Source organism: Phycodurus eques, chromosome 6 (assembly GCF_024500275.1).
Source record: "Phycodurus eques isolate BA_2022a chromosome 6, UOR_Pequ_1.1, whole genome shotgun sequence".
Taxonomy (NCBI): Eukaryota; Metazoa; Chordata; class Actinopteri; order Syngnathiformes; family Syngnathidae; genus Phycodurus; species Phycodurus eques.
The window spans coordinates 25,421,184-25,493,272 of NC_084530.1; the positions used below are offsets into that span (position 1 = coordinate 25,421,184).

Below are 72,089 nucleotides of genomic sequence, written 5' to 3' on the forward strand. Positions count from 1 at the left end.
CCAACCCAACCCTTGACTGACAGTCCCTACCTGTTCCAACACGACTATGCACTAGTGCACAAAGCAAGGTCCATAAAGACACACACTCCTAAACCTTGTGGAATGCCTTGCAGGAAGGGGTTGAAGCTGTCATAGCTACAAAGGGTGGACCAACGTCGTATTAAACAATATGAATTAGGAATGTGAAGATAGGTGAGCGAGTTGTCATGGGTGTGTGTTCTGGTTGTTGTCTTCCCCCTGTCTCGTACACACCTGCTCCTGAGAGCATCTTCCCCACCTGTGCCTCGTTTACCCTAATCACCCCATGCATTTAACCTCGTGTCTCATTCTTTCTGGTCGTCAGTTCGTTGTACCTTGTTGTCACGTTCCAGCATTCCTTGTTTCCACGTCAGCGACTCATAGTACGACGAGACCCTGTTGTGATTATAGACCTTGCCCTTTTGCCTCACATTTTTTGGATACTGTTTCCTTTTCGGATTGCTTGCCCGTGTACCGACCTCTGCCCATGTGTGTGGGTCCTCTCCTTTGTTCCGTTCATGACACGAGTACATTTGGCAATATAGTGTATCCTGAGGAATTCATCGCCATCAAATCCTTATCCTTGCTTTGTGGCGTCTACCTGCTCAAAGTTCTTTCATCTTTCCTTTTGGAATCTCTTCCAAGCTCCAAAGCTCAAATAACCTTTGTCAACCGACTTTGATATGACTGTCCTCTTCATCTTGTATCCCTTCGCTCTTTCTGTTCCTCATCCTTCTCTTCTCGTGTCTTATAAGAACAGCATTAGAATTCCAATCCATGGATTTCCAGTAATCCCAAAACAAAAGATAGTCATCTTTGGCAAAGGGGACGCTGGGTCTTGCTTTGACATTGGCATGGTGCACTTTGTTCTTTGTTGCTTCCAGGTTTGTTTCCACCCCCCACCCCCCGCACCGTTCTCCTTCAGTGGGCATTCCATCTCGATGGCAGCCAGCAGAGCATATATGAGGGATCAGACATGGACGACATAGGTAGTAAAGACTGGGAATGACAGATGTTATGCTTCTGATAAACTGGTAATACTAACAGGCACAAAGATAAAGACTTCAAGTTGGGCGTCATCGCTTGTTTCTCAATGACACACTTGGTCTGACAGCAGGAATTACGAGTACAACTTTGGGTCAGAAAATAACTCAGACGGTGATTGGCGGAGAACGTGTTGACACATCAAACTCTTTCCTCATCATCAGTGGCAACAGAGCGACAGGAAAATACGCCGAGAGCGAGTCAAGTTTGCGACGGCACCTTCGCTTGTTGACTAAACAGCTCGGAGAAAGAAAGTAACATCCTGCCAAGTTGTGTGGCGCGCGTGTCTTTCAGCCCTCAGTCACACCTCAGCAATGCTCATTCACATTGGGGCTTAATAGACCTTGTCACAGTCACAAAGGATAAAAATGGAGTTGTAGTTTGATGGGCAGAAGGTGACGAAAGCCAGTAGGATACACAGATGACACAAACACTTAACGCCGTATTGTATCTCTTCTTTTGTCTGTTGATGAAACAAATTAGACCCGAGAGAGGTCTTCTTTTATTAACGACGGGGCCGGTCATTGACCCACAGCTCTGGTCATTGACTTATACCCGGAGGCTGCACTCAGGTGCAAGCTGCACCGAAATGCCTGTTGGAAATGAGGCTTTCATTATTCGACTTAAAGTACCAGGTACTAGGAATTTATATCAATGTGGGGATTAATGAATCCCTTGGACAGCCACTAATAAAGGTTACAAACAACACGCAGTGAGCTACTTTATGTAACCGTACAAGAAGGCACACAGTATACTACCGTACTTAGTTTTTCATTTGATTGTTTAATATTTATGGCCTAGAAGTGTTTTTAAGAAACATATTTACTGTAATTATGACTTTACTACTGCGTTGGCATAGCTTAGTCTAGTGATACACTATGACGCGTTCTGACTTCGAACAAATTCTGGTTCCTAAATTCCTAAACCGAGGAACCCTGTTTTCTTCCAAAAGATCATTCCCCCCCCCCCTCCTCTGGCTTTCAGTCCTAAAATAGATACTGGCAACTCAGGCACACATTGAACAATTTGGCATTGCGGTGTCGTTCTGTAACCATAACAGCTGCATCATCTCCACAACAGGGAAGAGATGCTGGACGTGGTGTGATTTGTCTTATACAAATCGTCTGCTTTCGGGCGAGGTTAACAGCTGCATGTTTGAAAAGGCGAGGTCACTTTGCCGTCACGCTTTGCGAGCCAGAGAAGCAGAGCTGAAATTGATTGGTTACCAAAATCGACAGCTCTTTTAACAACAAGGGAATCTTTCTGCTTCTCTCTGATGTTTACACGTGACGTTACAATGTCATTGTCACAACACCAAGGGGCAAACTCATGATAGCTAGCTGAAAACAAAGATAGTTATTGGTGATATGTATCCTCAAGAGCATGAAAAGTGAAAAAATGATTGAACACTTTTGTTGACTTAATTAATTCTGCCTTTCCAGGACCTCTGTTCAAACCTTTATCATAGGTGTTCCTCAAGCCTCATTTCTAGGGCCATTACCATATTCCTTTAAATTATCCTTTATGTGGAGCGTATTGACTGATTGTTTGGAAAATACCATGTAACTCTCATAGAACAGCTTGTAGAGTGAATCCTGAAACTTATTGTAGCAAATTTTGCAGCTGCTAGTTGTTCTAAAAAGGCAGAATGTTTTACAGTGGTTATTGTAAGATGTGACTTTGATTAAGTGGGGTACACATCCTGGCAATTAGGCCAAATTTGAGCATTTTCCCTCCCTTCTGATAATCATTAAATCAGCAAAGGCCCAATTATCAAATGTCTGTCAAAGATTATCCTGAGCGATTATCCTGTCGCTTGTTAAGGGGGATTTTTCCTCCCCGATCTGCTCGGAAAACTGTCGGGGCCTACCATCTAAAATGTTAAACCTGTTCAATATCTCCAATTGCCAATCCTTATGTGAAAAAATCTATTTCACAAATTCTGCCTGGGTATGTAAACATATGAGCCCAATTTTACATATATGCAGTCATAGGTACCCCTGTCATATTGGAATGAAAGTGTAGGGTATACCTTTGTCATAACCTCTAGGTGGTGGTGGCATACTAGAATGAAAGTGTACAACTTTTTCATAGCCTCTAGATGGTGACATGCATTTATAAAATGTGAAAGTTGTTCCCCCCCCCCCCCATTTCCCCCTATACCCATGTATAATGCGCACTATTGACTTTTGACAATTTTTTTGGGGGAAAAATGCACATTGTACACGAAAAATTACAGTATTTTATATCAATAGAAAGGTATTGTTCCATGCTAATTATTGATATTATGCAAATTATCATGACGCCACTAGAGGTCAAAAGGTCACCATTTTTTTTAAATTTAAAATTGTATTTTTCATTAAATTTTGTATCTTTTTAATTTCTTATCTAACATTTTTTTTCCGTGCAGAATCACTATACCTACTCAAAAGTACATCAAACAAAAGTATATCATGAATGGCCACCTAAAACCTTAAATAAGGCACTTTTTGACACTTGGCTCCCGTACTATACATATGGGTGTGCCTGTGTGTAGGGCTGAAGGTGCAGGAGCATCTAGGTCAGGCAAAGATCTAACAGGGCCACTGCCTCACCTCTCACTGATCAGAATTGACCTCAAAGTAAAAGGCAAAGAAATTATATGAGAATAATTCTTGAAGACTTACTGCTTTATAGTCAAATGTTGACATATTTGGGCGCTTTGCATTTCGTTACTAAAAACAGCTATCAGAAATCCGATCTGTCCGGTCATGTGTCAGCCTGCTTGGGTGATAAACATTCCAAACCTATACGTTGCCATGGAGATGACTTGGAATGAGGACATGCAATTCTCTTTCATTACGTCACTTATGACCCAGTAGCCGGAATAGTGGTACTAAAATAAGATTCCCTCCTTGATTTTATTTATTTTATTTTATAATCTTTTTTTTTTTTGCATACATTTTTACAACTAATAAAGTGACTACAGCCCTACCTTTTTGGTCATTAACCGCTTGATGGCGCCACCTACTGTTTGAAATCTGCTAAAATAAATACGCAATAATTAAAATGTTAATTTGTTTTTTTTTAAATAGAAAACTTGAAAATGGGTAATGTAAAACTTGAAGAAGTCGGAATTTATACAACACACAACTATGAATTATAAAATATGAAAGATAAAACCAAATTGCAGAGCATTAAAATGGGGTGTGGGGGGTGGGGGGGACGGGGTGAGTATTGTCAAATAAAAAAGTTCAACAAGATATTGTGGTTCAACAAGATATTGTGAAGAGAAAAATACGAGAAAGTGAGGATCAAAATAAAGAGAAGTGTAATCAATACAGTGAAAGATAGATATGTGAAAAATCAACTCTTTTTTTTGTGTATATTTTATTTTTTTTAATGAAAAATATGCCGTTTTCTTGCTGAGACAGGAAGTGACGAAATAAAAATGGCGTCCTCCGTTAGCCGGCTTGCTACACGCTCTTTCGCTACGTCGCTTTTTTCTAAACTCATCCGAGGTCGTCTCCAGTTTGCATCCGCCACACATGCGTATCTTTCGGCGACGTTCTCGACCGCACAACAGGGAGGTTTGGCGGCTCACCCGAGCTCGCACAAAAATGCGGTGACATTGAGCCGGCTGACAGGTGAGCGAGCTCAAATATCTCCGGTGCTTGTCAAAACAAGTCATTTAAAATGTTCAAAACGGCCTTTGCGATGTGACAGATGTGACAGAGTCAACCTGAGTGCTACCAATGAAAATACCGTCTGTTTATGGCTGATGTCACATTGCTGCATTTACGTCTTATGAACACTGGACGAGCAAATGGGATGTCTCATTTAGTCCCATTAAAATTCTGAATGGACAGGATTTCCTCATTTGAGATGGAATCCAATGTAGGACTTGAGACCACACGTTAGTGTCTCATGTAGCTGAATTTGTGCATAGTGAACAGCGAACGTGCGGACATGACCTGTGTACCAAACATCCATTGAACCATGGTAGCACATCGATATAAAATGACTGGGAGGAGGTGAAGGTGACGAGTCCATTTGTGTCGTCCCGTCTGCAGCCTTGCGATGTCCTCACGTTATCCCGGGACGATCCTTCCGGACCAGCGCCAGATGCGCCAACAAGCAAGACTTGTACGAGGTGCTGGGCGTCGCCCTCACCGCCTCACAAAAGGACATCAAAAAGGCATATTATCAGGTGAGACGCATTGCGTGTGTCCCCTCGTTGAATCAGAAAAATTAACTGAATAAGTAAGATCCTCGAAGTCTGCACAGCACAGTCTAATCTGAGTTCTTTGTGTTCACAGTTGGCAAAGAAGCACCACCCAGACACGAACCCAGATGACCCGGAGGCCAAAGAGAAGTTCGCCAAGCTGGCCGAAGCCTACGAGGTACCAACCGTTAACATACCGGACACTCACCAACCTCTTTTTTATTAGGTGCAATACTTACACGTCATGTAATCATTATATCTCATTAGACTGTATTAAAGTCCAATACAAAAGATAAATCAAAAATTCAGTTTTTAAAAAGTTACCACACTAAGGTATTCATGAAACAATATGTTAACAATTTGTTGTACAGCGGTACTTGGACTCATGAGTGACACGAGTTTTTTGAGATACAAGCCGTCACTCGGCTGATTTCTTTTGTCTTGAGTTGCAAACACTTTTTAAATTATTATTTTTTTTAATATGATATGGTGGCAGCAAACTTCACAACAAGCTGCAGTTTGGCAGATAGTGAAAAATTCTTCAAAAATGAGGACAAGTGCTTGCTTCAAGCCGTTTATTGGTTGACGTTTACCATGAAACTAAACAAAACAAAAGAGACTTACCGTCATTTCTCATGTATAATTCGCACCCATTTATAATACGCACCCCCAAAGTTGACCTCAAAATTCTGGAAAACCCTTCGACACGTATAATGTATTCTTACAATGCATGATTTTGCTTCTACACATATGATCGAAACATGAAGTATGATCTGTATTTTGTTAGTTTTTTTTCAAAGAATTATTCTGAAGCTAAGCATTTTATTTGAACACGTAATACTTTTTGTAATTTACTTGCTCTTATTTTGAAATTCACAGCCCTACTTTTATTTAGTAAATTAGATAACACACAGTTGTGCTCATATATTTGATTACCCAGGCAGAATTTGTAAGATGGGCACAATTCTTTAAAGAAATACATTTAATTTTATTTTAATGGGATTCAAATTAAATGGTCGAGCATTTCAGAAAAGCATTATCATTATACAAAACATAACCATGAAGAAATTAATGATGGTTGTTGTTCAGTCATCAGTCATATTAAAAAAATATATATATATTTCACAAATTCTGCCTGGGTATGTAAACGTATGAGCACAACTGTATATATATGCACTCATATGTACTCCTGTCATATTGGAATCAAAGTGTATGCTACACCTTTTTTATAACCACTAGGTGGCTGTGGCATATTAGAATGAAAGTGTACACCGTTCTCATAACCTCTAGGGGGCGGTGGCATTTTGGAATGAAAGTGTACAGCTTTTTTATAACCACTAGATGGCGGCATACAGTTATAAAATGTGAAAGTTTTTTTTCCATTTCCCCACTATAATACGCAGTATTAACCTTTGACAATTTTTGGGGGGGAAAATGCGCATTACACACGATAAATTACGGTACACATTGTGTATTCGACTAAACCTCCCATATGAGTCCACTTAACGCCAACATACAGTCCATTCATTTCAACGGGGACAAATGATTTGAGTGTTTTGAGATACCAGGGTTGTCATGGCACGTATTAAACTCGTAAGTCAAGGCACCACTCTATTTTAATTTCATGACTTTGTGCAGTTTTACCCAATGTTGTTGTTTCCAAATCCTTGACACATCATCGTAGGTGTTGAGCGACGAGGTGAAGAGGAAGCAGTACGACATGTACGGCTTGGCGGGCTTCGACGCGAACCACGTGGGCCAGCAGCAGCACTACAGAGCGGGCAGCGCCAACGTAGACCCAGAGGACCTCTTCAGGAAGATCTTCGGGGATTTTGCCAGCGGCTTCCAAGACGTCAACAGCATGTTTGAGCAACGGCCGGAGGTGAGAGGGGGAAAAAAAGGCCCTTCATAACTAACTAACGAATTAATATTATTATTGAGAAATTGGTCAGGACGTTTTTTCTTTTGTTTGTTTTTTTAAACCACTTTCTGAACGTGCACTTCTTGCACTGACAAAATGAGTGACAACGGAGAGAAGCTAGTTTGCAAAAGCACAGTTAGTCTGGCACATTTTTGTGGGTGGGTGCTCCTACCCAAAAAAGGGCACCCATTGCCCAAATTATTCTCACAATTAAGAAAAAACAGATGTGTGTAACTTGCATTATGTATGTATTTCTGTTAACACAATCAACGCAGTCAGTAATACAACTATTAAGTGAAGGAAGGCTTCAGTGACTAGAAAAAGTCAACACACCCCTGTTAAAGTGTTTGGCCGGGGGCTAGGTGGGAGCACATGTACAAATCTCCCAAGGACTCAAAGAAATGCCTGTCAAATTTCAAAACACTTTGGATAAAATTGATGACAAAGAGGGTAAATTTAAATATTCCTTTTAATATTGATGAATAAAGGGGGGGAAAAGGGAGGCAGCAGAAAAGGCACACCAGGGCAAAAGCGCAGGTGCTTGAGCACCACCTAGTGGCTATGTGTGCACATGCCTGCAGCCAGTGTTACCAACTTAGCGACTTTTACGATCCCTGGAGAGACTTTCTTTTAAAAATCGACTAGCAACATTGATTTACTTTAACATTTATTTTCGTATTATCTCTGAAAAAAAAAATATTTTCTTCTGTGGAAGCTGATGTAAGTTAAAAAAATTGCTAGTGAAAGAAAAAAAAACATTTAAAAGCTTGTGTGGTATCACGAAAAATAAAGCAAAAACCAGAATGGGGGAAAAAAAACAGAACTTGTGAATATTGTCATTATCATTTGCTTTTTTTATAAGAGGAAAAAAATAGCTTAAAACTGTATTTTTGTGAAAATGTCGCTCTCTAGTCTCTAGTTTCTCCTGCAATGTCAATAGTTTGTGATGGAGCTGACGTTTGCTGAAGCGGCGAAGGGCGTGGACAAGCAGCTCTCCGTCAACCTCGAGGATGCCTGCCCGAGGTGCGACGGCAAGGGCAGCGAGCCAGGCACCAAAGTGTCGCACTGCCACTACTGCAACGGCACGGGCAAGGTGAGTCGCACTTTTCTCCCAGTGTATTTCTTTTAAAGTCATTCATGTCTGCGTTTTCTTTTTCATAGGAGTCGGTACAGACGGGGCCCTTCATGATGCGCAGCGCGTGTCGACGCTGCGGCGGCAAGGGCTCCATCGTAATCACGCCCTGCGCTCTGTGCCGAGGTTCGGGTCAGACCAAGAAGAGGCAGACGGTCACGGTACCGGTTCCGGCTGGTAGGTGCCCATCCTGGAATGAATAAATAATCCTAATTTATTTTATTTATCGGGGCCTTTCAAGCCACTCCAGGTCACTGTACAAACATAGTTTTAAAAAAAAGTCTTCAGTCAATAATGCAACCAGTGGATAATTGGAGCATGCGGTCCATTACATTGTGCCGGTGTACCTGATACTGTGGCCTGTTCGTGAATATGCCGTGTGTCTCCAGGGGTTGAGCATGGTCAGACTGTGCGCATGGCAGTCGGCAAGAAGGAAATTCTCATTACGTTTCGGGTGAGTCTCGTCAATTTGCAATCGGATTCCAGTGATTGTGTTTTCCCGTGTTGTTTACGTACTATGAAATGGGCCCGCATAGGTCCAGAGAAGCCCCGTGTTCAGGCGCAATGGAATCGACATCCACTCCGACGTGCTGATATCTGTGGCCCAAGCCATCCTGGGCGGCACGGCCACTGCGCAAGGCCTCCACGACACTATCAGCATCGTGGTGAGACGGTTAGAAACAGATTGATTGTGCAGGTGCCCCTAATATTGTGGCTGCAATATTTAATCCAAGCAAATGTGCTCGTCGCCATTTGCGCAGATTCCCGCAGGGTGCCAAGCAGATCAGGTAATCCGGCTGCAGGGGAAAGGCATTCGCAGGATGAACAGCTACAGCTACGGCGATCACTACGTGCACATCAAGATCAGAGTGCCCAAGTAAGAGACATGCCCACTACTGACCTGCTTTAAAGGGGGAAGAATATAAAAATAAATTATTTCTATTCAGTGATTCCATTTAAGACCACATTTAAATAGTTTCCAACCTTAGATTCTGCTGTAATACATTTGTATTCAAAAAATAAGAAAAATAGAATCAGTCTATCTACTCTTCAGAAAAGTAAACAGGAGGGAGGCCTAAATGCTCCCAACTTTAAACACTATTATTTAGCTAACCAATTACAATACCTCGTCAAATGGTTGCCCCACAGTTAGTAGTGTGATTCACGCACTTACTGCAACAAAAAAGTCATGAATATGCAAATTGCTTGTGTATCCCCTCACTTATACTCTCGTCCTGTAGACATTTATAATTTACATAATTAATGCCACCACACTTCAGTTGTACAGCCGGGTTCACGACCCTTGTCCTGCATGCTTCTTCTCCTGTCCTTGTCCTGTTCTATCTTGTCCTGTCTTTCCCTCACAGGGTGTCGCACTACAGCCCCATGCAACACTCATATTTAATGTTTCATTGTTGTAGATAATGTAATGATTTACTTCGCTCATCCTGTTCACAATTAGTGCTTTGTCTTTTGTCTTTGTTTCTCTCTCCCTTCTAGAAACTTTGTTCTGTTCGACTGATCAAGTCTGATTCTCAATAAACCTCAATTATAATACCACAAAGCTTAAAAACTGCACTGTGACACAGTAAAACTGTTCCAGCATAAAAGGGATACAGATTTTCCATTCTGCTTGACCTAACAGCCGAACAGGACAAAAAAAAAGGAAAAAAAAGGGGGGGAAGAATATATAATATAATATAATACATATGGCACTCCACGTCAATATAGTTCTGCATACCATTTGGGTTTGACATAGTGTTTCAGCCTGGCTGCCAGGTCAAACTGTGTATTATGTAAATTGGGGGAATTGTGACGACCAAATTCGTACAATTCAGATTTTTTTTTTTTTTTAAAGATAAGCAAATGACAAAGGATTGACTTGGTTGTTTAATTTCACACATGGTGGGTGGGCAGACACTCCAAAGTTCCAACTATTTGCATAAAAGCTATTAAAAAGTTCATTTTCCGTAATATCTTTCACTGCTGGTCTCTTTGTACGCATCATTCATTCTTGGTTGTTCGTCTGTGCAGGAAGTTGACGCGGAGGCAGCGTTCTCTGCTACTCGGTTACGCCGAGGAGGAGGCGGATGTTCCTGGGACCGTTAATGGTGTCAATCCATCTCCAGCTAAGCGTTTCACCGACACTGAAAGTGAGATGCGGTAGAGATTAGTGGAGGCCATGCAATGTCATTTTGTGCACTTTTTTTCGATATTTTATTATTTATTATTATATTTTTCTGAGCAGATCGCAGATGAAAAATCACTTTTAACACACCCCACATGACATGATACCCACTTTGGATAATCTTTTCGTGATATCCGACAATTGGGTCTAGATCAGAGGATTTAGATCAGAGGAAAAATGCTCAAATGTTACCTGTTTTTTAAAAATTTTCAATGGAGTTTTGCTCCATTTTGCTCCAGATCGCTTATAAAAACAAGTAATTAATGTTTAGTTGTTTCAACTATTTAATGAATCATTCATTATAATAAATATAAAAACTTCGGAAAACTTTTTCTTTTGCTTGTTTGGCCAAAAATCAAATGACAAAATAATCAGTCACTTTTATAATTAGATTTTCAATTCCTAATTGGACGTACTGATGATGCACAGAATGATGGTCGTACTGATGGTCATCTTTATTGGTGGACATACCGCCGACACTTTGCTTTGCGCTCAGCAGGGGGAGGCAGCGCGTCACATTCTGGTGAGAAGTCGAGCAGCTCAGAGGGAGAAGACAAACAAAAGACTGAGGACCAGGAGGAGGGTGGCTTCTTTTCTAAACTCAAGAAAATGTTTAGCTGAAATTACGCACACAAGGTAGGCATTTTTACACTCATGTATAATCTTCATCCATTTAAAAACATTGTTTTAATTTGTACATTTTTTTGTAGCGCTTCTCTCCTCAATAATGAATAATTCAGTGAGCTGGAGCATTTTTTAATGACAACTTTTTGCCTGAAATAGATGTATAGTTATAGTTTTTATTACATTGACACCTATGGGCAATTTAGTCTTAAATGAACCCAGAGAAAACCCACACAAGAACAGGGAGCGAATCTGCAGCCATGCTGATCTCACGTATTATGATAAATTATAATAACCACTTTGGCTTTTTCCCCACCAAATATGCTTTTACAACTTTTCTCAAAAAAAATTGCAATTATTTTCCCTCGAAAATATGCAGCCTGTTTCTCTTCAGAAGTAGAACTTTTTTCAAGATTATTTCCCTCTGAAATCACAGCTTTTTACCTTGTAAAATATAGCACCTTTAAAATTAAAATTTTTTTTTTTTAATTTAAAAAAAAAATAAACACACAGTTTTTTAGTATACAATATTCAAAATGTAAACTTTTTCCTAAAAAACAAACTCTTACAAATAGCTATATTTTCCCCTTTAAAAAAGCTATGTTTTCCTTAAAATATGTAACTTTTTCTAAATTATTAATATTATTTTTTTATGACAACTATTCACTGACTAACTACAAACTACTAACTACTTGACTAACTACATTGATACCCTGGACAATTGAACAATTTAGAGCAGAGGTTCTCAAACGCTTTACACCCAGTACCACCCAAAAAATTACATCGCTCTCAAAGTACCACCATCATGGTCAACATTAAATTACAGTAGCGTAGTATGCCAAAGTGTTCATCACGAAACAAAGCAGGAATGTATTCCTAAAAAGTGTATTTAATATTATTGTAAGGCACTGTAACATTATGCACAGCTTGAACATGAAGCCTGCACTTAAAAGTAGGAAAATTAAAATGTATTGAGAAGTGGAAATACCTAAACAAATGTTTGTTAACAGTTCAAAAAGATGAAATGCAAATGTAATGTACTTAAAGTTAAATGCAACTGAACTGTACTAGATAATAGCCACTTTAGCATTAGCAACTTGAATGTTTGGATGCTCACTGACTGTTGTTTTATTTTTCCCCCGCAAATAAAGGTCAACATGGCAAAAGAAGAGGATGAATCCGTGAGGATGCACGTTTGCATGGAGGCAGTTGTAAAAGCTGTGGGTGGCGAAAGTGGCACAGGACTGTGGTAATTAGTGTAAAATATTGTTCGTCTTTTTGAAACTTATATATAAAAATATATATATAAATAAAGTCCACAGGGTAATTTCAAGCTTTCGCTCATTTTAGCTGATATGTGAATGCAGCCGGTGGCGTTATCACTTGCTGTGTGGTTTTGAAGCACTGCAGGGAGACTCCAAAGGCAAAACGCTGGCCGTTGCCTTTCTGTGCTTTTCGGACCGCAGAAATTGTTCTGTTCTCAGCGTGCGGTTTACACACGACAACCGTAAACGTCCTCACAAAAGGCGACTAAGGCGTCCTTGTTAAAGCCAAGTATGCGCGTACGCTCCATGAGGCGGTTCTATTGCACACAAATGTTCCAAATAAGTGATGGATTCCTTTTGCTACTTATGTCTGTGCTGTGCTTAGAAACAAACATGTTATTGTGTTCTTATTGGACCTATAGCTGCAGGATTTCCAAAGCCATAAGTCCAAAGAATAATCACTACTCAACATCAGTCAGAACCACAAAAACAACAGCCATGCAATATGCATGTATACCACCACAAAAATGTATCATAGAATTAATATAAACGCCAACTAATATAATGTAATAACTTTCTGATGACGACGTTCTCTTGTAATCTAGTACAAGCTCGTAACTTTTCAACTCAATTATTAGAAAAGTACTTTGAAAATATGCATTTTTTTCTTTAAAAAAATATTTTTTTTTACTAAAATTTAAAAAATGACTGCTTTTTCTTTAAAACATGCAACCTTTACTCTAAAGAAGAAGAGGTTATATATGTAAATAAATTTGTGCAACAGAAGCCTGCGAATGACTATAGATGTGATTTATTGTTCTCTAATAGGAATTTGTAGTGGAACTGTTTGAGGCTTCAGGCTACATCCCTATTGCATTTTCCAGCTATTAAATCACAACTATAGTCATTGGCAGGCTTCTGTTGCACAATTTATTTAGGTATGTATTCGCAATAAAATGTAATAAATATATTCAAATTTATTGAGATGTACCTGTGTTGTCTTTTGTCACACCAGTCCTGACACACCTTGTATCAACATTGGAAACAATCATCGAAGGATGTCCATTGGGCTGGATAGTGGCCATCTCCTGGCATGCAAATCTAGTTTTAAATGCAATAAAAATTCTCTCACTCGAAAAACTGTTGTTTTGCACTGGCAGACACATAAAGTTCTGTTCTTTGTTTCTCCACAAAACATTTGTTGATTTATATGTTTGTCGCACTTTTTCAAAATTCACTTTTCAAACTTTGGAATACACCAAATTTATTTTCAAAAAGAATTGAAAGCTCCCGTGGGAATTTTGCAAACTTCACGCCCATCTCTTCCTCCTTCTCCACATGTGGGCCTTGGCACTGTTGTAAATTTTCTTCATCCTCAGTCATTCTGAGGCTGTCATAAATCACTCTCGTGTAATTATGTAGAGACGGTTGACTCCCGGTGTTTCCTCGGCCTGCGGCTGGAAGAAGTCTGCAGACGAAAATGTTTCTCATTGGCGGAAAAACAACAACAACAACAAACTTTCTGTGTGAAAATGTACTCACAATCTCACCCCAAAACACACTCAGTAGCACACCCTGGAACGTTTGAAGAAACTTGCAGTGTCAGCGGTCATCATGAAATTGGGTGGCTGCTATTTCGGGAAAATTTAAGGGTTTGTGCATTGATGAGCTACTACTAGCGAATTTGTCCACATGGTCCCCAATTGGAAGCAGGTAACCGAAGGCCAGTGTTTCCCAAACTTTATTGACCCAAGACACCCACAGCACATGGTCAAAAGGATAATGCCATTAATCCGTTCCAGCCCCCATTAATCAGCAACACTGTTTTGGGGTAAATTATTCTTTAAAAAGAAAAATAGTACTTGACAGTATTGTTCTTTCTAAGTACACAGTAATAACTATTAAATAGAATGTAAATAATTAAATAATTTGGGCATCATTTCATGCATTCAATGAATGGCTCCCTCTGGTGTGTGCAGTTTGGCCACCACGGGCAGTATAATACAACTGCTCAATAAACTCCAGTAATAGTATTTTATTTTTTTGCAGAGGATAAAGAATACATGCCTCTGAGTATTGTTGTATTATTGGTCTACATGTGTTGCTGCACCATTTCTGGTCAAATATCCGTTGCTTGAAGGCATCATCGATGCTAATTGTGTTAGCCTGTCTATGGGGTTTTGCATTGTTGTTAGCATAAAGCTAGCTATGTTTCATCATACAAAGTTCCTCCTCCTCTCAAATAGTCGACGCCCTTTCCAACAATTAAGAAGTTTTAAGGACTCACCAAACCAGTTGGAAATAAAAACAAAAAGCACATCAGCGTGGTCTTATTGCCATGCCGCAAGAACAAACAAAATTGGCAATGAGGAAACTAGCGGGGAACAATTAGGTCGACCTCCAGCTGCACTGCATGATTATAGGAAAAAGGAACTTTAAAAAGCTGCTTTAACAAAGATAATAATACTCGGTCTTCATCGACACTGTCACAGCGGTATTTATTTAACAATATGTCTATTGCTGTGGTTGCAGCGGTGGTGTAGAAGCATCCAATAGCTGTGTAATTACAGGGAAAAAGTCAAATGACGAGTGTGACGTTCCTGCAGCATTGTCGGTCAGCGAATTAAATACAAACCTTTTGAACTTTGTTCCCTTTCAGTGAGTTCAGGCGCCACCAAAACCAAAGTGAGCAGTCAAAAGCTAAAAAAAAAAAAAAAACAGCCAAGTTTCGATTCACAACAGATTCAAATTTGTTGTGTTAAACAGAGAGTGGGAACACACAGACAACAATGACTTGAATGGTGATTAGAGAGCAGTGAAAGCCAATTAAATGCTGCGTGTCAGCTCTTCCTCAAAGGTTTTCACCTCTTCTGCGTTGTGAAGCTTGTTGCTCCTAGTTTGGTCTTGTGCGTTACAAACGCGTGAAAGTGGCTGTGTGTCAATCACGTGTGACTGACAGCTGGTTGCCGTGAGTTACTGGGAAAACGTGGGAAGAAGTTCGGCGTCCGCATTGACAGGGCAGCACAAAGGCCCCCAAAAGCCGCTATAAGAGGCTAATTGGAATTTGTACAGGTGGTTTATAATAATACATCCCAAAAGCAGCAAGTCAACAACAGTGTGTAGAAAGTGTGAAAAGTTTGCTTTTATGACACATCAATGAATGAAGGCCAGAAACGCTAGTATGGATTTTCTTTACCAGGAGTCTCCCCTGAGAAAATAGGTTTCGCTTTATACGGTCGCTACTTAAGCGGGAAATGCTCTGTCCGGTCGCTGTCAGTACTCATTGGTTTTGTCGGAATTACTGGATTTGTCCCAATTAAACTTGACTTTTCAGTTGCATGTGAACACTTTAGTTAGAATGAAATCCTACCAAATGATTTTGAAGCCCTATTTTATATTCTTGGTGATTTTTGTTTCCATCACTCAAATATGGCAGCTTTGTTAACAGCGCTCTTCTCTGTGGTGTGTTAGAAGACATTTATTTTCACGTTACAGAGACATAAAGCACTCCTTGCCATGTTCAAGCATAGTATATTTCCTTTATAAAAAAGTTAAACCTAAACTCAGTATGCTTGCTCATGCTAAAGAACTAGCACCATGGATAACTTGGCTGCTCAAAGTCATGTGCAGTGTTAGTACAAACTGACTAAAATGATGTATTGGGTTTTGTTTAGTTACATTTGAACTACCCTGGGAGCAGATCTATAAATCCAACTCAACTTTGTTCGGATGATTAAAGAGTGGCCGGGGTGAGGGCAAACAGGCTACTTAGTCAGCTTCACAAAAACATAACCAAACATGAGCTCATCCCAGAGTGCGTGTTTATTATATGTCACAGTGTGTCTAAGGGGCGGATGGGAGGCCCAGAACCGATATAAAAAAACATATGGAAAGCATCAAGCAATCTCGTAATCTGATACTCAATCTGGGGTCCGGTTTTTAGGTGAGGAACGTCTCCTTGACCCCTTGAGATGGACTTAAAATACACATGCAGCAGATGCATGTGGAAATGATCTGGATGGCCAATTAGCTGAGGATTGGGGGGGGGGGGGTCAGGACAAGCAGGCACAAAGTGGAAGAGACGTTGCTGTGATTGAGGAAAAATGGGAAACAGACAGGACCCAATGTTACCCTTTGGCCTCCCGAACACAAACACACACTCATACATACATACATACGCAATGCTGTTTACTACAGCAGTAAAAATATCACACATTGATCTACTCTCTGTCATTATGGCTTATCCTAAAAAGACTGTCTTTTGTACGCTGTTATTATGCAAGAATCACTGAGGATTTCTTACTCTTGTACTTTCTACTTGTGGAACCTCCCAAAAAGGTTGTTTTTGTCTTTGCCTTTTTTATGATGTCACCACAGATGGGTACCAGTGATGGCAAAGAGTAATGATCACTGTAGAACAGGGAATGGGATTTATTGTAATTAAAGAAATTCATCTCAGCCTAGATTTCCTGCCACTATTAACTACTCACTAGCTAGCCGTCCACTGGGTACCCGGCTATGCATTGTTGTATTATTTGAGCTGGTTAATGGGAGCATTTTCACTGATCTTTCAAGACCCACAGAATATTATGTTACGTGACAACCTAAGCACCGAACCTAAGAAAAGAAAGGGCACTTTCTTCTTTCCCCAGAAAAAGAAAAGCTTTTTTCGTTCTTTAGTAATCTGCAGTAGAGCATGGGTTGCATGTCTCGCAGAATAGTGATTTTGATGCTAATATTTTTTACTTTTGTGACGCCTCAAACTATAAGCAAAACAGGACTGTGAAAGGGCTTTTGATGGCAAAATGATCATTTATTTACAGATATACAGGCAACTAACACGCTGTGAGTGTCACCACATGGCTCGAGTTGAATGTTAGTGGCCTTTTTATATGTGACTGTCTTCTCTCATGATCGCGATACACACTTTTTACTACCTCCTCCGACACATACTCTGTTTTTACCACACATTTACAGCACACACTCTGTTCAAATTTGAGGTTCCTAAACTTGTCCGACCTCCAACTTGTTGGCATTTATCTCCCTCAACGCCTAATCTTTGTCTACCCAAAAGCTGTGGTGATCTTAATGCTGCCATCTCCAGGCAACAGTTATTCATCACAGTGGTTTGCAAACCTTGAATGTCACAGACAAGCTGGGCAAGACACTCTTCCATGCCTACCCGTTGAAAACTGCACTTGATGAATATATACGTCAGTGGCACTAAACGGTTGGATTCCAGTTGATAAGAATGTTAAAATGCTTTTTACACTAGTGTGACCGTTAAGAAGGTTAAAATGGTAGTCAGTGCTGCTTTAAATGCACACGCACGAGTGCAGCCAACTGCACTGGAAATTCTCATCATTAATTTTAGGAACATTTCCCCTCCTGTAGTCTGGGCCCCCCTCAGTTAGTCTAGTCTGGTGATTTTGTTTGGCCTCATGGCTAACAAACGTCCTTGTAAATCACAGCGAGACGCCAAGGCAGCGTGAAGAATGATTACTGAGTGAAAAACACCGGGAGGATCTCAGAGTAGAGCCGCTGCTCCTCCACATCGAGAGGAGCCAGATGAGGTGGCTGGGGCATCTGATTCGGATGCCTCCCGGACGCCTCCCTGGTGAGGTGTTCCGGGCACGTCCCACTGGGAGGAGACCCAGGGGACGACCCAGGACACGCTGGAGAGACTACATCCTTCGGCTGGTTGGATGAAAACACCAGTTGAAAATGATGTAGTAATTTTTCATTTCTACCCAAAATGTCCAAATTTAGTTTGACACTGAGTTTAAATCGTCACCGTTGACCTCAAACAGCTTCGACGCCTGCCTGGAGACACTGATCAGATCACATGATGTAAACAAAGCCATCCCGAAAACAGTCAGCACTTAGCCACAGGAATGCCCTGTTGGCTCGGATCAACATATTTGATTCATTTGTGTTTAATAAGCCAGAAGTTGTGCTGCTCTGCGCTGGCTCAGGAACGCAACCCAACCCTGCCTGATTGCTCCCATGATGCAGGAGTGGTTCTGGCTTGCTCTCACTGCTGCGATTTTACATTTTTTCTTTTTTTCATGTTTAGCCGTCGTTTCACCAGGAAATTCAATTAAAGACTATTTATATATAATGACAGTCGGGCATAAGGCAAAATTGCAGAAGGGAAAGTGGGAAACATGCCCAAACAAGTGAAAGGGAAGTTAAAATGTACAAAATACCAGGAAAACTGTATTTTTACTCTGCTTTTTTTTTTCATTTCAAATTGGTCCTGCAATGCTAATTCACTTTATTGCACAGTCAGATTTCCACCCCCGCGGTTTATGTCACATATTCGCACAACCTCGTTGCCAGGTGAGTTTGTGGCATGGTAAATGTTGACATACACGACACAGACGTCACAGGGAGAGCTGGCAGGAAGAATCAGACACTTAAAAAAAATTACAGCGGAACATCCAAAGCACATTTTTGTTGTTAGTTTTGCTTTTGTGTGTTTTTTATTTATTTATTTATTTTTTTTTTAAACGGAACAAATTGTGACATAGGAATGTAGTGTATTTACACAACTCGGCTAATTTCGCTCACTACCATTAGCCGCTAGCTGCCAACTGACTACCCGGTTCTGTATCACATGTTTTCGTCTCATTGTAATGTTATTAACTGGTGAGATTGTATACTGTATCATTTTGTTTTATTTTACAACAGCTCGATTTAAGGTTGTAACAAGTTCTTTTTTTTCACCACAGTTCCATCTCCTGGATCAGGCGGGGCACATCCCCACTTGCCCCAAATGTATACTTACTATTGGTACAAGTACTAGTTATTCTTGAGTGCACAACATACATTCCACGCACTTAGAGCTAAATCAATTCCTCTTGTTTCTTTCCCGTAATATACAATATAAAAAAGTGGCACGTGGCCTTGAGCAATTCGCACGGCTACAAAAAAAAAAACCTTTAACCTGCGACTCGCACATCTCCAGCTCTCGCACATCATCGCTGCAGCTGGTGGGGACGGGGGAAAAACTGAGGCCCGTCAACTCGCCGATCTCTCTGAAGCCCAAAATATATGTCCACATGAACTCTGGGACCATATGTCAATTGTAGCTGTAACAGGCTTGACAAATACAATATGTGCACTTTGGAGAACATGCAACCAGCTTGAGGGTCAAATTATGTATGGAAAGGCTTGCAAAAAAATAGTTTGAACACTAAATGGTCCATTTTTTTGTGTGTTTTTGGCTAGGCTAAGCGATTACGAAATTGTATTTATTAATTTTATTTCACTTAGAGGTTTTTAAAAAAAGGTTTTAATGCATTTATTTATTTATTTACTTTTTTTTTTTTTTTTTGCGGCTTCCGTAGTTCAGTGCTGGAACTGTGCAAGCCCTCCAAGGTAGACTTTCCGGGGCTTTGCACCAATGCCTGCTCTAAAGGTTCGGCATTTTCGTCCGCGGTGATAGTAGCAGCCCTCCCGCTTTGTGGTTTGTCGAGATCATCTTTTGAGAAATTTGCCATTGATAGGGTAAATTGTACTACATGTTTGAGTGGCGTGACGGCCATGAAGCTTCTCCAACTGGTGCTGAACTGCAGTCAGGGACACACACACACACACACAAATAACCTATCGGTCAATCGGCGAGCCAAAGTAAGGGGTGGAAAGTACAGATATCTGTTTTCAAATGTAGGAAGTAAAAGTAAAAAGTCTCCTTTTAATAAATAAATAAATTTTCCATATAGTAACAAAGTATTTGTACTTCATTACTTCCCACTAGTGTAAATGACTAAAATAAATGTAAAATCGATCCTAAACACAGGTTGCCAATGGTTGCATACAAATAGTCATCAAAAACAACAAACAGCAGATGTCATACGTATAAAATAGATGATTGCTTTGAAAGGGAGAGAGAATGAAATGTTCTGCATGCAGGACTCACAGAAAGAAGCGAGGAATTTATTTTGCTCTTTTGTTGTAACAGCTGCAGGCATGCTGAGAGAGAACACTGCGCTAGAAGAGTTGCTTATCAAGGAACACACACACACACACACACGCTCTGTCCTGTTTATACAACAATAGTGTTGACGCGCCAACTCGAATGCAGTGTTAATGTGCATCAGTCACTTGGTTCCAGTGGTTCGATTTTTCAGGTATCTGTACTTAGTATTTATTTTTCTGACGACTTTTTACTTTTACTCCTTACATTTGAAAACTGACATCCATGTGTTCTCCTTCTTGTCTTGTCAAAATAGCCTTGTTTTCAACCTCCACAGATAACACGATAAAAAAAACAGACGTAAATGGAAAGAGGTAAAGTCAACCGTGTTTGAAATCTTGACTGATTGATGACGCAGCAGATTTGGAGAAGCAAGATATTCCCCATCCGTGGCCTCATTTAGGAGAATTCTTTGATGTCGTGCAGGCATTGCGAGCTAGTCAACTGCACGTCGCAATTGCGCAAGATAAGCGCTGATATGTGAAAGAAGGCGCTCAAGTTCCGATATAGTCGAGGAGGGCGCGACTCATGCCAGACGCCCAAGTGCGTCACTGGGCCCCGTTTTAGCCACGCCCCCAAAACAACAGCAAAACTCTAATTGTGAAAATTAGTTTGATGCCATAATATCGCCATAATTCAGTACGACATTAATTCTCAGGCTTTGGACATTTCTGGCAATTATCTTCAAACATATAATATATTTGGAAATTCTGCATTCACTTTTCAGTGTCTTTAAGTACAGAGTGAGTACTTTTATTACCTGTGCTCTTGTCAACAGGAGAAAGAAGACGACTCCCCCAAACGACACTTAAACGACAGACAGTGACGACAAACGTGCATGCACATTCTGCTCCGTCAACCTTTGCCTCCAGTCAACACATCCTGAAATGTGGTGATGTTGGTTTTGCACTCTAAACTCTGAAGTCATCAAGCTTTGCTTCGTTCTTTCAATGCTCGTTTCATTTAAGTTGTCCTACAAGAGTGAAGGATTTGGGCCGCAGCCTGTGTGATATACACCAATAGGCTTCTTGCCCAGGCTCAAACAGCTGTAATGTTTGCTTTTGGGAGTGATTAGACTACATCTGGGCAAGAACCCAGATTATTAATAGTAGCCAACTGAAGACGAACCCGAAAAGCTGAGGACCAAGGCAGGGGTCTCAATAATTGCTTCATTCCTAACATAATTCTTCTCAATGCGTTAATGGTGATTTGGAATGTCAGTCATCGTTTGCAATGGTGAAATTTCACAAATTATTTGTTTATAGTGGAACTGGAACTAAAAAAACTGGAAAAGTAGCAGTTTTGTGACGTGTGTGCTGGCTCCTCTTTAACATGACCGAATGTGATTTGGTCGATTCTGAATTAAGGCACATCCCATTTAATAGAGAGTGTGCACACTTCTGCAACTATATTATCTCATTTTATTTTTACTTCCTGTCTTTTTTTTCTGATGTGCTTGTACCTGTTAAATGACATATTATTTATCTTGGTGTAATTATTTTTTTTTAATGCCGTATGACACAAGCCAGGCAATTGAAGATGGGTGTGTTGACTTTTTTTTTTTTTTTTTTTTTTAGTGTGATGAACATCATGAAACCAAACATGTAATTTATGGCGACAGGAGAGAGATTTCTGTACGTTGCTGATAAGTCGCCATCACTGATGGAACGGAACGTATAACACAAAGTCAGCACTATTTCCCCATCGATGTGAAGCGACTCACCTCCCAGGCACATGCAGTCATCTCCCTCTGCACATTTTCCACAGCATCATCATCGAAGTTAATGGTGAGTACACGTTTACATTTTGAGCTTTTTTTTTTTTTTTTTTATACACTTGCGTGACTGTTAAGAAAGTGTTTGTCCTTGCTAATCCTCACCGCTCTGCCCTGTGTTTACCGAGCAGTGCGCTTGTTTGCTGATCCCAGATAATCGAGGGTCTCGCCGGACAACAGAACGCACGCAGGTGGGAGCTGTGACGCCACCGGCTCTCTCGGCTGTCCTTCGTGTTTGCTTGATGACACTTTACGATTCCCCCCGGTGTTGGAAAGAGGAAGTGGGTCACAAACACTCGTCTTCCCACGGGGGGGTACTCGGAGAACAAAGACGGCAAATAAGAGCGAATACCGACCCGACAATTGGCTGGCTTTTCAGACACTGTTCATGGAATCAATGGGCGGTCTTACATGACAATAACAATACACACGATCACTGGTCGTGATGTCACTCAGTGTGTTCGGCGGTGGTTGTACAACTGTAGGCGACTGCATCATACTGAGACCTGGTTCTAATATTTTGGTTAGCCAGATGAGAGTCAAATGAAGCCACAGAGGAAGTTCTCAGCACAGGTAATCCTGGAAGATCCAATTTGATCACTGGGATCTGTTTAAATCCTCTAAAGCAGCGAGCCTCAAGTGTGCTGCTTCCACACACACACAAGCACACACGCAGGGGGGAAGACCTCTCAACTCCTCATCTGGAAATCATCCAAACGATTTATCATCAGCAGACTGTCAAAACCCTGTTTACCATGAGTAAATTAAACATGAAGTCACCTAAATCAGAATGAAGGAGCACAAAAGTTGCTGCAAAGCTACCGACGTGCTTTTACGCTTACGTTCTTTTAACAATTCATTTGCGACCATCTTGTCAAAACGTTTGACAGCCTTAGATGTGCATGCTCTCGTGTACTTGTGATGAACGCACACCGAGACAGATTATAGGGGCAAAAGAATCGGGACGCAATTGCAGTTTTTATATCATTGCCTGGTGACCACCCGATGATTGCTTGAATACAGCCTGAAAAGTCAGCCATTGACGTGTAAAACGGCCCAATGATCACATGAATAACGACACGTAAGACCGTTCAGTGAATGTCTGAACGGCGACTGAAGAGTCACCCAAATTGTAAGACCACTGAATGAATGACATCAGTAATGACTTACATGAACTGCGTTACTTTTGTAAATGCAATGAATTTACTGCAAAACATAACTGCCAGAAAAGATGACAGTCAGACCCGCGATTGCTCAATAAGCTCCTTTTTGTCCACTTAGGAAGACTGCTGGTTGATTTTGGGGGCACCGTGCCAGCTTTGGAAAGACAAAACCAGTGAGAACGCCGCAGAGACCACCCACCTCAGCCTCGTATGAACAGGTACTATTATTTTAACGGTTTATCATCAATCCAACTTCTACTTCTCTCCACCTACTTCTTCTCATAGATGCATTTACACTTAAGCAGACAAGAGACAGGAAAAGCACTTTAAACATAATGAGGGGTACTGTACAATTTATAACACCCTGGTGGCGACTTCTAAAAAGTGTCTGCCTATTTCTCCTTATGTGAGGTTCGATATACACACACACAAACAAGCAGTTATCATCTTCCTCATGCAACTGGCACCAATACCACAGACGTCTTTCTTTGTCTCCCAGCAAAGTGATAATACAATATCTGATATTCGAGGAACAATGTCTACTTTCTCATCCTCACACGAAGACAAAAGGTCAAACAGTGACTAATTCATCAAAAAGAAGATGCCACTCCCGTGAGAAGTTTAGTGTCCAAGCAAACATTCAACAAACTCTCCTTCATGACTCGGTTGGCCACTGATCCGGCACCACTTTCAAGTGACTTTTTTTTTTTTTTTCTCAAATTGTGAAAAACAAAACAAAAGCATAGGCTCATTTAAACGAGATACTGGAAATTCACTCGAAGGTCTGAATAGAAGTCCGAATCATGGCGGAGTTCAGTTCACACATGTTTATTCATCTTGTGTCTGGCATTGCTGGAGTAACTGTAATTACAGTCTGACACACGAAATTCAGCGGCTTCGTTTGTGTCCCACAAAAAAAAAAAACATTCCCGCTCCATAAAGAAACACACTGGAGGGAAAAGTGAAGTCATTTTCCAAAAGTCTGAAGAAGCACTTAAGCCCGACCGAATAAACATGCAAGTGTCGCCACGACGATCGGAAGCAACAGAGGTCTCCTGCAGGGCGAATTGTCTCAAATAGGAATTTCATTTCAGTTTGGATCAAGGCAGGGATTTTTGTATTTATGTTTGTGTGTCAGTGCACGTGAGTGAGTGTAAGTGCGCATGCGTGAGTTTTTGTGTGTGTGGCGTGTCTGAGTGACGGGGACACTTGTCTTCCCGGCTTCCTTCGGTGGGATCGTGGGAAGATGCTCCTGCCTGAAAAGCAAAACAAACAGATCAATAAAGTAGAGACGCAAAGTAAAAATAATTCCACACACAACTGGTGACCCCCCCCCCCTATCTAACCATACCCCCACCCCCCACCCCCGCCTTTCCTGTCACTATGAGCTATTTTTAGCAACAGTTTAAAACCCTTCTTTCCTCAATGTGGGCCTGCATTGAGTTGTGTGTGAAATGACACCGCTCCCAGGGGTCTCTCAATATGTGGGAATGCTATATTTTCTCAGCGCTAACAACAGTATAGTCATTAAACTTCCATTCATCCGTTCCATTTTCTATAGCGTTTATCGTCATCGGGGTCACAGGAGAGCTGGAGCCTAATTCAACGGTGTGTGTGTGTGTGTGGGGGGGGGGGGGGGGGGGGTGGAGTTAAAATTCTACAAACTGAGGCCGTGTGAGGTACGCTGATGTCATCGCATGATGGCGGTGGTCAAGCTTTCGGGAATAATAGGTTCAGGAACGCTAAAGATAAAGCACAACACACACTTAAAGTCCATACGGTGCTGCCTTGAGATATGAGTTTAATATGTTCCGTGGCCATGCTCACAACTCAAATCACAAGTTTCTCAAATCATCTTTTGCCATTGAAACGAATGCAAATGCCATTAATCCATTCTAGCCTTACCCGAAAACACACCCAAAAAAATTTGGTAATGTGTATTTTAACGAGGGGGGGGAGGGGAAATAGCACTCCATAATATTTTAGTTCATAAAAACATACAGTAATGACATCATTAAAGAATAAAAAAGAATGAGTTATTGTCACACTGCATCAATTGAATGGCCAGTGTGCTGCTTTCTAGTGTGCCTGCCAAGTCAGTATAAGACAGACAGACAGACGGATATACTGTTCATCTCCTCCCAGCTCATTAGTACAGCACTAATGTCAGTCCTTCTTTACCGAGGATAAAGAATATATGACTGTGAGTGTTGTTTTATTGTCTTTCTACATGTGTTCCTGTACCGTTTGCTTTCAATCTGTTGCTTCCAGGCTTATAGCACCGCCACATTGATGCTAATTAGCATCAGTATTCATTTAGCTGACTGAAAGGCTACGCTATGTGGTTATAATTCTCTTGTTTTGTTTCGTTTGATGGTAAACAACTGGGAGTGGCAAAAAAAAACAGCTTCAAGCTTCTTTTATGAAGAATTGTTCAGTATTTTAGAGTTGAGTTCATTGGCAACATACAGTGCTCGTATCTTGAAAAACTCCTCAATCAGGTCACTCGTATCTCAAGGCACCACTGTACCTGGATTTATTGGGGTCTCGCGTGGTGGTAGTAAGTGGCAAAGTCAATGGAAATTTGAATTGAAAGCGATTAATGACGCATTTTTGTATTTCAGCCAGGAGGAGAAGGCGGTGGAAAGGATGTGGCCGCCGCTCGAGTGGGGAAAGCGTGGGTGTCGAGGTTTGAGGCGAGTGGGAAGGCCTGGCAAGTCACTCGGCAGAAGGGAGAAGACCGAAGAGGGAAGATGACGTCCATTCTGAAGTAAGGATAAGGAAAGTGAGAGAAGGGGGGGAAAGTGGCTTTTGTAGCCCCAGGTGGAAACACCGAGCTCGTGCGTGAACCTTGTTGGTGTGTTATTATAATGAACAGTTCAGTCTTGATCCAAACTTACCAAACCCAAAGATAGACCACGATAACAATCTTTCTCCTGTTCTGTCTCGCTCTCTCTCTCTCTGTCACACACACACACACACACACACGGCCAAAACGCCTCCTCAACCACATGCTGGGCCCACATGTGGCCAAAATTCCCAAATTCAAATCATCAAATATCTTTCACACACACACACACACACACTCACACACACACGCACGCACGCACGCACACACAAACGAGCGAGAATGAGGGGATTTCCATCTTGATGCTTCGCAGCTGCGAGTCGGCCCCCGGCATGCCACCTACCTGACGCCGCTTACTGATGACCAGAGGTCAGCTGTAACGCGTTACATTTACATCGTTCCGTTTACTTGCGTTACTTTTTGATGAACTTGTACTCCACATAGCAGTTTCAAGGCAACATATATATTTCTTTTTAATCATACTTTTTTTTTAATTTATTTTTTTAAATCACCCCTTGTTGAGGCTTCTCTTTCCTTTGGACTCGCTGAATAAGAGTTGAGGAATCGAAAGAAAAAGCAAAAGACACACCCAAGGCTCTGTTTTCATGACCGGTGTAAATCTGGCGTCGTGGGCATCGTAAATCTATGCAGAGGCGGGTCAGACTGGGTTTCAGTGTTTTTGCAGATAAGCCGGCGGATAAGACGGAGGTTTACGCCACTGTGTGCGTGATCGCAGCCGATTTTAATCTTGTCCAATCATAGCGGCTCCTCTCATTCCCTTTAAATGTCGCACATGACAGTCTCGCATGGAGATATCTCTGTGCGGAAGCGGACAATGTGTAATCGCAGCGACCCGTGCATGACTGGAGCATTGTCACTGTTCTTGGCCGGCGTGGCAACAGACAATGAGAGCGGGTACCCTTATTAGATATACTGTAGAACGAGCTGGTGATATCCGCTGGCGATTTAAACATGTCCGCGGATTTCATTTATCAATCTGTCCCCATCTCCAATCATTCCTACAGTTGTGCCGGCCAGTGGGATGATTTAAAAAAAATATATAATAATGATGATAATAATAATGTGTTCAATGAACTCTTGGAGCTCGTTATCTATGTCTGCCTGTGCCCCTATCAAATTCACCAAAATTGCGTCAGACCAGCGGGCTACCTCCTGCGCCGGACTTGGACATGGTCAAGGCAGGCGTAAGTTCAAATTGACTTTCTGCCACCAAATTGTCAAAAGGACACACCCTCACTGCGCCAGAACGCCCAGTTGGCGTAGACTGGTCTGCCAAATTGACAAACATGGACAGCAAGCCTTGCACTTGCACGAAAATCAGGATATGCAAGCTTTTGCGCCATCTACAAAAATGGAGGCATAGAGTTAAAACTTTGAGGTCTTGCTGGACGCTGGTTCCAATTCCCAGGTTTTGCCTGACTTAATTTTTATTTATTCAAAATTGTAAACTAAAGATGGTACCAATGAAAGGTAATGGAAATCTTTATTGAAGGTGGTTCTCGCAAAGTATGCTGAAATCTCAGAACTCTGAATGTTTGTCTGACTTTGGTCAGGAAGACCTTGTGAATATTAGACTTTAGATACTCCTACGTTTCAGGAACAGATGAGGACATCTGGGAAGTGAACCAAGAAGATTCATTGTAAGATTCCTGTCATTAGTATACACAGACAGAATGTCCAGCGTCGTGCTTTTGCCATGGAAGCAAAGCGGTGGCTGACAAACGAGCAGAGCTGCGGTGTGCACTGGGCAGCCTCTAAATGTCAATTCATACTGAAAGTGAGTGGCCAACCAGAGAAACGCAAAGCCAAAAGCGCCCACTCTCCTCAGGATCGAGGATACGGAATATTTCCGTCCGTTTAGCCTGTGCATTTAACCGTCACTTGCGGCGTTCAAAGTGGTTATTAAGTGATGTTGTCTTTGGCCGGTGGTAGTTGAACAGTAAAGTCTGTGGAAGTCATCAGCAGGCTGCAGCTGACTGAGCCTCCCTTTGTTGATAGTGGCTGAAGTAAAAGATGGAGCCAATAGAAGAGAACTGACGCAAGAATGACTGTTTGAGAGAGAGAGAGGACACACTTTTTTTTTTTTTTTTTTTTTTACAATTCTTTGACCTCAGTAACATTTTGGTTGATTTTAGTATACTGGTAAATGACAGGAAGAAGTGTTGTAGTTACAGAGTTTTGAAGGATGAAACTAAAGACAAACATGGGCAGTCAGTCAGAAAGGTTCCAGGACTGGTCCCAACTCTTGCCTCTTCTTACGCACTGAACCAAGCAAACGCTTGTTTTCTTTCCGCAAAACCAAACTTTCTACAGCCTAAAAATGTTATTTTGAACATTGGACTAATGTTTAGCAAGTCGAATGTTTACATGTAGTAAAGCTAAGCATTTAAAAAAAAAAGAATTACAAATTGAGTATAACCAAACCACATAACTTTGTATGAGGAAAGTCTGGTAACTTAATGCTAACACACATTGCAAAGTAAAAATGATGGGCTAACGAAACTAGCATAAATGTTGCAGTGTTACAACCCCTTACAAATATTCCAACACAAAAGGTGCAGCAACATGTAGACAGACAATATAAAAATATTTAAAGGGATACATTTTTTATCCTCTGGATAAAATGACGATAATTTTACTCCAGTTTATTGAGCAGTTGTGACTGTCTTCTTCGTCTATATTACGTATTCAAGTTTTATACTGCCACCTGATGGCCAAGGTGCGCACATTAGAAGGAGCCACACAATGAATTCGTAAAATCATGATCAGCCAAACTGTTAAATTCTTTACATTCTATTTAATTTCGTTAATAATGTCATGTTTTTATAAAGAGCCATACTGTGGAGTGCTATTTTGAGGGGGAAATGAATTTAATCCATTTTAGAATTAAGTTGTAACAACAAATTGTGGAAACTTTATTCGTGTACTGAATTAGTATGATAGTGAAAGTTTCACCCTGAAATTGATTATTTTAATTTGTTCTGGAATATGAATAAATCAGTGTCTCAATGGCTTGGGTTTGACTGGTTTCCCCTATCAATTCATCATTAAAAAAAAACGTGAAAACAGACAGCATCCAGGACAACATAATAGGGGGAAGTTCTGTAACGCTTATCCCTCCTTGTTACGAAGCCAGGAAATGAATCACTCGGATGTCAAAGTGAGGTCACGAATAGAAAAACATATTTCTGTTCTGTTGGCGACTGGGAAATTAAATCAAGTTACAACGAGAAATAAAACACCGGTGGCTTTGTTACTGTAATCCTCCAGGATATAGAAGCATATTCATAAATACATTATATTACGGCGGCACGGTGGATGACTGCTTAGCACATCCGCTGCACAGTTCAGAGGTCGTAGGTTTGAATCTGGGTTCCTTTGTATCGAGTTTACATATCTCAGGGTACTCCGGTTTGTTTATGTGTGCCCAGTGATTGGCTGGCAACCAGTTTCAGGGTGTATCCTGCCTGTTTAGCTTAATGCTAATCGCAAAACGCCAAGACAGGCTAACGAATCGCATAAGCGTCGCAGTGTTGTTACCCTTTAAGTACTTGAACACAAATGGTGGAGCAATGCATGTAGACAGACAGCATTGTTCAACGACAAATTTATTGTCAAAGATATTTTAGCTAATTTGGGACAATTTTGATGTGCTGAATCCATATATTACATTGGTTATGCTCAATCAGGTCAACGTTTTGAAGCATGGCCACATTTATTTTAAATATTTTTGTTTACATGTACAGGTATTTTTGCTTTATATCAGGGGTTATCAACCTGGGTCAGTAGAAACAATATAGACGACTTTAAAAAAAAAAAAAAAAAAAAAGTAACCCAGTGTAATGTAACAATACTCACAGGCATATAATATTTATCTTCTGTAAAAAATATTAGTGCAGTTGTGAAACCTTTCTTCATGTGTTTCCCTATTTCTGTATCATACATCCCCCAGGTGGCCAAGGTGTGCACACCAGAAAGGGCAACACAATGTCCATTGAATTGAAGCAAAAAAATGTTTATTTCTTCTGTATGTTTTTATAAAGTACAATATTATAGAATGTTATTCATCTTTTAAAGATAATGAATTACGAGCATGGTCAAGGAATGAATTAAATTTATATCTCAAGGCACCGCTATATTATTATTATGATGTATATGTTCGATCTTGATGATGCACATCACTTTGTGTCAGCGGCGATTGTTTGTTAAAGCGCTCTATAAATAAAGTTGAATAATTGACTTTAAACAGCCACGCTTACATAAAGCAAAAAAAAAAAAAATAAAAAAAAAATCAAAGCAAAATGCTCTCGACACCACTGAGCAAATTGTTGTTATTACTGTGTAACAGGAGCCCTGTTTGACTTTCTCTCAACATGGTCATGTTGCAATTTTGCGTATTGTTGTTTCAGCAGTGCTGCAGATGAGATGAGGAGTTGTTTTACAGACGTGGAAGGTTAACTGTAGGTCAGATTGATGGTTCTAATGGTTTGTTCTCTTACATAAAAATTGACAGAAAGGGGGTTCTTTTCCTCAGTGTTCACAAAGGCAATTAAATGAACTTCACATTTGAGACAATCGTAGAGTGAAGGGGCACACTGTTGATGGATATTGCAGTGTGTGTGTTTGTGTTTGTTCCCGCACATTTTGAGCGGCGGATGAGGCGTGACAGGATCCACAGCAAAGTAACTGTAACAATATTAACAAGCAGCGACCGACGAGAATTCAACCTCTATGTTTATATTTTCATTCACTTTGGACTTTTTCCCCTCCAATATGTACCACAAATTGGTTTTGCATATTTAATATTGATTGTAGATTTCTTTTTATTTATTGTTTTATTTTATTAGGTAAAATAATTTGTATAATATGCCAAGTGTTGACATTTGTTTTATGAGCAATAAAGAAAAAGTTAAGAAATGCATCCATCATATACTATAGATTTCACAGCATATTTATTTTGAAAAGTTTAACACACAATGCACTACTGCAACTTAACATTAGCTGTGTTTGTTTAATCATTATTTCCTAAATTCAGTAATGAATATTATTTTACAAACATACTAATATGGTATTAGTCATTGTTTTGATAGATAAAAATAAATTCAAAAATGCTTAATTGCAAGAAATACTTTACTTGCGACCTTCAATTAGGATACACATTGTAGAAAATGGGAAGATGGAAGAAATACAAAAATATATTTGTATTGTAGATTCATTTTCACACAAAACACAACCACAACTTAGTTGTCTATATTTGTTTACTTTAAAAATATATACATATATTTATTTTATAAAATAAAATACATCATATTAGTTCAGTAATATACTATGGTATTACTAATTGTTTTATAAGTAAAATAGTAAATCATGAAAAAATAATTTGAATACTAATTAGCGAAGGAATGACTGGATAAGTGAATACACATTTTTAAGTCAACTGATTGCATATTTTTAATTGAGATAACAGCCATTTAATTTTGTTTTGACGTAAACATTAATTAAATGTTATTTTTCCCTTGTTATACTTTTTTGTTGTCAGTCACAACTTTGCAACACATTTGTTTCTATAATCCATAACAATGTCAGGCGAGAATCTCACATTCTACCTACCGCTCAACATTCCATCTACATCTACTGATTTTGAAAAATCAATCATTTCATCTTTGTATGGGCTCTGTACTCGTTCCGACTTCAAATAATGCTCAAGTGCTAGCGAGTGATAGCGTCCATGTCGCACGACACACGTGCTATATTGTCCATGTACCCCCCCCCCCCCCCCCCCGCAACACAGCGGGGTCAAGGTGGCAGAAATGTTGGCTTTGAAGTGGGTGGGCCCAGGGTTGGGGTCCTGTCAGGAAAAAAAACGAGTGCTGTTGAGGGGGTCGCTGGGGAGAAGGAGGAGGCTGTCCGTCACGCTGCCGGCGTGACTCAAACTGTCAAGGTCAGGTGACTTTGTGACCCCGCCGCCTCGACTTCACAGGGCGACCGAGACGAGACTAAACTGGGAACCCAGCCGCAGCGTTACGACCACTTCCGCAATACAGCGGCGCCTGTGTTCTGTGACCGCGCTCGTCCGCCAAGCTTTCCCTTAGGAAAGTCTGATTAGCTCAATGCTAACAAACAATGCAAAATGCTGTTGACATGCTAACGGCTAGCATCGATAGTTGCGATTTCAGGCCGAGGACCTCCTGATTAATGTCATTTTCAAAGAGTTTAGATTTCAACCAGCAGCTGTGTGTTTGGAGAAATGACTCTCCTTCGTAAGAGAACACTCCTACGAAGCGAGTCAGGGGGGCATGCAGCGGGCACGGTTGTGTTCAAACCTGATGAGGTACGACGTGGAGGGTTGCCAGAGTGTTTTAACAGTCTTCATTCAGGCTGTCACTCAGCACTCTAACTGCATGTATTTTAACCCGAGCAAAGACGCTGAATAATGAGAAAAACAGTCGCCGCAGGAGCTCCTCCGCTCGCATGAACCGTTCACTTCACTCGTGTGTGAGAAACGTTTCAGATTGACAGAGGACGTTGACAGAGGTAGGAAGGTAGAACGAAAAAAATAAATAAAGCACCTCGAGTTATCATAGCCAAACAATTTTGTTCTCTACCAGGTGCTTTTTCAATACTGACCACTTCACACGGCATTGCTGTTTGCCATTGTGTGTCCTTTCCCCCCCCCCCTACTGATTGGATTGTTTCCTGATGTTCTGTAGATTTCTACTTTGCAAACAAAACAAAAAAAAACGTATGAGTAATAAATAAATATACAGATCAGGTATAATCAAAACCTTGATGATGATGAAGCTTGGCTATGTTGGCTTGACCGTTGTGATTCCCTTTTTTTTTTTTAATACCGGGAGTATGTTGTATACAAATAGCTTCCAGTAGCTTGTCTAAATTTGCAGTGCGACAGCCCAGCAACTCTCGCATCTGCCGGGATGCGCTGGTCTATGAGATTACCAATTAAAATTTAATTATTAGATGACCATTTTTTCATCCTCTCCAAAAAGACGATTGATTGTTAATTTTCCCTATAATCAACCGAGGAAATATACAACATAAACATTTTAGCCCAAACAAGCCTAAGCCGATCTCTGCCACCTGTTGGTTTGGAGGTTTACTACCTGACTGAATGAGTGGATGTGTTTGTGTGTCCGAGTGTGAGCTTTTGTCCTATTTTGTGTGATCCTGAGTGGCAGCATAGCTGACCTTATGTTCCTGGTCTCCCGGGGCAAAGCCATTGTCCGCTCGCACCTGCTGACCGACTCGATATTAAACATTTCATCACAGCCAGTCGGGTCAATACAGACAGGACAGAATGCTTTTGTGTTTGAGCAGGGAAAAGTCACATATTTGTTTAAGAGCCTCTTGAGGATTTTCTACACTAAGGGAAGTGGTTGTCAGTCAACAAGCGCCAAAGAGGGCCAGATGGAAAATGGAAATGCCCTCTCGGAATCGCTCTTTATTGTTATTCTTCCGATGAATTAATCACCCTTTGGAAGCCAAGACGTGCCTGAAAAATCAGCGAGCGCATGTATCCTTTTGGAAATGTATGTATTGAAGGGGTCCCCAACATGACCCCCATAAACTCATTTAGTAGCACGCCCTAGAAAGTAAAACACCTTCGAATCTCTAAACCACCATGGGCAAGACTGTCAAAAGATATCAGGGACAAGAATGTAGACTGACAACGCTTGAATGGGTTACAAAACTATCAGCAAAGGGCTTGTTGAGAAGGTGACAACTGTCAGTGCAATTATTCCAAAGTGGAAGACAGACAAAATGACCGTCAGTTGCCTTCAATCCAGAGCTCCGTGTGAGATCTTACCTTGTGGAGTGAGGATATCACGAGAAAGGTGAAAGAGCAGCCTCTAAGTACACAACAGGAACTTCTTCATGATCATTTCAGCGGTAGCCTGTTACTTTAAATGTTGTCACCGTGAAGGATTATGACTAACAAATATTTCCTTTCCCTTTGTAAAGTTTGGTCAGGAGTAACCTAATGCTAAAGGTGGGTTAAAGATTGCATCGAGGCACCTTCGGCATTTTTTAGAATTCAAACTTTTCCTCCAAGTACTTCCGCGTCATCTCGCTCGGATAGGAAAGGAAACGTCCGAATCCGAAAAAGGCCCTCTATGTGCGCTATGGTTAACTTGAGGTGTAGCCTGCCTTTCGCCTGAAGGAAGTTGGGATAAGATCCAGCTCCTTGCGACCCTGAACAGGATAAGATAGAAAGTTTTCTTTCCTCAGCAAGAACACTGAAGATGGATCGCAGATGGGTTGTCCAGTTTGACAAAGACCCCAAAACAGACCACCAGGGCAACAAAGTACTGGCTCAAGAAGAAGTATCATAAGGTCATGCGGCCAGTCTCCAGACCTCAACCCAATATAAAGCCTGTGAAGGGATGTGCAAGGTGTCCGTGTCAACTTTGTGTGAGCTGTCGTTATATCAGCTTTTGATCAAATGTGCTTTATTTACATTTCCCGAGAGAGACAAGCTGTCATTCAGTAGGCCAGTTTGCTATACAGTCAATGACGGGAGGGGGATAAGGCCATCGGTAGGCTTGCCACACATTTCTTGATGACAATCAGAGAGGAGGGAAGAGACAAAAAGATGTGTGTGGTAACGATGCTGGAAAAATGGGCCCACAATCTTCCGGAGCGGAGAGGGAGAAGAAGTAATTAAAGACGACAAGGGGGGCTGGCATGACTTACTGAAAATAGCCAAACACGCTGGTGCTTTAAAGTAGCTCTGGAGAGGCCCTGACTGGGGGTCAGAGGTGGCGTGTTGAAAGGTCAAAGGTCAAGGGGAATAAGCCCCGCGGCGGTTGGAGTTTAAGGTTGTTCTGAGAGGAACAATTTATAGTTGTTAAAAAAAAAAAAAAAGGAAGTTAAAGATGGATATCATTAGAACACTTAACAGTGGTTAACTTATTTGTACACTAGTGTGGCAGTTAAGAATTGGGGTTATTTCACTGTTCATGCTTTTGAATTCCTGCCCCATAGATTGGGTCCACGCTCCGACCACAGGTCAGTATTATTATTTTTTCTCCAACTTAAAAGCTACGTATATTCCTTTTAGCCTGTAATATTGCAAAATCTCTGATTTATGAACTGGATTTCTCAGTGTAATAGTTTTAGGATATACAGTTTATTATGCATTATCACCATCATAGCATCAAGAGGACTTGTAGGAGATAAGGTTAAACTGACCTTGCTAAATCCCCATCCATCCATTTTGTGTACCGCTTATCCTCACTAGGGTCATGGGCTTGCTGGCGCCTAGCTCAGCTAACTCTGGGCGAGAGGCGGGGTGTACCCTTAACTAGTCACCAGCCAATTGCACGGCACATAAAGACAATTAGTCATTCACGCTCACATTCGCACCTATGGGGAATTTAGACTCCTCAATTAACCTACCATGCATGCGTTTTGGAGTCCGGGAGGCAACCGGAGTACCCGGAGAAAACCCACGCGGGCACGAGGAGAACGTGCAAACTTTATACAGGCAAGGCCGAATTCGAACCCGGGTCCTCAGAACTGCGAGGTAGACGTGCTAACTAGTCGGCCACCGTGCCGCCCATTGCTAAATATGTCTCTCTCAAGAATGTACGCGTGCAGTTTGAAGTTACCTCCAAACCTCGCTGCTCATACGCACCTCTCTGCTCGCGCACATAAGAACACTTACCCGGGACTCCATATTCTTATTTATTCAGCTAATGTAGCTAGCTAACATTCGCTAAGACACCTACGCGTGACGCGTTATTAGGATTCCCACATCGTTTCCAGGCAGAACACGCCCCGCTGCAAAATGATTGGCTCTTGCATCGTGGGAAGGGAAGGTTACGCAGATGACCGTCCCAAACATGTATCACATTTGTAGGAAATAAAAACATAGATTTCCCACAGATTTTTAATTTGTTATTCTGTTTCATTAAATCTGTTAATTGGGTCACTACTTTATGCTTATTAATGAAATTTTGAGTAAATTTATGCAATTATACCACATCATATCAACAGTAATTAACTTTTAGACTTGTTTGCCCGTTAAGAACTGGGAAACTAGCGAATGAGTTTGCCAAGTTGGCAACACGGACTGTGCTTTTGTAAAATAGTTATAGTTTGCTCTAGTTTTCTGTTCGCAGCCATGTTTTTAGTGCACGTCAATGGGGACACACTGAAATACGGAAGCCACAAATAAAAAATGTTTTTTAAAAAAAACATACTGACATCTTAACTGAAATTAGCAGTTGACATGCTCACAGGCCAGCAAACATATTAGCGCTCATGTTAGCCTCTTCGCCATTTGCTGTAGCTACCTCTGTAGTGTATGTTTTTGATAATGAAAAGGGACACGACTTTAATAGAAAACAAAAAAAACTGTTATTTTGTTTCAAAGTATCAAATTTGACTTCAGCACACAGCATTAGCATAAAGCATACCACCTCCAGTAGCTATAAGGTAAGCTACCACCGAGTTGCTCGTTGAAGTTTTACATAACGAACGTAGACATTGATCGTAAAAGTGAGGAGTCATATCTTTTAATCGGTTTAGTTAAAGAAACCTTCATAGAAGATAGGTTTTATAGCAAGCAAGCCAGATAACTTGATGGGCTAACATGTTAGCATTATACAGTCTCTCGATAGTGCGGATTTTCAGCTATTGGAGGTTGGTCAGGAACATATATCCTCCAATCTCGTACTGTAGTTCCACATGCATGACTGCGCCTTTCCCATGATGCGAGCACACGGCTGACAGCCTGTTGCAAGTATTAGGTGTGTTATGCTTTGCAGAGAGGGCCCGCGAAAGTTGTTAATCCTGCTCTCTGCTGTCATGCCACCTCTAATCACAACGTCGCCCTACCCTCGCCCTCGGGGCCTGGAGGTGAGCCAAAGGATAGCAAAGCTCAAGAATCTCCCCTTCCCTTCGGCGTGACACTCTTTCTAGCCACTTTTTCCTCATGTGTGAAAATATTAGTAGCACACAGGAAGAAAATATGGAGTCAGCGCTCCCCAGTTTTCTGGCATTTTCTTTTATTTACGGCGGTCCGAGACTTCAGGTTCTTGCCTCAGAGAGCATGGAGGTCATTAAGGGTCTTGGGTAAGAAGGGACATTTGGCTTTCAGCTGCCAATTAAAGCTAATTCAAGTAAACCTTAGATCATATTTCAAAGCGTAAAAAGCGGTCTTTGTCTGCATTTGTTGGGTTTTCCTAAGAAGAAACTGAGACAAAACGACTAATACTCTGATCTGAGTTGATCCCAGTATTCATAGTTAATGACACAAACACTCGAACTGGATTAGTGTAAACCTTTCATGCAATTTTTTCTTGGTAGTACTGAAGCTTTTTAGCCAACAACTCCATAAAATTCTTGAGCTTGACTTTGACTCCACGTTATAGACAATTTCAATTTGAATTTAACCAGAAGGTCGTTCATAAATTATGGGCTACAATTGGGGATAGCAGTGTTATATTTATGTATTTGTCCATCTATTATCATTAATGTTTTTTGGGGGGGGGATTTTTTAAATAAGAGGACCACAGACTTCAGTCAGTCCCAGTTGATATCAGTCTAAAGGCCATTCGGGGTTAACTTGCAAAGACAAGCAAGCAGTCAAACACATCCATGTCTGCAGGCCATTTTGAGCCGCAATTAAGATCAGCGGAGTGGTTTTAAGTGGTTCCTGCAGGAAAGCCACACAGGAATGAAGTGGCCAACTTTAGTCACCTTTTCACTAAATGGTGTTTTGTTTACCACAGTCCGGTTTGGCTTGGTAAACCGTGATCTGACAGATGTGTCAATTACCCTACTTCCTCAAAGAATGCACAGCTAAAAGGCCATGCTAATGTCAATTTTGTTTGTCGCGTGACAGGAGCGATTAGTTCCTTGTTAAAAATGCTATGAGTTCTAAGACCTCACGGTTTACCGACCTAAAGAAAGTGGAATTCGACGTTTACAGGAACACAAACATTGAATCCCCTCTCCCTTGCAGTCAGCTGTTTAAAAAATAAAAATAAAAATAAAACAATTTAAAAAAAGTTGAATTTCGTCTTTAGCCCGTTTGAAAAACCTGCCAATTGAACAGGGGTGTGTTGACTTTTTACATCTATTGTAGCTTCCCTTTGTTATAGTCGCATTATTTACTGTGTTGTGTTAACAGAAATAAATACATATGCACTAGGGATTTTTTCTTAATTGTATGAATAATTTTTGCGATGGGTGCCCTTTTTGTGCATAGAGCACCTGCTCACAGAAATGTCTGTGCACATGCCTGATACAGACAGTTTTAACATATATGATGAAGTGTTGTTTTTTTTCTTTTTTAACAGCAAACTCACCTTGACGGGAAAGTTAACTGTTTATTTCATACAGTAGCACATGTTTTTCAGCCTGTAGCGTGAGCACATACTGTAAGAATGAATTTATTTGCTTGACAGGTGAAACTTGAGCAGCAAATTCAGCAGACACACCCACACCATTCTACTGCTGGATGTGGTCATTTATGCATTCATTAAAAAATTGGCAAGCTTATTAATACTCGTCTGTTTTGTGTCAAATTGGACTTTTTTAATCTTTTCCAGGGTCTTACACAGGGATCATTCAAATGTTTATTTCAAATGCAGTGTGAATGCAATTCACGGTGCTAAGGTGGTTGTTTTTCTTCACTGATGAAATAAGTCATAGACACATTGTTATAGCAGTCCGTAGGGCTGCATCCTGATCATTGTAAGGATCTGTCTGCAGTGTACTTTTACCCTCTGCTTTCCTCATCTGTGCACCTCCAGCAGGGCTCCACTATATCTATTACTACCAGATGATTGTTCCCATAATTTGAGCGCCCTCAAGCAGCCCCAGCACCCTGCAAAAGTCCATGTGGGAGAGCTTTTAAACAAGAAGCACATTGCGCTGCAAGTCTGGACTTCATTTTTCTTAACCATTAAAGCCTTTGTCACTCACGATATCGGTTGGATTATACGTTGACCAAACGACACGATGACCCAATTTGCACCTAAAACACATTATTTAGATTCTTCGATCTTACAATTTCCTTGATTTAACCAAAATGTTCGGATATGTTGAAGATGCCAATGACCCATTAACAAGAAAACCATAAATGGCAAAATAAGGGCGTTTAGTCATATGTTCTTGGCTATGAGAAAGATAGAAAATGGACGCAAACCAACATAACGTCACAAAGTAATCTCGTTGTGGTCGAGGTTAGTGAATTCACATGTATGCATGAGTGAAATAAGATAATATAGGCTCTGTGTGTGCGCGCGTTAACGGGAAATCCTCCCTCAGATGGCACAATGCTAGCTTCTACTTGAAACCGCTGCGACTTAAGGCATGTGGAAAAACTAGTGCCCCATTTAAGTGGCGAGTTACACTTTCAACGTACTTGGAGACAGCCATAGTAATTACTTCCATGCTAAAGTTACAATTACCACGTAATTAGGTAGAACCACACAATGTAATGAGAACTAGTGCAAGGATTATATCAAAAGGCCTGCCTTTATTTGCAGTAGTCCTGTCAATATTAGTCGTATATACGAAATATACAAAGTCAGGTTGGCTCACCTTTTTTGACACAAACCTATTAAGTCAGGGTTTCATTTTTGAATGTGTTCAGGAAGACGGACAACCTTGAAATAACTTTCAGAATATCTATCATTTCAATTCAACGCACGACACAGTTGTATAGAAAATTTATATTTTTTAATACTGTCCTTGTTGTTGGCATAATTTTCTGACAAAACACTTTTGACAAACAATACACAGCATGATGGTGCTTTAGCGACCATGTTGCAAACAGCTGCTGGTCCCTTTCATAGTCCAAAGCAGCATAAATTTTTTCCAGTTGATGCGTTAATTGGCTGGGGAGATGTTACATATATGTGTGACGTATGAATTCACATTATATTGCAGTCAGTCACGAAAACCTGACAAAGCAGTTTTACCCTTTTTTTTTTATTTTTTATTTTTTTTATTTTTTTAAAGCTGTTTAATTATCCTGTAGCTTCATCTGTAGCCAAGATGTAACATTTTGTTTTATGAGCATTGTTTTAAAACACATCTGCATGCCTAGTGGCACACTGCTGTAAAACATTTACACTTTAGCTGGTTAAGATTTCTCTCTTCGCACAAGAAGAAGAGGATTAAAAAAAAAAAAACTCTTTATTATACGAGTCTTTCAATCTAAATTTTTGGCCTTTGTCCTCAGAATGACGGTATGACATATCTTGCAGTGTCAGCAAAATCAAAAACTGTTATTTCAATTACCTACTGTTTTGAATTACATATCACAAGACCGGTCTTTGAGAATGGAAGCGCTTTCTTGGATGGTGCTACTTTGCACAATTACCTATCTTCGCTAAAACCGCTTGGGTGAGGCTATTGCTGGTCATTTTGACCATTCTTGGCCAGATTCTGGCACTTGAATGACAATTAGCACTTACATCTACACAAGCACGAGTACAGATACAAAAAAAAAAAAAAGATTAACATGTCGTTTTGTACAAAGTTGATGACTACCTGAGTCCTATATTATTTAGTAACATCCATCTCAGCATCCATTCCAAAGAATTACGACAATCATTAGTGACTTGTAGGCAGGTTCCCCCACTCCCCCCCACCCAATGTAAAAACAATTAAAGTTTCAAATCGCAATAACAGCAATACTGAATTGACATATGGCAAAAACAATATAAAACATCAACAATTATCCTGACAACAGCCACACAAAACAGCCTTCCTGTCACGGCACGACAATGCGGGCAGACTCAGTGGCTCGTCATGCAGTCCATTTGTCTTTCACGGCCAATTTAGCTCCCACAGAGCTAAAAGCGATTGGACGTGTGGAGAGAATTACAGATGGGTGTGTTGACAGAGTCCAATCCAACTTGGTATGCTTGGAAGTTTACCTCCACAAATGTCAGTGAGTCTGGTCGACACTATTTGAAGAGTTATCTGACCAGTGATGTTATTGCATGATGGTAACAGTGGAAAGTAATAGCAAAACTCCTTTCGGTTCCGGTTTAAATGCAGCTGAGTCAAAGCGTATCAAAGTTCAAATCTTCATGTTTTATATCGTGCATAGCTACGATTTCCTCCAGTTTCGCGCCCAAGTCCAGCAACAGATTTTATAACTCATTCACGGTTTCCTTGAACAAAAAACAGTTTTAAAACAAACCATTGTCAACAGTTGTGTCCATGTTAAAAATAATGGCACATTTTCTGCTACAAGGTCTTTTCTTGTCAATTGCACTTTGTTTAATCACTTGGTTAGGTTTTTCTCACCACCAAACCCATTTGAAACCACAGTCTGCTCGTTGTCCCGTAGTGGTTTAGCTCATTTCCAATATGCTGTAAATCTGACTACTACTCCTCATTCTCTGAATGGGCAATCCAGTCAGTAGTAATGTCATTTTACAAACCAAAGGATAAGTGCCACACTCAAACTGGAACAAAACCTTACAATGCTTAACCACTACACATATATTATTGCATCTTAGAAATACGATGGCTTAAGGGATGATCGATTGTTATTTGAGGGTGAGTGTCCTTGCATCAATGGTACCTCATAGTCCAAATTGCCATTTTGTTGCAAGGACGTGGGCGGCTTTGGAGTGTGACAACGGTCAATCTCAGTCTGTTTGTGGGGTTTTGGACCCTTTCCCCCATTTTCCGGACATGCCTTGATGCCCTCCACTTCCAAGGAATCATCAGGATCAGCAGGACCCAGCTCGAGCTCCATTCCTGCCTTCCTCTGCCTCCTTTTTCTCAGACAGATGATCAGACCAGCCACCAACGCCAACACCACCACCAGTGCCAGAGCAGCTATGGCAGGAATGAGAGTGTATGTGAGTGAGCTCTGTGTCTCCACTCGGGGTTCTAAGGATGTCAGTGGAACCCCTGCAGTCCGAGCTTCCGTGCAGGACCCAGTCTCCACTGAGCTGTTGACCCTTGTGGTCATTCTCTCCCCAAGGGGACTTGCACAGACTAAGTAGGTACAGTTGGGTCTGAGTCCACGCAGCGTGTACTCAGGGTAGGATGCCGGTACACTCAAAATAATGGGGCGGCGGTCGGGGCCCGAGAGATTGCGATAGGTCAGCCTGATGCCACGGATATTTGGCCGTGTCTTGATGAAGAGTTGCAGATCAAGGAGAATAGAGGTGGAGGTCACCTGGCGGGAGCTGATGGCATCAAGTTTTGCATGAACCGTGGAAGCCTCAACAGACACTTCTGTTTCTGAAAGTTTTGGTCGTTGCGGTACGTCGTTGACATTTTCACAATAGAGTCCAGATGTTCCTGAAGGACACAGGCAGCCCAGTTGCCCCATTGGGTAAAAATTACAAGTGCCACCATTTAGACAGATGTTTGGTGGACAGATGTGGTGGTCATATTCCTCACTGGTGGAGCTAGGGTAGGCAGGAGATTCTGATGGAAGCAGGTCTGTTTTTGAGTCCAGGGTTTGTTCACTTGGTGGTGGGGGAGGAGGAGGAGGAATTGCATTGGTATGGGTTGTTTCTTGGGACGTGGTAGGACCTTGTGGTGCTAGAGTACTCCCCACGGGGGTCTTCATCAGCAAAGTTGTGGTCGGTGGACATCCCAAATCCGTGTGGTCCAGTACTGAAAGCTTCTTCCCAGCGTTAGCTAGAGGAAAGTGACACCTGGTCTCCTCAAGCCTCCCTAGATTTATATTCTTCTCTTTAAGCCATACTACAAACCAAGCGAGGGGACACAAACAATTGAATGGATTCTCAGCTGCTGCCAGATATATCAGTCTGGGGAAGGTCTGGAAAAAGCCTTGGGGAAATCCCTGAAGATTGAGACCACTGAGATCTAATTCTTGGAGCCCGGTGAGTTTCTGAAAGTCTTCTGTCCTGAGCTCACCCAATGGATTGGCAGCTAGGTTGAGCTTGATCAAGCCCTTTAAGGAGTCCTTCTTTAGGGCTTGAGGAACCTCTGCTAATTGGTTCATGGAGATGTCTAGCTCGTGGAGATTCCTCAAGGAGGCTACAAGATCTTCATGCAAAGAGATAAGCCCAAGAGAAGCCATTTTAAGGGCTTCTAAGTGGGGTGTCTGAAGGGCTGAGACATCCAGGTTTGGGATGTTGTTGTAACTCAGGTCTAGAAGCAGAAGCCTGGGTAAATTAAGGGAGGGCAAGAAGGTGAGTTTGTTCCCTTGAAGCTTGAGTTCCAGTAGCATTTCTAAACCTTCAAAAGCTTCTTGATTGATGCTCTGGATGAGATTTTGGTGGAGATACAGTCTCTCAAGCTGCACCAAGCCAGAAAAGCTGTCTTTGGAAATGTGTGTAATGACATTAGAGGACAAATCCAAGTTCTTCAGCTTCGACAACACCTTGAATACACCATCCGGAAGCTCTCCCAACTCATTCTGGCTAAGATCTAGCAAATCCAAGTCCCCTAGACCTGTGAAGTCGTTTCGGGTCAAAGCATTGATGCCGTTTTGGAAGATATAAAGATTCACAGTGCTGGCTGGGACTCGGGGCACACTGTTGGACCGTCGATTGATGCAAAATATTGAGCCCGGACTGTGACAAGTACACTCTGCTGGGCACTCGAAGGATGAAACCAGACTGGAGGAGAGGAAAAGGAGCACTAGATGAGGCAACATGGTAATTCCAGGCTTGGAACTCTGAAAGACAAAATGGAGACAAAAAAACAAAACAGAAACGTGTTAATAGTGATTCTTGACTTTGGCTTGTCACAGAGACTGGAAATAAATGATGAAGGCGGTTTGTAAAGATGTTACTTTAAGACGGATCATCTACCTTTATATTAATTCCAGATTAGCTCTTTTTCAGCCCTTATTTTTTAAGGGTGTGTGTTTTTTTTTTTTTTTTTTTTTTTTGAAAGGCTTTCAGGACTGACGGCATCACTATATCCCGAAGCCAAGAATCTGCCATCAGGACTTACAACGCCAGTTCCTACTTTTTCAGTCTTAATTAAATGTGACACAGTATTCAGACATTAGGTCTTCTCCTTCGCGTGCCGTAGAACCTGTGCCATTAACGACGTGAAAAAGAAACATGGCCGTTGACATAAAGCAAAGGGGGTCAAGACACCCACCCGAGATCAACGGCCAATATGCAACATATTTCGCATGGTTAACGGGAGCAGATGGACAGTCACCGACGCAGCTGGATTAAGTTACCCACAATGCACTGCAGCCATTGCTCACTGTGAGACAAACCCACATGAACCTTTGTCCTCCATGTAATAAGAGTATTTGGGGGAGAAAAATATAAGCGGGTGGGGTGAAAGGATGCAGACAAAAAAAAAGGGAGTGTGTAGCTATTTTTACAAGCTTTTCACAAGTTTGTCTAAGGCGGAACAATCCAAAATTATCATGATCTAGTTGAAAAAAAAAAAAAAAAATGCTATTTTAATCGAATCTAAAATAAATATATCATGTTCTCGCTACATATAAATGCTAAGTGTTATATATAAATAGTTCTCATAACAATTAAATAGGGTTTGAAGTTTCTGCATGAGCTTCATCTTGTGCATTTGTATATTGCCGATCTCAGCATATTACTCAGTGCTTCTATTGCTAACGTTCTTACTGTAGTATTTGTACCCAAAATCTGCCAAGCTCCACGTCACCAACCTCACCTGCCATCCTGTAGAAATGCCCGCGTCAGTGTTCGATCTGAGGCTGTATAATTATGAACATTATTTTAATTGTTCTGTTGTGGGCGGCACGGTGATCGACTGGTTGGCACATCTGCCTCACAGTTCTGAGGACCGGGGTTCAAATCCTGGCCCCACCTGTGTGCAGTTTGCATATTCTCCCCGTGCCTGCGTGGGGTTTCTCCGGGCACTCCGCTTTCCTCCCACATCACAAAAACAGGCATAGTAGGTTGATTGAAGACTCTAAATTGCCCGTAGGTGTGAATGTGTGCGCAAATGTTTGTTTGTTTCTACGTGCCCTGCGATTGGCTGGCGACCAGTTCAGGGTGTACCCCGCCTATCGCCCGAGGATTGCTGGGATAGGCTCCAGCACGCCCGCGACCCTTGGTGAGGATAAGCGGAACGGAAGATGAATGAATGAATGTTCTGGTGTGTGAAGTCACTTCTGCAATTTTCAGTTTTTCTTCGCTCTAATTGGAACACAGTCTTCTATTGTATGTTTCTTTTCTATCAAGTAGTGCTGAAGCATCAAAAGAACTCCCGTGGATGAATCTCTGCAGGCGGCTCGACTCACTAGAGGTCGTTAATTTATTTGGCATTCCGATGAAGAGCGTTAGGTGGATTAAAGAACTCAGGTAAAAGATAAACTGGAGATATGGGTTGTAAAATAACCATGATTGTGTCAATATAAGGGGGCTCTGTAGTTGTGGCTTGTGAAAAGATGTACTTTACACAAACCTAGTTTTTCTTCGTTGTTTGGAAATCAGATGTCTACTGGACAGAGGTAGAAGAGGGACAAAGGGGGAGGGAGTAAATAATAAAGGTACGAAAGAGTAAAGATGGGGAACATAAATTACATTCGAGAACATGTTTCCAAAGGGAGATTACTTCATTTTCTTGGAGAGGAAAAACAAACATTCACTCCCACTCCCTCAAACTCCCCAAAGTGGAATATCCTGTTACTTCATGCCTGACAAGCTCAGAAGTCACTTTAAGGCTCGGAATCACTCCAAAATCCAATTGTCTCAACGGAATGTGAATATGTGCAACCTGGCTGTTGTGTAATCCAAACATTGAGTTGTAGTGTAGGATGTTAGCTCACAGGGCTGGGACAAAATATTAATATTGTATATGGTGCATCGTTATGTCACTACAGGTTAGCACAGTGAGTTAGTGGATAGCAGGTTGGCCTCACAGTTCTAAGATTCGGGGTTCAAATGTCAGCGTTTGGACTTTACATGTTCTTCCCGGGGTTTTCTCCAAGTACTGCGGCTTTCTCCCTCATTCGAAAAACATCCGAGTTAGGCTGCAGCTTACCCGCAAAAATGGATGGATGGATGGTTTTCTCGTCCATTTACTGCTAGAAAATGTTGCTACATGCCATATTGTGTTAACTTGTAAAATACTTGAACAATCCACATTTTCCCAACGTCAGATTGACACAGTTACAAGTTAGAGTTGAAGGAAAAAGTTAGCGCCTACTAACCATAGGGCGGACCATCTCCCGTGTGGGCCGTAAACACCTGACAACTGCTGTCTAGACTACAGAGTGACAAGTACATTGGGGTCTATATTAAGATGACCAGTCACTTAGAAAAGAATTGAGTTTCTCTAAGTGTTAGATTTATTGCCATTCTGATGGCGTGTGGTAACTGTGCTCTAAAACATGACGTGGCCTCTGAACTCATAGCTCATGCTGTACACCAGAGATGGGCACAATAATCGATGGAATGATTGTTCAGTAGTAGTTGTTTGGAATTGATTTATCAGGTCTTGAAGCAACTGAGGCAAAATGGAGCGCACAACTCAATGGAAACCATTCATCGATTTTCTAGACGGCTTATCGTGCAGGGTTGCAACTGAGCTGGAGTCTATCCCAGATGATTTTGGGTTGAAAGTAGGGTTGGGCGCTACATCAATGTCAATATGTATCGCGTTAGACACGTGATCGAGATCCATAGAAAATACGTTCGATAGAAACAAATGTGGAAGAAAACTACGCCGCCCGGAAGGCATTCTGGGGGACGCTACAGAGGCTTCCCGGCTCATTTCTTTATTTGCCGGGACGCTGTTGTTGTATATGATACTATTGCAGAGAGAACAAAAAGCTAGTCAGAGAATTGAGAGCCACCCTAAGTCTCTATTCTCTCGACCTATCACGGCGCAGCTAAGCACATTTGGTTCAGTCATCAAAGTCACTCGCTCTTTGGAATTGAAACCTCGACCTTTTAGAAGAAATAAATTGAGTAACATGCACAGTAGCACTTTAATGTTTTGCCATCGTGTATTTTACCATCTCAGCCACTGACTGTCAAGCCAGCTGCAACAACGATTGTTCATACAGACACAGTGTTGTACTTGAAAGAGTTCAATGAACGAACGTTCATGAACAAGTTCATATTTTGGGTAGGGACGTACCGATCTGATCCAGTGGCGGTTCTAGGAGCGGCCAGTGGCCCGCAAACACTCCTGGGTTTATCTTGTGTCCGCCAGAAATGGACTGGTCTCGCGATACCAAATGCATTATTAAAAATAAATACTACCATAAATACTAGATACTATACTAGTTACTTTATGGAATGCAGGAGCTTGTGTGCGCACCTCTTAATATCTTGCTGCTCCTGAGCCAGTTGTGTCTGCCAGCAACAGGAAATCAGCCGTCGAAAAAGCTCCTTGTAAATATGCCACAAGGCATCTGGCAACACAAGCAAACCTCTCAGACAGCTCGACTCTTCTCTTTGTCCTAAAATGATACTGGTTTTTTTGTTTTTCTTTATTTGGATCCTGCGGTTGTTTTTGCTGTTTTTATCTCTTTGCTAATCAAAACCTGGCTCAGGTCTTTCCCTCTTCTCTCGCCGAAAGTCAGCCGTGATAGGCTCCAGCTCACCTAACCAGACTAACCTTTCTTCAACCTCCTGAGTGGCCAAAGAAACTGGATGCTTTGTCATGTGGATTTGACTAATGGCGATTTATTGGCCATTGGAGTCAAAACACCAGAATTTGGTACATACATTACATTTAGACATTGTATGCAGTGGACGTCTGGGGTTGTGACTGGACTTTTCTGACAAAATATTCAGTCAGCACCCTCCCCTTTGACGACTGTATTCCGGCCACTCTGAAAAACCCTTTGGGCCCAGTCTGTCCACCCCTCTAAATTCGGTCTAGAACGCCACTTATTGTATGGTGCACCCCATGGGATAAGGCGGTGTACAAAGCATCTGGCTGACTACCAGATAGAAGATTCTGAAGATTCTAGTACCAGACTATGGACACCTGACTTAGTGAGCAAAGGCTCAAAGCCTAAGGACATCACCAAGAAAGACCAAGTCTGGACTGGTTGACCCCTGGTTCCCTGGCTCACTTCCTAAACTAGACAATAAACCAACCAAGTTCTTTTCATAGAACTGCTTTTCAGCAACAAATCTCCACCAAAATATTTTTACCTTGAGGCAACCACGAGTCTAATTGCTCCCACTTTTCTTAATGAGCTGCTTACATCTGGAAGCGATGTCTGACCTGCACACGAAAGCCGAAAGAGGCAAGAAAAACTGTAAATGTGTTTCAAGCTAAAGATTCCCCAAGGTTTTCATTCTCGTTTTCCAGACAATAAACCTTCCTCTACTTCCTACCACCGTCCACGCAAATGACATCTGCTTCACGGCCTGTATCGACAACCAAACAACGCATATTGTAGGGCCTGTTTACACAAGAACCAAACGGATAAAATTTGTCCCAACGGAATCACATTACTTCCATACGTCAAATTTTACAGCCAGCTTATGAAGAGATTTCAAAAGCTGGTGTTGAGACACAACGGTTGCCAGCAATCTGGTAGTCATTGAGGTTTCCATCACCTTTGAGAATTAAACAAATTGGGACACTCTTGCTCTGTATTTATTTATCTCATGTCTTGTTGCGTCCCTCGAGCCCTGTTGAACACAGTCGTCCGGCCTCTGGCTGGCTACAATTTGCTCTGTTGCTTGGTTCCCCGTCATTTCCGACAAGTCCAAACAGGTCCACAACTAAACTGACCTTTGACCTGAAAACCAGACCTCCTGAGCACCGACGAGCAAGGACTTGGTAAGTTGCTATTGAACCATTTAAAATGTTTAACTGTTCTCTTAAGGGCTTTGCTATGTCATCGTTAGTTGATAAATGTATGTTTTTCTTTAACAGCAAGGTGTATTAGTCACAATTATGTTTTCATAGTATGCCCTTTTTTTTTTTTAATACAAACTTCGAGTTTGAAATAAACCATTTGTATTGAGAAAATCTAATTAACGATTTAAATTGCAATCCCCAGGTTAAAATTACTTGCTTTGATTTAAATACAATAACAAGTGTTTAAAATATTGTTATTATAGCAGCTACGGGCATTAAAATAATAGCATTCAAAATTATTTTAAAATTGAATTAAAAATAGTGTTAAGAAATAGCATCAAAAAAGGATTTGAAACTATAATTTAAACAATAGCTTTAAAAATATGTTTTAAAATATTGAGACTATAATAGCATTAAAATGAGAGTTTCACAATTTTGTTAAAATAATAGCTTTAAAAATATTGTTAAAGAAATAAAAGTAAATATAGCATTACAAATTGAGTTAGAATAATAGCATTAAAAGTAACTTTTAAAACCGAGTTAAAAAATATATTTTAAAGTACCTTTACTGTAACAGCATTGAAAATAGCATTTAAGATGGATTTAAAATAATATTTAAAAAGTTAAGTTTAAAGTTACCGTGACAATAATAGCATTGAAAATTATATTTTTGTTGGTAAAATGTAGCATTAAAATCATATTTAAAAATCGTAAACATTTTAAAGAATTGCAATAAATTACAGCCTTGAAAAATAGCGGAAGAAAACGGCGTCTTGGTTTTTATGATTATAACCCAACAATCCATTGCAAGTACAAGAATATAATTAATAAAGACACTTTCCAGATCAGCTTTAGACATACTCTGCTTCTGGTGCACCAACTTAATAAATCGTCAACCAGATGTGCAAGAACGGACACGTGTGTGCACACATGCAGACGCACACTCACAAAACTAAAAAGTGTCCCCCGCTGCTTGGATCACCTCGTTACAGCAGTGTTAGTTCAAGAGTGTCAGCGGATTTACTGCTGACAAGAACTTGGAAGAACTATAGGAACTGCTACACACGCACGCACACACACACACACACACGGATTATTCAGCAAATGAGTATGCCACAATTTATTAACAACATTAAACGATGTCTGTGTAGGTCTGTGTGTATGTGGGTATGCGTGTGTGTGGAGGAGGACTTATGTTTACTTAAGTCACTTATCTATTTACTTAAACTCCTCACAAATCCTTCAGTAAAGTAAACACACACACACACTGTGTAGCAAAGGAATCAATTAGAGCGTTTGTCTGCCGACACGGGTTCCAATCTTGCGACCTTGACTGCAGCAATGAGAAACAATGGCTTCATTCTGCACCACATCACACAAGTCTGACTTTTAACCGTTTGTTGGCACGTCTACTCGGCCCATTTTTTTGTTTTTGTTTTGTTTTGTTTTGACCACGAGAGCAGACATGATCCCTGACATAAAAAATGTCAGGGATCGGCCTCCACCAGAGTAGACAAATACGGAAGCCACTGAGGTTTTCTAAGATGGAAAACATTGTGGCGCACAACACAGTTTTGTTGTTCTTTGTAGCATAGTTTGCGAAGGACTCTATGTATAGTGTGTATGGTGTGCACAGTATGTGTATGGCCGCTGAAATGCTTTCACAAGCGCTACTGAAAGACGTGTGTCGTACTGATATGCTCAAGTTGAAATGCTGTCATATTTGGAAGAAGATAATCATGTTTGAGACTACGGCAGAGTGGCCCATGACCGGAGAGAGCCAATCGCAATCGTCGGCTTGAGAAGGAGGAAGCGATATGAGAAAGAATCTGAGCTTTTGAGGTTATTTTTCAAATTGTAATCATGGAAATTTACCAAAGCACCTGGAATTTAATGACACTTTTTCTTCCAGTAAGGTATTGGATCACAATTACATCACTTTTATAATGAAATCATTACATACTCCAGTTACATGTAATTAGTTACTCCCCAACACTGACTAAAACACACACATGCACGACTGAGTGTAATGTGTGAGGGCATTTCACTTGTGTTTGTGAAAATGATGTCCCTGAAGGCGCCTCATATTTTACTGATGACTTCAATTCAGTCTCATCCGGGGTGGGGGGGGGGGGGTAGTCTGAAAACATGAGCACACTCGTGGCGAGGCGCTCGACTCGACACACGACTGTGACGTTCCCCGAGGCCTGTTGTCAAGCTCGGGACGGAGGCAAAATGATGCTGTTGTGTGGCAGGAAGGGCTGTACGCACTCGCACGCACACACATAACCTAATTTGATTTCACACTGATAACACGGTTAATGCTTCTTTGTTGGAAAAACACAAAATGGACTTTTGACATGGTTATGCGCTATTAAAAATAGCACGGTGCCTTAATCGGCCGTGGCATCACATGGTAAAAAGAAGAAGAAGTAGTCATAATATGGAATAAACACGCATGTTATCAGTTTTGGAGAACATGACGCCCCAGTGGAGGTCACGCTGAAGCCGAGGACAACTAATTCAGTTCAGACTGGTCCAAAAAGAACATGGCTTCCATGTGGTTTTCGTTCAAGTTTAAAGTCATGATGGCACGGCTTCTCATTGGCTTCACGATGGTACTAAAAATCCGTTCCAGCTTCCCAAAAACAAAACAAAAAACTAAAAAATATATTTTGTTTTTGGTTTTATTTAATGGGAAAACTGCCCTCTACAAGATTGTACTTTATAAATGACATAATTAAGTTTCCTCCCATATCCCAAAAACATGCATGGTAGGTTGATTTAGGACTCTAAATTGCCATTAGGTGTGAATGTGTGCGCGGATGGTTGTTTGTTTCTATGTGCCCTGTGATTGGCTGGCGACCAGTTCAGGGTGTACCCCGCCTCTCGCCCGAGGATTGCTGGGATAGGCTCCAGCACGCCCGCGACCCGAGTGAGGAGAAGCGGCTCAGAAAATGGATGGATGGATGACAGAGAATTAAACAGTTTTTGTCGCACTGCATCAACTTTGGGTTGCCATTTTGCTGCTCCCTGTGGTGTGCCCGCCTTGGCCACATGGGGGCAGCATAGAATAGACAGACGGGATGCCGCTCCTGCTCGCTCGTCTCAGGTCTTCGCATTTGTGTTCAAAAAGCCGTTGCTAAAAGGGGTATATATGTATATATAAGCGCTGTTGTTAGCATTACCATTATGCTAGCAGACCGAAAAGTGAAACAACATGGTTGTTTCAAATATGTGCAATTCTCCTACTTTTGTTTAGTCTGACAGTAAACTTCAACTGGGAGTGTCATTAAACAGAATTGTTCTCTCTTGGCATTTAAATGTTGACGTTACTATAGTAAGTCCATTTTTTTTGAGGCAGCAAGGGGGATAATTTGTGATTTTTGGCACCCGACCTCAATATTTAACTTCTTTTGAAACCCTCCGCTGCAGAGGAGGTCATGAAGCTGTAGTATGCAATCAAGTTCGAATGAGTGCTACATTTATGGGATGTCAAAAGTCTGTAAATGAACCAATCAAAGGCAACAGAGATGTATCACCTTTACATCTTCTAGACCTGTCTCATAAATCTTTTTTCTTTCCAACAAGAACCATCTGCTGACCGGTGAACATCCAACTCTGAAACGTCTGTAACCATGGCGACTCCGCTGCTTGACTGCTCGTCTCGGAGCGAGCGTGTTTGTTGATGGAGCGTCTCGGTCTGGCGAGAGGCTATGGCTACGCTCATCGTAACAAATGGCACTCGGCCCAATGTGCGCGCATGAAGAGAAACGACTTGACAAAAAAAAAAAAAAAAAAAAAAGGGGGAAATATGCACTGGTTGCCGGCCACTTCATTAGGTTCACCTTCAAATTGCGATCCAAATCCATTCTAAGGATTGTTCAACAAAATCCATTAAACGCGTCAGCTGCTTCTGTTTTTTGAATGACAGTGAATCTATGAAGAAAAGTATTGTCCACTAAATGTGAGCGTGAACCAAATAAAATTATGACTCTAAGGCTAAAATGCTTTTTAATGGGGACATATTATGAAAAGTTGACTTTTTAAATGTCTTGTTTATAAATACCCCACCGATTCAGTGTAAAATTAAACAACCAGGTAAATCTTTTGGTATCCGCAAATAAAATTGTTCTGCAAATTGTTCTGCACGTCCGCAACACTGTTACATGACACTGAGGCTAATTTGAATAAAATAAGTCACAATGAATAATGGATTTGCTATATAATTTCTTCTACCTGGCGCTGTTGTCCGTACATACCCCATCTAAAACTAACTTTGCTGATGTTTTATGGGCCACACGCACTCTAAAAACACACCTCTGCTAATCGCTTGTCTCATTTGTTTGGATCTGTTTGTTGTCTATTTCACATGGCGTTCAGCTCTCATCTGTGAACAAGATGTCCAAAAACCACACAAGCTGCAGGGCGCGTGCAAAGAAACGACGTCTCTTAAGGTACGGTAACACACACACAAAAAAAAAAAAAAAAAAAAAAGAAAATTACACAAACATTGTTCAAACCACTCTTCATACAGAAAATGCTGTAATGTGCATGTCAGGCCACTAGTTGGCACCATTTTCATTTAACAAGAATGATTTACCTTTTTACTTGTTCAGTTTGAGACCTGCTTCCAGAACTAAACTCGACTGTAATGTAGATCTCATTTGGGCCTTTCATTTACATGACACCAGTGATTTTGGGAGTCTAACGTGTTTCAAAGGAAAGCATTACATTGCAATGTAAATGCTAAAAGTGCTAGTATGTAGAAACAGACATGCAGCAATACTGTGTCCAGTAAAGTATTCATTTGCATATCCTATCTACGCTGACTTAAGTTCGTCCGGATGTTTCCTTACATTGACATCGCCACCTACTGGCCTGGCATGCATATTACAGTGTTTTATTTTGTCTTTTTTGCAGATATGCGTGATCACGTATTCTTTGGATAACACTGTTATCTGTATGTGAAACCTTTTAAAGAAAAACATTTGCATTTTTACCAGTTGACAAGTAAACACGTTTTATTGATCCAAACACTCAACTTGATTTGTTGAACTATTTGCTCATTTAATTTGAACATTACCATCTGTTTGTCAAAAAAATAAAAAAATAAAATAACCATACAAGATTTTAGAACAAATAAGCAGCTGTCGAGATGTCCCAATCCTTTCATATTTTATTAAAGCGTTTAGTGGAAGATGAAAATGTGAGTCATCCGTCTCTCTGCATGCTTTCAGTCTCTAGTCTGCTTTGTCATTTTGTTCTTCATATGGCCCGATGATGTGGACCACGCGAGGCCCCCCCTCCTCCCCAAATGGTGACTTTTCACCTCCTAATCCTCAGAAAGCCCGCAGCGAGGCCTGCGACATGGACATCATTGTGAGTGTGCTTTTCTGTGCATGATGTTGCATAGGTATTATGTTGAATCATGCATTTTCTTGGCCTTTTCCCAGTGACATAGACGCACAGCTCTAGATATAGATGGTAGCCTTCGGCTGGCGTTGTCAAACTCGGGTCAGCGACCCGTAGCTTTGGGGTCCACAAAATGATTTGCAAAAAAAACGGATGTGTTGTATTATTTCAAAAAGACCATGCCTACATTTTGAGAACCTATGCACCAATACACCAATGACACCTCCCTACCTTAGCTTTGGGCCTGTTCAAAGCTCTGATATGATTTTGACGAATCAACACATAAATCAAATTTTCTTCCCAGCTACACATGTATAGGCCTACTGCCACTCAATAAATGTTTGATAATATTAGTTTTCTGTAACAAGTAATTCACTAATCCAGCTTTTATACCAAAACATGCAAAACAGCCTGTTATTTACATACACACTGCACAAGTGTGCATGCTCTCACAGTGACTCCCTCGAACTCTCCCACACACACACACACACAACACTAAATTATGCCACGATGGGCAAAATAAACACAATGGGATGGGTAAATCGCCTTACTTTAGAAGACTTGTCAACAGCCAGTGTGAGATAAATATTCTTCCCGTCCCACTACGGACCACCTACAAGTTGTGCTGTGCCCTAATACATACTTTCAGGTTGACTAGGTTTCTCATCCACACTGTGACTGCCATGGCTGGGCATCATCGCCAATCACTCCCAGTCACCTTTGCGCCCACCTCCCCACGCCTTGTCTTTTGCAGAGATCAGGCGAGATCAAGTGTTCTCAGAGTAGATTACATTCTGCTGATATCCCTGCATGAATAATTTGTAACTCTTTCGAAGAAAATGTGTATTACTGTACTTTTTGTTTGTTTGTTTTTTTAGAGCAAAAGGCATATTTCTTCGAGAATATACTCGTTTTTTTTTTTTTTTTTTTTTAAGAATAAAGGCATTTTTTCCTGGAATAAAATGTCATTTTTAAAAATGCACTTGTTAATATTACATTCTTCCCTTGTTGAAATTTAATATTATAATATTACAACTTCAATGTGAAAATAATCCAACTTTATTCTCAAAGCATTGCTACCGCAATTTCGCGTGTATAATACGCACCCCCAAAGTTGACCTCAAGTTAACCCTTCTCCCCATGTATAATGCATTTTTACAATGCATGATTTTGCTTCTACCCACATGTTCAAAACATGAAGTATTATCTGTATTTTGTTAGCTTTTTCAAATAATTATTCTGAAGTTAAGCACTTGATTTGAACATGTAACTTTCTTTTTATTTACTTGCCCTTATTTTGAAATTTACAGCCCTACGTTTATTGAGTAAATGAGAAAACACACAGTTGTGCTCAAAAGTTTGATTGCCTAGGCAGCATTTGTAAGATGGGTGCAATTCTTTAAAGAAAACTTGAAGGGTCAGGCGAATCACATTTAATTTTATTTTATTGGGATTCAAATTAAACTGTCAAGCATTTCAAAAAAAGTAGTCATTAAACAAAACATAACCATAAAGAAATGTATGGTTGTTGTTCAGTCATCAGTCCTATTTAAAAAAAACAAAAAAACTATTTCACAAATTCTTCCAGCGTATGTAAACTTATGAGCACAACTGTACATATATGCAGTCATATGTACGCCTGTCATATTGGAATGAAAGTGTAGGCTACACCTTTTTCATAACCTCTAGGTGGGAGTGGCATATTGGAATGAAAGTGTACAGTTTTTTCATAACCTCGATGTGAAAGTTTTTTTTCCAATTCCCCTATACTTGTGTATACTGTGCACTATTGATTTTTGGCAATTTGAATTTGTTATGTTAACTTTACTTTTTTTTGTTTCAAAAATAGGCGGCTTTTGAAATCCTATCGCATTTGGAGGTACACGTTGTAGTTATGTTTAATTGCCATTGTGATTAGGAGGAGGTGGTAAGAATTTCCCCCCTGGACCCAAAATGTTTGAGAGGCCCTGGCCTCGGGACTGAGAAGCGCTTGAGAAGGCCGAAGTTGTGACCTGCGAACACCTCCAAGGCACGAGCGGTGACGGGAGGAGCGGCTTGTACGACAACGGTGTAAGTTACACGGACATGCGTGTCATACCGTCTGATCTGAGGTTACGGGATAACTGAGCAAATGTCGCCTCAGGTGACAGAACTGCTGTGCTTTTGTCTTCCTGTCTACCCCGTTTTCATGCATCCAATCTACAACACTTTTACATGTTTATGGGTAAATGCAAGTTTTGCACATATCTGGAAAAATTGAAGTAGTTAACAGTTTATATACAGTACGTAGGTGAAATTCACACACAGGAGAAATGCAGACACAGTGTAGTGGTAACCTTCAGGTGGCACTACAGCAAACAAAGTAGGTACGTGGTAGGCGCATAATAGCGCTTAAGCAAACAGTGTAGGTTCGGAAAGAAGATAGGTAAGTAGGGACTAGGAAAGCATGCTTTTTTAAAAAAAAAAAAAAAAAAAAAAATTTAAGTAGGGAGTTATGCAGCTAGGGATATACAGATAGCTGAACGATAGATAGATATATGTCAAGGTAGGTAGACATGTTTGACTTGTAAGTACTATGGCAGATAGGTGGCTATAAGCGGATATGTAGGTAGTTGTGTTGGTTTGTGCAGAGCTAGTAGGTAGGTAGGTAGGTAGGTATGCATGTTGGATTGTAGTAGTAGTAGTACTGTAGCTAGCAAGCTAACTAGATATGTAGATAAGTGGGCATGCTTGTTGATAGGTAGAAAAATAGGAAGGTAGCTAGGCTTGTGGGGACTGTGGAGGTAGTAGGTAGGTCAGTACGTATGTGGGATTGTAGGTAAGTAGATGGTTAGGAAGCTAAATAGTTAGTTTGATGGCTACAGAAGGTAGACATTTTGACTTGTCGGTAGCTAAGTGATAGGGTTGCACGATATTGGAACAAATGACATTGCAATTATTATTATTATTATTTTTATTTTTTTTTTAACCTGCCATACATATTGCGATGTGAAATAATACAGGATCAGTGAAGGAAAAGTAAAAATTTTTACATGCCCAAGTTCAAAGTTGACTTCATCATTTCAAAAATGAATGAGTTCACCTTATAGTTCATATTTTTGAACTAAGTCCACTGGTCCAAAAATAAACTAGTTCATCGTTCTTTTTTTCCCAGTATGTTGCTGACGGACTATTACCCTAAAAAAAAAACTAGCTTTTCATTTCCCCATTGTTGGCACCCATTCAGTCCACACTAGTAGCTAGCTGCAGCTTTCACCCTACAATCTCAAAAACATGAGGAAAAACTTGTCGCTTAAATTGTGTTTTTTAATATGATGAATTAAAACAAAAACAGGACAGTTGTCCTTAATGTGTAAACAAAAACATGCAACACAGTATGACAGGAACGACAGTGAAAGGACATTAGTCAATTCCTCGGAGCTCTGGCTGACTATATTAACAATATTATTTATCTAAATTCCATATTATCACAGTGTGATCGTACAGTGTTTTAACTAAAGCATTCTGATAAAATAATTTTCCTAGTAATCCATTTTTACAATTATGTACTGTATTACAAAAGAACATATTCACTCCCATTTACACACTGTCCCTGAATGCAACTTCTGCGTGCGTGCCTGCCTGCCTGAATTCATTCAGAAGAGCGAAATAGGAAATGCAGTAGGTGACCTTTTAATCTTTTGAGCATATCTGAACAGGTCCCTCTGCTGGTCACTTTTAATATTACAGTTGATTCACTGTATATTACAGTACACCAACATCGCAGCAGACCCTGCGATGTGACTATTGCACACACGTACATTGCGATGACGATGCGCAAACAAAATCTCGCACAGCTCTTGTAGGTAGGCACGTAAGAAGGTAGGTAAGTACAAAGATAGGTAGCAGGCCCGATAGACATGTAGCTAAGTGTTATATACAGTACGTGGGTGAAATTCACACACAGGAGAAATGCATACCACAACAGGTCCAAACATCAACACTTCATCTAGCAGTGTTTCTCAAAGTGTGGCCGTACACATATTACTAGTGGTATGCGGGCTTCCTCTAGTGGTACACGAAAGAATCACCGAATTAATTGTTGAAACTTTGATGGCATTCGTTCATAATGACGCCGCCAGAGCGAAGATCTACGCCTCCGTACGCCGGTGCCACCTGGTACCACTGAGGAATGTGCATGGCGAGAGCTCTTTATAGAAACGTCGCGCTCGTTACCTTCCTACTGAGGCACCGTGTTTATACAACACACTGAGGGGACGAGGGGGGGGGGGGGTACTTGGAGACACACTTCATGGCTTATAAAAGGAGTAGAAAGCCCTAAAGCCTCCCTTGGGCGGGGGGGGGGGGGGGGGGGGGGGGGGACTTCTAAGAGGAAAAGAAGTTCCCCTCTGGTGAGCGTGCTGAGGCTCGGGTCTGTCCGTGTAGTTTTGCTTCTACAATTCCTAATTCCTGAAGTGTCAAGATGACCTGTAAAGATGTAATGTGAGCCTGTTTGTCACTGAAAACTGAAACCACGTTACAAATACAACAGCAGACTACGTTACCATCAATTCTACAATGCTGCAAAAAAAAAAAAAAAAAAAAAAAAGAGGATAAAATAGAAATTTATAGATATTGTTAGGAGAATAAAATTATGTATTTTTGAGGAGGGGGGGAGAAATTGTAATGTTACAAAAATAAAAAAAAATTGGAAAAATAAATAAATACAATACTGTTGTGTATGTAGGTATTTGAGAGAAAAAATATTTTATGAAGAAAATAGACAATACTGCAAGAATAAATATGGATTATTACACAAAAAGACATGAGAATAATGTACCTTTGCAAGAAAAAAGACAATGTTACGAGAATAAAGTTCTATTTTCATGGAGGGAAGTCATAATACGAAAATAAAGTCATGATAGATTGAGACTTTTTTGTGTTTGTTTTATTTTTTTAAAGAAACAAAGACATACCAATGATATCACCAGAGCAAAGTGGTGCTTTCACGAGAGAGTGAAAAAAAAACATGATGTTTGTTGAATGAAGTTGCGCTAAACACAACCTTGTCCAAAATAAAGAATTTTTGCAAGCCACAATTTTCGAGCCAAAACCATTAAGGAGCCTCTTGGGGGATCAAGAGCAAGGTTCCAAGCTTAAAAGCGTGGCATATTAATGCCTCTTTAAAAATATGCAATGTGACGTGGTGAAAATTGTGTGGCTTATAGGAAATGCCAAAGTCATCGTGATATAAGTAGCATTAATCACTGTTGAGTGATCATTAGCAAAATATGTTTGGCTTTTGTTTGAGCTGAGTAGAAGTGCAGTACAGTATAACATACAAGAGCGAAACGCATGCTGAAAAGAAATGACGGATTCTGCTACATTCCACATTTGTGACGGGATTCATTTGGCCCCCGGAGGCTTGCATTTGCGACTGAACTCTTATTGCCCTCCGTCAAAGAAAGAATCCTATTAATTTCAAAGGAAATCTGACAAAAGATGGTGGCTGAAGCTTTCAAAGATTACAGTAAGAACATTTTTGACTGTTTATCATATATACACACTCACACACACACACACAAATGAGACCAAGTTCAATCATTTCAACTTTTGCAACCGTAAATGTGACCTATAACTTGTACAACTCAATCGAGAATTTAAAATTTAAAAAAAACATCTTTTTGAGAGGGGAAGTAAAAAATATATATGACGCAGAAGTGTGCACACCCTTTTATACTGCAACTGGGGATGTGGCTGCGCTCACAATCACTTTCAGACTTATGTTAACCTTAACCCTGTGCCTCTGATTGACCCCAAACAAGGTTCAGCTCGTCCAGCAGCCTTTGTCGTACGAACGTCCACTTGCTTAATGCTAACACACAATGCGAAACGCCATAAACGGGCTACAAAAGTAGCATGCAGTATATAACAATACTCACAGGCATATCTGTGAAAAACGACCATTATTACTGCAGCTTTTGAAAATCATAAAACCCATTTTTATTCCTTGGCTTTCAAGCAAGCATGAGACGGGCCTCGTTTTAGTGTTTTATAAATTTTTCACTTTGCTATTGCTTTACAGTTTTCAATCGTTTTATCTTCAATTGTGTTTTCTTCACGTCGGCCACTTTAGTTCAGCTGTGTTTCTTTTTAAAGTGCTCTATAGATACAAGTTGAGTTGAGGTTCTTTATGTTTCGTCATCAAATCTTTGTGTGTTACAAAGTATATTATATGTATGAATGGTACCTTGACTGACAAGTCACCTGACTAAATTAATCTTACTTCACACCGAGCAGCATTTTGGCACATAGGAAATATTTTTCTAAAAAGAAGCTTCAAGCTATTTATTGCCACTCCCGGTTGAGGTTTTAATGTGAAAATCTAAAGACAAAACAAAGACAATTACCGATGATGTATTTAAAACAACCACATAAAAACTGTCCTGTTCTAATGGAAAGTTTTATTTTGATTTACCGAACAAAGCAAACTCTTAAATCAAGGTGTCACTGTATTTGTAATTTGTATACAGGCAATTAAAAACCTAAATATGTCCATTTTTAAAGCCCACTAAGCGGAGCAGTTAGTGTGGCTGATAACAACACATGCGCGCACGCACGCGCACACGCAGAAACTTAGTAAGACTTGTTCACCTTGTACCGCTTAACTTCCTTGATTAAGCTTATTCCAGTCCCTTATTGGGGATCTTTCCTTGAATTCAGTTGTCATGGCGGCGTGACCGCAGCACTTATGAGCTGACCCCTCAGGATTACTCCAACCTGGGAAGCAAGGGGGCTCCACCTTGAGGTGCTCGCCCTTGCAACATCCCCCCCCCCCCCCCCCCCCCCCCCGCCCCAAAAAAAAAAAAAAAAAACAACTTAATTAAATTGCTGAGGCAGCAAGTCAGGAATGTTTGCTTTCCTCGAGCTCCGCCTCAGCCCAACTGTCTGTGAGCCTTCTTTGCTATTCTCAGCCTTCTTCTTCTTCTTCTTCTTCTTCTTCTCTGATCCTGGTCACAACAAGAAGCCTCTTGGTTTTGAGGAAACAGGAGAACTCCAGCTGAAGAGGGTCCCCATTCATTGCTGTTCAGCTTCCTGGCAATACTTCTATTAGTTTTAGCTCCTTATTAGCTTGTCAACCTTTTTCTGTAACCGTCTTATTGATTTAGATGATTTAAAATGCGGTCAGTCATATTCTTCCGTTTCTTGGAAGGCTTACTGCTGCATGGCACCTAAAGAACCATATGGATTTCGAATGGTGTCTTAGCCAAGATCAAGAACTCAATCAATTTTGAATCATATCCAAGAAACCCACTTGTTTTTTTTTTTTTTTTTTTGTCTTCTAGGGTTTACTGTCATATGTCCAATTACAATTGTATTTTTTAGTCTTTGTTTTTTTTTTTTTGTAGTTTTGACAGTTTATTGTTGTTATATGTCGCATTTCAATACTGAATGCGAGCGTTAAAGAAACTCAATAGAGGGGGAAAAAAGATTTGTAGTGTGTATGAACGCATTTCAGTAGTATGTATGAGAGCACTTAAGGTGATGAGATTTTCCTCATCGTGTTATCGTTCCACGCACGACAGTACATACACGTGTGGTGTGCGTGGGTGAAAGAGATCAAAACACACAAAAAAGGCGAGATGTCACTTACCCTTTACGACGCGATCTAGACAAAAATAAAAAATAAAATCATAAAAAATCCGAGCGGGATATACGCTGGAGTCCAAACTTTGCGGGTAAACACAAAAGCGCGTTGCCCGTGCGTCCCACGCGGAAAGGTTTTGGAGTCTCCACGCGACGCGTCCGCTCTCTGCCGTGTCCCGATCCAAACTGCGGGAGTGTTCCGCCTGCACGCGCAAAAAAAAATTGGGAGGAGGCGCACAGAAGAGCGATGAGGCGGAGTCTACCTGCGTGAAAGATCCGAACCGCAAGTGTGCACACTAAATAAACAAACAAACAAACAAACAAACGAGCAGATTTAAAGAAAACAATTGGACTCTAAAGGGACATGCAAAAAAAGAAAAAGAAAAGAAACCTGTTTCTCATCATAACATGAAAGTATAGTCCATTGCATGTGTAAAAGGCCCTTACACATTTGGGTTTGCATTTCTGGGTGAAAATGAGGTTGGGTTATATTTTTACCTGGGAATTTATTATAAGGACATTGCTGCTTTACTTGCAAGTCGTCACCATCATGTTGTGTCTTGAGAGACATTTTGAAGGAATATAGATTAAAGGGTGCAGTGACCCTCGACCGGCAATTTTATTCTATTTTTTTCATTGAAAAAAAAAAAAAACACCAAAAAAACTTGCAACTTTTAAAATGAATTACATCAAGACATCTCATATATAATGTAGCCTATCGTCGCCCCCCAGGTTGATTGAGATGATGATCATCATCATCATCAAAGAATAGTAGGAGTTTTGAAATCAGAAGTCGGTAAAAATTGTTCCAATATTATTCAGTTTATTTTAAAAGGAGTATGGGTAACAAAAAAAAAAATGAAAAGAAAGTTTCTCATTTGAGTGAGAAATAAGTTTTTGGTTTTTGTTTTGTTTTGTCCCCACCCCCCATGTGCCTTTCGGGGCTCCGTACTAGTCAGCTTCTTCTGATCATCCTTGAGATGGTTCTACACCTTCATTGGAGTGCAGCTGTGTTTGATTATACTGATTGGACTTGATTAGGAAAGCCACGCACCTGTCTATAGAAGACCTTACACCTCATAGTAAATGAGAATTATGAGATCAAAGGATCTGGGAATTGTTTGAAATTTGCCATGTGCTCCAATCATCAAAATAATACATATTTTAAATATGAAACACTTCACTCTTGAGTGTGTGCAGTTCATCTCGATAATTTCACTTTTTGAATTGAACTACCTCATAAAAGATTTACACTATTCACGTGTGAGCATGATTGAGATGAACTCGTGAATGCCAGTGATGTGTGCTCACGTTGAGTAGTATTAATGAGAGCAAGACTCATGCGTATGAGAGCGTTTGAGTAGTGTAAAGAGAGCAAGACTCAGGCATATGAGAGTGTTTGAGTAGTCCTTATGAGAGCCTTTCAGTAGTTTGTGTGTGTGTGAAAGACAAAGCAACGGCTCCAAAAACACCTTTGAAGAAAGAAACAAATGGATCTAGGTTTCCCTTGCCCTGACGAGGGTCACCGGGGCCCCCCCTGGAGCCAGGCCTGGATGTCGGGCTCAAAGGAGAGCGCCTGGTGGCTGGGCCTGCACCCGTGGGGCCCGGCCGGTCACAGCCAGAAAGGGTAACGTGGGTCCCCCTTCCCGTGGGCTCACCAACTGTGGGAGGGGCCATAGGGGTCGGGTGCAGTGCGAGCTCGGCGGCAGCCGAAGGCAGGGACCTTCGCGATCCGATCCCCGGGTACAAAAGCTGGCTCTAGGTACGTGGAAGGTCACCTCTCTGGCAGGGAAGGAGCCCGAGCTGGTGTGTGAGGTCGAGAAGTTCCGACTAGATAGAGTCGGACTCTCCTCCACACACCGCCTGGGCTCTGGTACAGTCCTCTTGAGAGGGGTTGGACTCTCTTCCACTCTGGAGTTGCCGAGCAGGTGTGGGTATACTTATTGCCCCCCGGGTCGACCCCTGTAGGTTGGGGTTCACCCCGGTGGACGAGAGGGTAGCCTCCCTGCGGCTTCAGGTGGGGGGACGGGTCCTGACTGTTGTTGTTGTGTGTGCCTATGCACCAAACAGCAGTTCAGACTACCCACCCTTCTTGGAGTCCTCGGAGGGGGTGTTGGAGAGCGGTCCCGCTGGGGACTCCATCGTACTGCTGGGGGACTTCAATGCTCACGTGAGCAATGACAGTGAGACCTGGAAGGGCGTGATTGGGAGGAACGTCCCTCCTGATCAGAACACGAGCGGTGTTCTGTTATTGGACTTCTGTGCTCGTCACGGATTGTCCATAACAATCGCAGTTCGCTGATCGACTTTGTGGTCGTGTCATCGGACTTGCGGTCTTGGACACTCGGGTGAAGAGAGGGGCGGAGCTGTCAACTGATCACCACCTGGTGGTGAGTCGGCTCCGATGGTGGGGGAAGATGCCGGTCCGACGTGGCAGGCCCAAACGTATTGTGAGGGTCTGATGCGAACATCTGGCAGAATCCCCTGTCAGGAGGAGTCTCAACTCCCACCTCCGACAGAACTTTGCTCATGTTCTGGGGTAGGCGGGGGACATCAAGTCCGAGTGGACCATGTTCCGCGCCTCCATTGCTGCGGCGGCCGACCGGAGCTGTGGCCATAGGTGGTACCGACCACCTATGGCCACAGCTCCGGTCGTCATGGCGGCATTCCCCGTACCCGTTGGTGGACACCAACGGTGAGGGATGCCGTCAAGCTGAACGTGGGCGGTGCGTCGTGAGTCGGGGTACCGAATCCCCTGATACGGGCTGTTCGGTCCCTCTACGACCGCAGTCAGAGTTTGGTCCGCAGTAAGTCGGACTCGTTTCCGGTGAGGGTTGCACTCCGCCAGGGCTGCCTGTTTTTTTTTTTTTTTTTTTTTTTTACATTTACCCTTAACAACACTTATTGGTGTTGTAGTTCTTTTTAGACTTAAATGACAGTAAACTGTGCCACATAGATGAAGGATGCACACACACACACACACACACAACCTACTCCATCTCTACACAGGGGAAATGACTTGTGTGTATCTAAGAAGGTTCACTTTTCTCCTTCACTCCTCCCAAAACGTCAGCCTCCCTCCTCCGAGGAATGTAAACACGATGAGAAGAGGAAGTGTCCGTGCGTGTATCTGAGTAATCTGCGCGGCGCGTGTTTAAGCGTGTGCACGTTGTGTGGAAACTTGTCTCGCTTGTTCACACAACTCGCTTCACTAAAAAGTGGTAGGGTGTCAAATTAAAAATTTTTAAAAAAGAATCCAATAAAATAAATTGTATTTATTTACATTTTTAAAATATTTTCTAATTACAAATGCATTATTATTAAAATTATTTTTAAAATAATTCATTCAAATACAAGTTCAAACAAACTGTTATTTCTTGTAAAGACCTGCAGTTACTCTACCTGGAAAAAAATAATAATGTAAAAATAAAAATGTATGTTTTAATTGAATTATTAATATTATTCTACACATAAATAATTTTGATTACATTTTTAAAAAGATGGGGGTTTTATTTTTGGGTAAGACCTATAGGTACGCTTCCTGAAACGGTATATAGTAGTTTTTAAAAGATGTCATTTTAAATTGTATGATTTACTTTTCCAAATATTTTATTACATTGAAAACAAAAAATAAACAAGTTGTGTTGTTTATGGTCATTGTTGCTGTTCTAAAATGAAAATATATATATAACTTGTGTTTCAAAGAATTTATTATTTTAAATTGAATTATGATTTTTTTTTTTTTACCAAAATAATTTTGATTATGATGTACAATAAATGGTTGATGTGACATTTTGATATACTATACAGTCCTTGATTAATACTCTATAAAGAGTTCCAAAAATTATTTAAAAAATAATTAGCTGTTTTTTTGGTAGTTTTTTTTTTTTATAATAATGCAGCATGCATGATGTGATGAGTTTTTCCAAATAATTTTGTTTTGGATCAAATATAACACATCCAGTACATAAGTAAATAGTAAATAGTAAAAGAAGAAAAACATTATTAAAGCATATTGTGGGTTAGAGCCAACCGTATATTTAATATGCATGAGTTTTCCCTGTAGGGGTGGTAAGAAGATGAAGGAAAGGATGCAAGGAAGCGAGGGAAGGAGAAAGCAAGGGAGGAAGGATAGAGGGATGAGGGGTGGAAGGCAAACAACATACGGGGTGAGGAAGAGGGCTGTCGATGTTTGTTTGTGTGGTGGTAGGGTTGACGAAGGAAGTCATGGGAACGCATGTCCTCCCAGACTTTGCAGTTGTGAACTCGTCAGTGCCGTTGTTTTGTTTTCACACGCCCTTCATCCTCACATTTGACGCACACACTATGGATTAAGAGGAAGGCGATGCTCCACCTGATGCCACTGCTTCCTTTCATTTGAATGGCAATTTTATATTGAATGCAGAGTACGGATGCTGTTTCCTTTCCTTCACAGCAGAAGTGGGAATCGGTCACATACAGTTTGTGTAAGTCATAAGTGAGCTTCAAGTCTTAACTTTCAACTAAATCCCAAATTATTGCGGCCGAGCTAATCGAGTCAAGTCATTACATGGGTGAAATAAGTCATTAGTTAAGTCATACAATCAGTTAAAACCCAAACTAAAAAGGTGAATCTTGAGCCTCCTCTTAAAACGCGAACAGTCTCTGCAGTTCTGATGTTCCCTTGCAGGCTGTTCCATAATTTAGGGCCATAAAAATCTTAATGCGGCGTCCCCAGTGTGTTTTTTTTTCTAGCTCTTGGAACGATTAAAAGGTCAGTGCCAGAGGACCTCAAGCGAAGGCTGATATGATTAAACCAAGTCAGATAAATAAATTGGCCCGAGACCATTAAGACATTTAAAAACTCATAAAAGAACCTTAAAATCCATCCTGAAATACATAAGGAGCCATGTACTTCAGAGCGGACTCTGGCTATCTTCTTAAAATGATAAATACACATATTTGTGACGTTTTGAATCTGTGGAATGAAATTAAGATGAGTCAAAAATGACACGCAGCTTCTCCACATATTGTGAGGGATTAAAGTTGTACAGTTTTGGCAAAAGTTTCTCTTAGCTTGTCACCTTCAGGACCATTGACTTAAGCATCTGTTTTGTCCTGGTTGAGCTGCAAGAAATAAACTGGCATCCCGACTTTATATCTATAATACATTTTAAAAGGGCATCAATAGGCCTGGTCTTGTCAGCAGACACGACTATATACAGCTGCGTGTTATCTGCATAACTGTGGAAGCCGATGCGGTGATTCCTGATCAAGTCCCCAAAGGCAAGCATGTTACGCTTAAAAAGTAGTGGACTTAAAATTGACCTTTGGCCACTCCACACACAGTGGAAGGGATCAATTATATTTTTCATTCATTTCAGTGTTTAAAGACGATTTGAGATATGAGTGTTTTGAGTTATGATCGTGGTCACAGAACAAATGATGCTTCCATCTCAAGGCACCACTATTTATCATTTTATATCGTTAGAATAATTGCATAATGTCGATGGTCATTTTCAATTTACTGTCACAATAGCTTTAAAACGTATTTGTTAAAATTGTGTTTTTTCTCTGTCTGGGTAGATTCTCAGGCACGCATATCATGGTAACCTTGCAAAGGCCGAGGCAACTGGACTACTCTTGTTTGTTCAAAACATTTTTCTTGTTTTCTGAAAATGTTCAAAAACGACTTGGGCAATTACGCTTTCAGGCTAACGATATCTACTCGTGGCTGAAAAAAATACGCGGAGAGAGTATTGTCTGAAATGAGCGAGTGCACTCAGTGAATGGGATGATCATTGCCAATAGCGTCTCGAATATCTACACTCCCTCCTTTGTTTCTTGCCCGTTTCCTCTTTTTTTAATTATTATATAGCTACATCGGTCCAGACAATCTGCCCCTTCCTTGATATTCACACCATTGTCGGAGGTCAGTACAGTACAGTACAGTGCAGTAATGTACAGGCTATTTGGCGCCTCCAAGCACGAACGTCAGGGGTTGGTTGCAGTTTTTCTGTTGGTAAAGATTAGGTGTTTGCGTAAGGTTCAATCACCATGTGTGCAATTGTGAGTCACAACTGTTTTTTTTTTCTCTCGCAATTGTCCCAATTCATTTGCGTTTATATGTCCTTCATAGGCTCTTTAGCTCCTAATAGTGTCAATTGAATCTGCCTCGGGCCTTCAGATGGATGGTTGGATGGATATTATTGGCAGTGCTATAATATGTTGTTAAAATGTTGCTGAGGATGGCGTGGCCTTCCCCCCCCACAAAGCTGGAAGCATGCACTTGTGATTAAAGTGTGCCCTCTGGTGGAGGAAAAGAGGAGTGGCCACAACAGTGCAACTTGCTTGATGAAAAATTCTACAAATTCTTTCGTAACAATTCCATTGTGGACGCACGACGCACATTTTAGAGCAGTCAAATTCATTAAGTAAGAGATGTTTAATAACCGAGTGCACGAAATGATGAAATCAAAGAGTCCACTTCATTATTAAGATGGCATTTTGTGGAGTATGACAGCATATTATTTCATTTAAAAGTGATTGAGTAATATTTTTATGCAACCATTTTAGTCACAGATTTTCCCAAAATGTAATCTCCGCGACTTCAAAAGTATTTTGGGGCAAACAGTCATTGTCTTCATTAAATGTTTCAATATATCTTGAAGGGGAAGAATTCAGAGTCTTGCGGTAATGTCAATCGAACAAGACGCACTTCAGCATCTGAGTCACAAGCGATTGAACGATTTGCCACCCTTACGAACAGATGGCATTCCGCCCAACAAGTAGTTGGCGATTGCAGCTATTAATTTGATTTTGATGACAAGCTTAACTCCTCAAAAGGAAATTATTCTTTGTATTATTTTGTTAATTGAAAATGATGGGCTTGGCTGACTTGATGACAACACAGTTTTGTTTTTTCATTCCATTTTCCTTACACCGTAACAATGCGTACATATTTGTTTCCTTTTTTGTGGTTCATGCTGTAAACTTCCTGTGTTTGTGTACTGTGTTTACAAACACTGAACCTTTGCACAGTATTGTCCTGTTTTAAAATCTGTCCAAAAACAATTTCTCAGTCTTCATTAGCTATTTGTGAAATGTTGTGCTTGCGCGCTACATTCGCTCACACCCTTTGCATCTCTTGGGGACTTTAGCGCTTCACTGGATAACGTTAACTCCATGCATAAATTGCATTTAATGAAGTCAGGATTGTCATTTTTGTCTTGTTCTCGGTGAGGTTTTGTTTTAAATACTTATCCAAGATTTTTGCAATGAGCTTTCTTCTTTTATTTATTGTGTACAGGTAAATAACTGTCGGACACCTTATTGCCACCTAGTGGCAAGAAGCTATATTGTACCTGAGCATCTCCTTGACAACAGCAACAGCGCTTGTGGCCCATCACTGCACTCAACTGCCATCGCATTTGCGTCAATTACAACAAATCTACCTGTTTAATTTCCCACTGAATGGGTGGGCAGACAGAGAACCAACTATTTTTATTCCTGCTGTCAAAAAAGTAAATCATCCATCAAATGCCGCGTTTAATTAAAAAAAATGATAACGACAAGAACGAGACCGTTCATACACGTCTTTATTGACATCACGTCATCGTCATTTGGAAATTGTCACAGTGGCCCTGATGGACAAGTCACATCTGTTGTCGGTTTTTTACAGTTACGATCCCGCAATAGAAGGAATAAAAAAAAAAGTACACGTATACACTTTTTTTTTTTTGTTTTGTTTTTTTTTTTTTTTTTTTGCGTGAATGTTTTCAAATACGGTGCGATACATTTTGGTCAGAAACACAAGGCACGTTCGGGACACATCGGAGATATTGGCAAAGATACAACATAACACAGCACAAACAGGCCACAATGTAGCCATTGTCAGACTTGGGGGGGGGGGGGGGGGGGGGGGAATAGCCAAGATTTACTTTTCAGTAAATGCCTTCCTCTTGTGTAACTTTTATGTAAAATAATAGAAACAAGGCGATATGTGGCGGTCGCACGGGCGCGACCTGTTTGTCGATCTGTCGGAACTTGCCCCTCGCTCGTTCGGCGGAGGAGACCTTGGCAGATCCCGTGGAGATCTTTGTCTGTGGATGATTAACCTGCCGGGGAGGCAGGGGGGAAAAAAACCGACGAGTCTTTAAACGTCACACTGTCACTGTGACTGGAATGCAGGAGACTCACACAAAAAGTATCGGTTCCTAACGTACGATGGTACGCGAACCTCGTAGCTTATATTTTTAAACACATATATTATCTGGACAAAAGCATTGGGACAGTGAAAATGGATGAAAACGAGGTGTTTTGAAGGATTTGTCAAAGCATATATAAGCTCACCAATGTTTGGTGCACCGATACCAATTATCGGGCCTAATTTGATGATTTTTCCTGTCATCTGATCAAATTCGGCTAAAGTCTTGATTGTTGGATGTTTCTGAAAGATTATCCTGAGTGATTATCCCGTGGTGTGGGGTGTGTTAACAGTGATTTTCTCTCCTCGATCTGCTCGGAATACGATCCGGGCCGACAATCGTAAGAGTCGGACGACTCGCGGACTTTGTGATTGCGACGTGAAACTGAATCATTGCCGTGTAGGAATTCGGAAACTCCCTGAAGCTCGAGCCGGCGCTGGCGCCAATCGTGTCTTGTCACTCGAAAACGTCTGGAGAACTCAAGATGGCAAGCGTACTGCTTTACTGCACACATGCGTTATGGCGGCTATTCTGCCCATTTCCAGAGACTCCACTTTAAACTACCTCCTAACAATAATCGGGCCTAATTTGAGCATTTTTTTTTCTCTCTTCCGATCAAAGTCAGCAAAGGCCCAATGTCTCTAAAATGATTTTGAGCGATGATCCTATAGTGAAGGGTGTATTAGTGATTTTTTTTTTTTTTTTTGTACCATTTCTTTTGTCCACACATGCAGATGTAGCTGTATTGAACCCTTTTTTATTTAAAAGAATTTTATGCTTGCTTTTATTTCCCCTGAAGAACAATGCACCCATAGCGGAGCCGAACAGTCTACAGCGGGTTAGTTGTTAGTCATACGTTAAATTACGCTGCACGTCTGTTTCCTCGTTGCGCCCCGTGCGGCGATTCCGCTCTATTCTCCCGTTTTCGTTTCAAGCTGTAAATACGGGCGAGCAGAAGCGTCTGCGAGGTTTGTCGAATGCGAAAAAAGGCCGTTGATTGTCCGCTACAAGACGTCAGGATGAAGTCTTCAAAAGCTCTCATCCTCCGTTGATATTTCTGTTTTGCGGAGGGTTAATTACAATAAAAGTGCAAGATAATTGTCATAAGATTTTGAACACTGGCTGATTTCTATAGATGTACTGTACAAGCATCCAATGTTTAATCATTTTCTATGCTTCTTTAAGGTTATTACACCACTATGTAGAATTTTTTTTAACACAAATAATATCGTTGAGCAATATCATGACTTCTTGAAATCATTTTGTTTATGATGATGTTTTTCCGACGAATCTATTCCCCAACATGCAGGAAAACCCACCAATTTTTTTCCAAATGTGTGTATCCAGGTGAAAATATATGTATTGTAGGGGTCCCCAAAATGAGCCCTCCAAACCTGTATCATTGATCAAGACCACATCGGGTCGACACGTTGATCAGAACTTAGACGCACCAGAACAATTCTCAAAGACCCAGGACCCAAATTGAGCAGGAACGGGGGACGTTTTTGGTTGGAAGCAGCCATTTGCGCAAATTCCAGCGTCCGTAGATTGACGAACTCCTACGAGGGAATTCATCAAAATGAGCCCCAATCAGAAGCAGGTATACTCGACAGATGGACGATGCTAGATTGCCAAGCTTTTTTTTTTTTTTTTTTAAATAAATCTACGGCATCTGAATGTGGGCGGAGCACGGGGTCAAAGTTTAATTGTCATTTGGAGGATTTGGCACGAATATGGTGCTGTGAGCTGCTTTCAGCTTTAATAATCATGATTATTATCATCTGTATATTTTTAAATGTACTGTTTTGCGCCCCCCCCCCCCCCAAAAAAAAATATAAAAAATTAAAATTGGAAAAAAATTATGAGTTCTTGATTCAAATGTCAGGCGGGGTGAAATGTGTTTTAGATCTCACTGAAATCG

General features: G+C 41.0%; 3 protein-coding genes across 6 annotated transcripts in view; 1 reads left to right on the forward strand and 2 right to left on the reverse strand.

Moving 5' to 3' along the window:
* The first annotated feature begins 4,492 nt into the window (after nt 1-4,492).
* Nucleotides 4,493-13,346, forward strand: LOC133404054 (dnaJ homolog subfamily A member 3, mitochondrial-like). Of its 2 annotated transcripts, none has more exons than XM_061679635.1 (12): nt 4,493-4,688; nt 5,115-5,251; nt 5,361-5,444; nt 6,951-7,148; nt 8,128-8,280; nt 8,349-8,496; nt 8,709-8,773; nt 8,856-8,984; nt 9,081-9,196; nt 10,354-10,472; nt 11,004-11,143; nt 12,283-13,346. In XM_061679635.1, the coding sequence occupies exons 1-11, from the start codon at nt 4,493-4,495 to the stop codon at nt 11,126-11,128; spliced, it is 1,470 nt and encodes a 489-aa protein (XP_061535619.1). In that variant the 3' UTR covers nt 11,129-11,143; nt 12,283-13,346. The 2 variants fall into 2 exon arrangements, with proteins under 2 accessions (XP_061535619.1, XP_061535620.1); XM_061679636.1 differs by having other exon boundaries at nt 11,007-11,143.
* Nucleotides 13,347-39,874: 26,528 nt separating this feature from the next.
* LOC133403938 (vasorin-like) lies at nt 39,875-62,155 on the reverse strand. The gene is made up of 2 exons (XM_061679390.1): nt 61,990-62,155; nt 39,875-43,839 (listed from the first exon to the last, which is right to left on the reverse strand). Exon 2 carries the CDS (start codon nt 43,816-43,818, stop codon nt 41,689-41,691), a length of 2,130 nt encoding a protein of 709 aa, XP_061535374.1. The 5' UTR covers nt 43,819-43,839; nt 61,990-62,155; the 3' UTR covers nt 39,875-41,688.
* Nucleotides 62,156-69,486: 7,331 nt separating this feature from the next.
* Nucleotides 69,487-72,089, reverse strand: part of LOC133404580 (zinc finger protein GLIS2-like) — a 38,947-nt gene continuing 36,344 nt past the window's right edge. For all 3 annotated transcript variants that reach the window (XM_061680603.1, XM_061680602.1, XM_061680600.1), the window contains exon 7: nt 69,487-72,089. This exon is cut by the window's right edge and continues 1,383 nt beyond it. The gene's annotated coding sequence lies outside the window, so the exon portion shown is untranslated.

Coding starts and splice junctions, on each gene's coding strand:
- LOC133404054 (XM_061679635.1), top strand. CDS start 4,493: ATGGCGTCCTCCGTTAGCCGGCTTGCTACACGCTCTTTCGCTACGTCG. Junction 5,445..6,950: donor AGCTGGCCGAAGCCTACGAG/GTACCAACCGTT, acceptor ACATCATCGTAG/GTGTTGAGCGACGAGGTGAA. Junction 10,473..11,003: donor GCGTTTCACCGACACTGAAA/GTGAGATGCGGT, acceptor CTTTGCGCTCAG/CAGGGGGAGGCAGCGCGTCA.
- LOC133403938 (XM_061679390.1), bottom strand. CDS start 43,818: ATGTTGCCTCATCTAGTGCTCCTTTTCCTCTCCTCCAGTCTGGTTTCA.